General features: G+C 45.4%; 1 protein-coding gene across 1 annotated transcript; it reads right to left on the reverse strand.

Moving 5' to 3' along the window:
* Nucleotides 1-9,938: 9,938 nt before the first annotated feature.
* Nucleotides 9,939-58,497, reverse strand: ST14 (ST14 transmembrane serine protease matriptase). Its single transcript, XM_063943634.1, has 19 exons — nt 57,680-58,497; nt 31,745-31,904; nt 31,513-31,640; nt 27,441-27,511; nt 25,971-26,122; nt 23,477-23,512; nt 22,366-22,606; nt 22,068-22,207; nt 20,901-20,998; nt 20,314-20,423; nt 19,924-20,054; nt 19,460-19,564; nt 18,005-18,115; nt 17,806-17,919; nt 17,534-17,662; nt 15,477-15,663; nt 14,963-15,240; nt 14,300-14,436; nt 9,939-12,844 (listed from the first exon to the last, which is right to left on the reverse strand). The coding sequence occupies exons 1-19, from the start codon at nt 57,722-57,724 to the stop codon at nt 12,683-12,685; spliced, it is 2,535 nt and encodes an 844-aa protein (XP_063799704.1). The 5' UTR covers nt 57,725-58,497; the 3' UTR covers nt 9,939-12,682.
* Between the last annotated feature and the right edge of the window lie 13,592 nt (nt 58,498-72,089).

The raw sequence follows: 72,089 nt of genomic DNA on the forward strand, positions 1-72,089 counted from the left end.
GTTTTTCAGGCAGACAACGTATACTGGTGGTCACTGGTCAGCAAAACTCTGCACTGTACTCCTCCTATATAATATTATACTGGTGGTCCCCAGTCCCCGCAATAAAGCAGCACACTGAGCACAGATATGGAGTGTTTTTCAGGCAGACAACGTATACTGGTGGTCACTGTCAGCAAAACTCTGCACTGTACTCCTGCAGCTGCTCCCCAGTCCCCACAATTAAGCAGTGTGAGCACAGATATATGCAGCACACTGAGCACAGATAAGGAGCGTTTTTTTCATGCAGAGAACGGATAAAACTGGTGGTCACTGATCAGCAAAACTCTGCACTGTACTCCTCCTATATTAATATACAGCTGCTCCCCAGTCCCCACAATTAAGCAATAAGTAAAGCAAGCACAAATATTTGCATCAACAATACACGGAGAGGACGCCAGCCACGTCCTCTCCCTAACATTTCCAATGCACGAGTGAAAATGGCGGCGACGCGCGGCTGCTTATATAGAATCCGAATCTCGTGAGAATCCGACAGCGGAATGATGACGTTCGGGCGCGCTCGGGTTAACCGAGCCATACGGGAGAATCCGAGTATGCCTCGGACCCGTGTAAAAAGGGTGAAGTTCGGGGGGTTCGGTTTCCGAGAAACCGAACCCGCTCATCACTAATCACAGGTAGAGGAAATGATCTCACAGAGTACCGAGTTCCCCATGAACTTAGGATGGACAGGACACTGGATTGATGGCTGGGGGAGTAGACCAAGTAGTTAATCACTTTCCTGTAGTGCCCATCAATCCCTGGATTGATGGTTTGAAGGGAGTAGACCAAGTAGTTAATCACTTCCCTGTAGTGCCCAATCCAGTTGTCATTTTAATAAAATCCTCATCATCTCTACAAACTTATCTGTCACCAACCTTCATTGTGTTTTCTCCACAGTGTCCTCTTCATCTCTGCGTTCACCTACGGGGAGGGGTACAATACATGGACCTGATTCTCCCAAGGTCAAGTGACAGCCTGGGTGTTTTCTCCCAAGCCCTACATGACTGTGTACAGTCCTTTCAGCCTGAGAATGGGTCAGCGCTGATACGATATGTTAATGACTTGTTGTTGTGCACTGATTCATTTGAGCCATCCATGGCAGATACGAAATAGCTTCTGTTTCGCCTCTTCCAAACAGGACACCAGGTCGCAGGGGATAAACTACAGTTGTGTAGGACGAGGGTCAAATACTTGGGACGTAGTACTGGTACATGGTTCGACAGTTCATAAACCACATGCTGTATTGGTCCTTCAAAGTTATGCCCGAACCCGGTATGTCTCATCAGCACGGTGACACCAGTATTACTGCAGTGTGCCTTGTCATGCACAAAGGGTGGAGGATGAGAATACTGGTGAAAGGAGATTTTGTATAGACACCGATAGGCATGACGGTGTGGGATATCTTAATCAGGCCTTTCTACGAGACCTGACATCAGTGACAGCCCGTTGGTGAACGCAGATCTGATATACTCTTTGTTTTTGTGATATTTTTTTTTTCTCCCCCTCTTCAAGAGACGTTTTTACTCTAGCAAGCACCCTCACGCAAAACACCACCACACAACTGATGACATTCAACACGATAAATACACAGCAATTAATCGAAATGCAAAATTTGTGTTCCCTACAGGAGAAAGCTGTCTGGAAGGCGAAGGGATATGGTCAGGAGTCCTCAGGACTCTGGAGAGATGGACAAGGTATATCTCCCAAGCCTAGCGGAAGCGGCACACGGTCTGACTCATCTGGGCAAAGAAGGTATGTGCAAATTGGTAAGAGCCTACTGGAGTGCACCAGGGTTCTCTTCTCAGGCGAGCAAGAAAGACATGTCTTACTTGCTTGAGGAAGAATATTGGTAAGACAATACCAACAGAGCCATCCCATATCCCTCCTCCAGACGGACCTTTCCAGGTAGTACAAATCGACTTCATACAGTTACCACCCTGTAGAAATTCAAAGTATGTTTTAGTATGTACCGATGTTTTTTCAAACCGGGTAGAAGCATTCCCCGCTGCTACAAATACTGCCGTATTCACTGCAAAGAAAATCCTGCAAGAATTTGTATGAAGATATGGTATCCCTAAAATGATTGAAAGTGATAGGGGTACCCATTTTACAGGTTACGTCTTTCAGGTCATGTGCAAACTGATGGGTATTAATAGTAAGCTACACACTCCCTACCGGCCACAGACCAGTGCGAAGGTGGAGAGAATGAACAGCACTATTAAGAACAAGCTGAGCAAAGTGATGGCTGAGACTGGATTGTTGTGGCCAGAAGCTTTGCCACTAGTGTTGTACAGCATCAGAACCACTCCCAGGTCACCGCTTAACCTATCACCATTCAAAGTTTTTTTGGACGACAACCGCATGTAATGATAGACCCCCAGGATGATTTGAAGTGCAATAATGAAATGACTGTGCAGTATTTGGTTAGGATGAGCCAGCAACTGAGAAACCAACAGTAATTGTCATGACATTGAACCTGGGGATTATGTGATGATTCAACATTTTCTACGCTCAGGTTGCCTCATAGACAGGTGGGAAGGACCATATCAAGTTTTGTTGACCAGCACGACAGCACTGAAGGTTGCTGAGAGAGAGACTTGGGTCCACTCGTCCCACTGCAAAAAGGTCACTGACCCAGAGAAAACTCGTGACAAAGAGAAAAGTGAAGAGAACCTCGTATCACTAGAGAATCTGTTCCGGGAAAGCTGAGAGGCGGGACTGTTGGACGGCACCTGAGCGTGGTGAACAGAAAAAAATAAAAATCAAGGACGGTTGTCGTAACATTTTTCTTTTTCTCCTCCAAATCACACCCCCCCACACACTACATTTTTTTCTTTTTCTCCCTTCCAAAGTTTTTTCTCCTTAACAAAATGGATCCACACCAAGAGACTGTGTTCCGGCTTTTTCTGGTGACTCTGTTTTTGATCAGGACAATTTGTTTTTGTGAGGGCACCCGAGACGTCGAGCAAGGATCTGGAATGGGTCCTGATGGAGAGTATGAATTCGTAGGACCCCAGGATCAGCCCATCACTTTGGTCAAAGCTGGTATCAGTAAGAGATCTGGTAGTCACGGAGCTCGGAGGCAATGTGAGGGGTTATTGTCTGATGAATACTGCATATGTAAGTACTGCAATAACATAGTCGAAGATAGGTGCATCCAGAGATGTCAGTCAAACAATAATATCAATACTGACGGACATCCTTTGAGTGATTACCACTCATTAGTGGATACGGTCTTAAACCAAACGGAATACTGGGTGTGCTCACAAGTACCTCAAGGACAGAGTAAATCGGGATTAGTGCCATACGATAAGTGAGGTACTCGAATTACATGGGGGGAGACCGGTGGACAGAAAATTCAATATATCTAAGCCCCTAGCTTGAAGCTCCACCAGCACCACGTAGCTAGGTCACTGCTGTGTTTTAATGTGTCTAATTTCCGTAAACCAGGAAATTGGGAAGTGACATGGAACAATCAATGACCTTCTCACATAGGACTGATAAAGTACCCATCAACTCCGAACTTGTACGTAGGATAGCCACAGGTGGGAAGTACTTCCGATACAGGTATACACGTGGGACCAAAACCATGTGGGCTGGAAAAGTGTCGCAGGGATACTGTGCGCACATCATCCAGCCAGATACTTGTATCAAACAGATGGAAGAGCTAGGGACGGGTTTCTTCATGAAAGTTATTTGTGACATGTTTCTGATGCATTTTGTCCCCTATGTTCTTCCAGACGATGCTTATTTCATATGTGGAAGGAAAGCATACAAGTGGCTTACTCCGTGCTCTGAAGGGTTGTGTTACATTGGCAGAGTACTACCAGAGGTTATGACCATAGCACACGACAAAATGAAAGACATTCACCGCAATGCTCAGACTCCTAATACTCATACACATTATGAACACATTGTCAAGAGACACCTCATAGATAGGACAGAGGTCGCAGCCTCCAATTTGATCCATGAATCCATCGGGATTCTAATTCTTCTCGTATTAGAGATCACCCAAACTGCCAGAGGAATTATGAATTATAGGTACATCCATGCGCTGACGAATTTGATAGACAATATCACTGAGATGTATGATTACACCTTCAGGTATACGGGTAGGGAACTGCAGGCCTACAAGAAGGAGCTGGTCCAGCACAGGATGCTCTTAAATTATGTCATGGCCATGACAGGTGGGTATTGTGTTACTCGGGCAACTCAATATGGTGTGAAGTGCTATACGTATATTACAAACAGTACTGAAGACCCAACGGAGATCATCGATCAAAAGATGGACGATATCTTGCAGTTGAAGTGGGAGTTCAGAAGGAAGCACAACCTTACCTTAACGGCTGTGGGTAATGATTTGATCGGCTGGGCCCCATGGTTGAACCCACTCAAATGGTTCTCTTGGTTAGGAGAGTGGGCACAAAGTGTAATTGCAAGTGTGGGAAAGTTGCTCCTATATATCCTGGGTGTCATCATAATTATCGGTTTGATATTCAGATGTGTTCGAATTTTGATGCAGCGCAAACATAAGACAAATTTGATGAGTCTAAGGAGTGAGGGCATTGTAACAGCGGCAGATTTGATATATGACCCATCCGTAGAAACAGTGTTGTGATAAGGAATGCAAATGAATTTCATGGCCTGTTTTTTTCACTGTTTTTCTGTTTTCCCCTCTACCCAGACACACCCAACCGGAAAAGACTTAAGTGTACCCAGATATATGAGAATGTATTTTTATCTTACCCTCATCTCTGCAATCTCCAGTTAATAACACACATAGTCGATAAACGTTATCCACACATAATAGCATACACATACATCTCCCCCACATGTATCATCAGATAAATGTGCTCTCCATTTGTTGTTATAAGCCGGAAAGGTGAGGGCTAATGGCCCTTGCCTAGAACAAGCTCGGTAATGTTTGTTTGCCCATGTACAGACCCTTAATAAAGGATGAGAAGGATTAAATGTATACTTCGCAGTACCTCGAAGCTTACTTAGAACATATACGGCACAATGATACATGCCCCTCAGACATTTACTCATACATACACGCTTTTTCCTATTCCACTAGGCTATATATTTCCCACCTACTACTCTTCCCCTGTTACTCAAACGTTGTACATATTGTAAATGTAATATTTTCAGTATTATTAGTTATGTGTGGCAGTTATTGTTTACTGCCAAAGGGTGGACTGTCGAAGTCGAAAATATTATACCCACATGCAACACGTGCAAACACCACACAGAGTGGTCTCTGTGCGTGCACGTGTTCTGCCGTGCATGTGCATGCCCGCACGCATCGTACGTTGGCTCGCGGGCCTTGCGTATTAGCGCGTGGTATGAGTAAATACGGTAGCATACGCATAGAAATGCCACAAAGACATATTCTATATTTTATACACATAGTGCATTATTTACACATAGTCTACACGCACCACACCAGCAACTTACACTTGCTTAGAATGTATAGCAACGGAGGTATTCAACTTTACAGGATGTGAGGGGACAGAAATAGGTCAGAACATAGTGTTTGGTATCTCACTGTATGTACTGTACTCCTGATATGCGGCGGGAACCCAGTGGCGGACACCTGCAAGTACACCTGGACCAAGCATCGCCCACCTGTTCAAACCAACCTATGACCCTTCACGTACTGTAAATGACCTGCCCCTTGACCTATGGATGAAGAGATTATAGTTTCCTTTGTTTCATGCTTTGGACTATTGTATAAAAGCCAAGCCTCGTGGCTGGCCCCGGTCTATTCTCTGATGGTCATCTTTCCAGATTGACTGAGGATCAGATCCGGGTGGCGCAGGCGAACAAACGTATGTATCCATTGGTTGTAGCTTCTTCTCTGTAATTGTGTTGTATATTCTGTGTTTACCCCTTTTAAGTAAATATTTGTTGCTGCGTTGGAACACAACATAACATATAACTACTGGTGTCGCATTCCATTTCTGTTAAAGGGTTTAAGGTGTATTCAGCCACACGCATAGCTATATTGTGCTCACTGCGTGTCGGCGTGCTTACGCAAACGTGCATACATATTCATAAAGGTTTAGCGCGTACACTTAGCTGCCGCAGCGGCCCGATACACTGTGCAATAAGGTATTGGTTTTTCCTGAAAGTTAATCGAACTTAACAAGCAAGACATGGAAACCTGCTCTGAGCCCACTAACAACATTTGAGGTCCTACGTAAGAAAACTTTGGTGAATAACAAACCAGTTTTGGTGAATTAGGGTGGTTATTCAGAGTTGTTAGCAAACCAAAAAAGTTAGCAATTGGGCAAACCCATTTGTACTGCAGGAGGGGGCAGATGTAACATGTGCAGAGAGTCAGATTTGGGTGGGGTGTGTTCAAACTGAAATCTAAATTGCAGTGTAGAAATTAAGCTGCCAGTATTTACCCTGGACAGAAACAATATAACCCACCCAAATATAACTCTCTTTGCACGTTATATCTGCCCCATCTGCAGTGCAACATGGTTTTGCCCAATTGCTAACTCTGAACAACCCCAAGGTTCTCAGAACTTCCATAAGTTGTCTGCATTCATTGATTCACTCGTAATTCCTACCAAACTGGACTTGGAAATGGTTAGGCTCTCTGAGTACGTAGGACAGGTAAATTAATCAGGCGAGTGCATCGCTAGATGGTGAAGCGCCAACCTTGTGAGCAAAGCCAGCTTTCTCTGAGGGGCTGAATAAACAATACTGGGCAGGTCTAGAAGCATAAATGCATCAGGTATTTTATCACAGCCTGAGTTATATAAATATTAATATCTGCTGTATCTGCCCTTTGGCGAGAAGCCTCCAACGCTTTTCAAAAGTAAGGACTGGAGTGTCTTTGGAAGGCACATTTTTCATGCGTTTTGTTCTATTTCATGCAGCTTACTGTATTTATTAGCAAAAAGAAATTCATGTGTCAGTTGCTTTGAATAAAACATTTATTAAGCAAAAGTAACCAGCCCGTCAAAATGACGGAACAACATGACCGTAATTTCAGCACCAGCGACTGCACGCTCAAACAGAGCTACACTTGAATTCCTCCGTCGGGCTCAATCTAGTGGCCACCAGTGCACGAAATACTTGAATTCCCCCCATAAAGGTGAGGAGTAGTGTTAGCCTTTTATGATATAGGATTGGTAGTAGCAAGTGTAAGGGGTTATTGATGAATACATTCACTCAGCGTCACAACCTGTTATGCCCCTAGGTCCTCCGGAATGCCCATATCAGGGCGTGTCATACAAGTTCCTTTGCACGTGGGCTGGAAAGAGGCCAATAAAACAGCCGGTCCATTCTAAAGATGTGGAACACCTTCTGCTGGAACAAAGCAAACATCAGGTTGAATTCTCGGTGGAGACTATTTCTCTAGGTACAGTCTATATAGCCATGAGCAAATTCATTTGTGCCAAAATCCGAGAATGCCCCATTCTGGGTTCCAAGATAGAAAACGAACCCGATGATCATTGCCATATTTTCTCATTTGGAGCCAGAAATATCTGATTTTAGGGCAGACTCGCTGCTTGCGAGATAATCTCATTGTAAAACCTTATATGCAGTAAAGACTGTGGACATATTATTCTACCATTCCTGAATTGAATTCCCCATGGTCTATCTCACAGGTTCTCAAACTCAGTCCTCAGGACCCCACACAGTTCGTGTTTTGCAGGTCACCTGTAGATTTTTAAAATGTGACAGTTGGTGATACACAGTGCAGCTGCTGGGTGACATGGAAAACGTGAACCGTGTGGGGTCCTGAGGACAGAGTTTGAGAACCACTGGTCTATCTGATACCATAAACCACAGGTTCTCAAACTCGGTCCTCAGGACCCCACACAGTGCATGTTTTGCAGGTCTCCTCACAGAATCACAAGCAAAATAATTAGCTCCACCTGTGGAACTCTTAAAATGTGCCAGTGAGTAATTAATACACCTGTACTCCTGCTGGGTTACCTGGAAAACATGCACTGTGTGGGGTCCTGAGGACCGAGTTTGAGAACCTATGCCATAAACCGTTATCCTGCAGTCTGCGTTACTGTATGTTCTGGTGGCTTTGGGATGTCCTTGGGCTTGATTCGGCATACGACTTATTATTTATATATTACATAAATATAATCTTATAGGCTCTTGTCCTAACCTAAATGAATCCCATTATGGCTAGTACCCTAAACAAAGTATTAGTTTATATTTTGGCCAAAATATTTAAGTTTTCAACACAACGTCAAAGGTCCTAATTTTCTACAACACATCGCGGCCATATAGCTTTTCTGTTTTAACTTACTGACAATGCATAATGTTGCCCTGGCTGCTGTCGACCAACATATAAAGTGTTAGAGCAGTATGTAAGATGTATAGCATATATATACGTGATACAACCCACCCTCTATCAGATGCATGTTGGCGCTTAATGACACCAGTATGCATGAATACCTACCTCCTGGAACAGCTTTTCCGACAAGAGCTGTCCCTTGCAAAGAGAGAACTTCTAGGTTCATGACCTGGCAGTTCTACTGCATGTGCACCACCATCGGCCAACATATTGTGCAATCATTGGGGGACCACTGGGGGCTTCTATAAGCAATGCCATCTATAGATGGTGTAGCATATAATGCAGAAGTCCCTAAAGTTATGCTGTATGAAACTTGCTGCATACAGGCACATCATAGCCCCATAGAATTCTATGGTGACTACTGTGCCACGGGTCCACAGTGGATGTCTCTGCTATCTGCTGCGACCCTTAAATATGGTGATACACATGTATCGCAGTAATCCCCAGAAAACCGCATTATAACTTTGATACATCCTACTCTATAGAGTGTATTTATCAAATCTTGGAGAGATAATTTTCATTTTTCAAACATAGGGGTCTATATACTATGCCTTGGATGGGGACAGAGATAAAGTACCAGCCAATCAGCTCCCAACTGCCGTGTTACAGGCTGTTTGAAAAATGACAGGAGCTGAGTGGCTGGTACTTTATCTCTGCCCACTTTATTTCTCGCCAATGCTTAGTACATAGACCCCTATGTTTGAAAAATGACCGGTAGGAGCTAATTTGTTGGTACTTTATCTCTCTCTAAAAAAAAAAGTTTCTCTCTTTGAGCTTTAATAATTACCCCCACCCCCTCCCCCCCATATCAGGTGCGGTCTAAGCACAAACTTTCTTGTCATAAGGTGTTATCTGCATTCCAGTGATTATACCATAGATGAGAGTAGGGAAGGGCAAAAATTACACTTATGGACATATTTAATTAGCCGCGCTGGGAGATTCAATTAGCCACGTTAAACTACAGGGATGGACTTTTTCCTTAGGACAGCCTCATGATCTGCAAGAACGAGTCTACGAGAAAAGGCACCATTGGGGGGTAAACACACGGGAAAACTCATTGATTCTGCCGGTTATGGTGAATCTAAATTTTATTCCTGCTAGAGCATAAAGTTATATAATGTATCCAGCATACAGGGTATATGGATTGGCAGACTTTAATAAGGGCAGCAGAATTAATGATCTGTTTGCTACCAGACACTCTACAGTATAGATTCTTCTACATGGTTACAGAACATATAAGAACATTATAAACAAACTGGGGCAGATGTATTAACCCGGAGGAGGGATAAAGAAGTGATAAGCACAAGGCGATAACGCACCAGCCAATCATTATGGATTTCAAAAATGACAGGAGCTGATTGGCTGGTGCGTTATCACTTCCACTTATCACTGCTTTATCACTTCTTCAGGTTTAATATATCTGCCCCACTGTGACCACCCATCACTCAGTCTCCCCAGCCAAGAGGCCCTGAAGGCTGGCCGTGGAGAAACACCAAGGAATGGCCGGAGTCCGCATAGAAAGATCAGGACATAAGAACACAAAATGATTTCGTTATTCACCACGATGACAAAATCAGATATTTTATTTTATAGAAGAATTTATAAAATACAAAAGAAACATTTTAAAAGGTCTAAAATGTGAAATTTTTTTGACAAAACATTTTTTTTCCACAATTCTAGCCGGCTAACCCTACAAACTGTTCACATTTACCAGGCATCCCCTCACGAAGGGGGATTAGGGCCCGATAATCCCAATATATGTGGATTTATTCCGATACTGAAGTGATCACACCCGTTTCTGTGGTGCGGAACCTTGCATGAAGGCGCAGTCAGATACTCCCAGAACGTGGAAGACTGTTGAGGAGAACTCCATCATTCCTGCAGAGCCCTGTCTATGTTCTGCATAATATACCACCAATACACAACCCTGGAAATCTTAGAAAAGTCATCTCGAAACTCTTCTCCCCAATTTATAACACAATAATTGCTTACACAAATAGGTCTACAAGTGTCTCATTTCCTTTAAGTGTAATGTTCCTCTAAAGGAAAGTATCACAATAATGCATCCTTTCTCAGAGCCTAGAGGACTGCAGCCTCTATAATGCTATGTATGAAACAGGTCAGTGTTATATGAGGAAGCCCCTGACTGCTGGAAGAATGTGGGGACCACGCACCCCAAAATAGTAAAACTTTGTTTTCTCTCGACACAGTGAATTCTACGGACCTCAAATATGCCAAGTTCTATTATGATCTGGAAACTTTTGCATGTACAATGGTTATAAGAGGTAAATAAGTATGAAAATAGTGCAATTACTCTTTTTTATTATTTTTAGGTTTTTGTTCATCATAGTTCCCTGTCATAAGAAAGCTGAATGTGAAAAAGCCCAAGAAAATATCTTTTAGCCACCATGGGGTCTATTCATGAAGCAGTGAAAAGATTGGAGAAGTGAGCCAGTGGATAAATTACCTATGGCAACCAATCAGCTTTGATGTAACATTTATAAGTACATTCTATAAAATTATACGTAGCACCTGATTGGTTGCCATGGGCAACTTCTCTCCGCTCACTGCTTCATGAATAGACCCTATATCTTTTTTAAAGGACACAAGTTGCTAATTTATCATATTTTATGTACTCTTAACATAGTTTACAATAGAAGATTTTCAAAGCAATGTGCAAATCTAAAATTCTTTACGTGACCTGCAGAGTGACAGACACAGGAGCCAAGTCTTGGGCTAGATGGTATTCTGGCAGTCGTGTGTCATTACTTTGGCTTATACTGAACATAGTTAAAGAGACAGGTATTATGGGCTCTCCGATCAATAATCAGTAATAGATCAGCAGGTTCAGCACAACAGAAAGTAACTTTGCACTCTGTGGATTAATAGGGAAGGAAAACTCCAGATGTTGTGCAATCGTCATTGCGACATGGCCACCAGGGGGCACTGCCACGGCTGGCGTACTTGGCTGAAGAGGGCATCCCAGGATGTGAGAGTAAGAGGATTGACAACAGGTGCAGAACAGTCTAACATTCTCTATTCTAAACTAAATGTATTCCTAACATAAGGCACATTTTGGCAATGCCAATCTCACGCCGCTATAAACATGAGACAATAACGTGAGCACAATGTGTAACAGAATCTTTACAAAGCAGCAAGTGTTAGCCATTACCCATTGTAGAACGGAGATGAACAAACGGTGGCTCCCCAGCTGTTGGGGGAACTACATTTCCCAGCAAGCCCTACCAGTCAAAAGTTAAGACTGCTCTGGTGACCTAAAACATTTTTCAAGGTCAAAGTAACAATCCCATAAAAAACGGCCATTCCGTCTCTCCGCGACGGGAGGTCATCATGGACACGCATCTTCACCAAACTCTTTTATTTATAAACATGGAGAAGAACACAGAAATGAACATCGGTTGCTCGAGACTGCTGCAACAACGGAAATGAAAGTCACAATCCACAACACACGCGTTGCGTCACTTTACCATAACGACTCTGGATACAAAAACTATTTTTTTTTCTATTTAATAAAATTTACATTTGACGCGGGACTATCACACATATAATATAATAATACATACGTTATTAGGCAGTCACCAGACTTGGGAATAGGTCTAAAAGGAGTGTATTACAATCACAATGAAAATCGTACCAGCTAAAAACCAGAGATGAAGCGGTTAATTAAAAATACATACATTAAAAAAAAACAAAAAAAAAACATTTTATTAATGCTACACATCCAAAACACAGGAAATTTGTTAAAACGACTCAAAATAAAATGAATAATTTGAGGATTTATGTAGGTGCATACTGCATGGCAACGTGATTTTTCCCTCATTTAATCGCATCACCGCTTGCCGCCATTTTGCTTAATCCCAGTAAGTAACATCAAGAAGTTCCTTTCTCCCCCACTCGGGAGTGTTTGTGGATCAGTCCACCGGTACGATCGCAGCAGTGCATTAATGTCAGAATTTCCCTCCATTTTGTTTCACAAAGTTCCAAACCACGGGTTTCCCACCATCACGTATTATTACTGTTCACGTAAAAGTGGATTATCGGCAGAACCTCACAGTAGTCCAGACTTCTCCGATATAGATCCAACATGGCAGAATGGCAAGATCAAGTAACAAAAGGCTTGAGATTTCACAGTCGTCTATTACGGCCATTAAATGAATGCAGTATCTTCAATGGTCTCAAATCACAGGATGATCAGAGTGAAAAACTCTTAAAAATGTATTTAAAAAATAAACCAAAAAATATACATTGTCTTTTCTTTAAAAAAAAATAAAAAATAATGTTGACCAAAAATTACAAACCGGTCTTCTCTTTTATCCAGTTCCTCATTGCCGAGACCTTTGTGTATACACCAGGCTTGTTCCTCCGCGCACATCCCTCTCCCCAGCTGACTATGCCGGCCAGGTACACCTTACCGTTAGTCTCTACGCTGGACAGAGGCCCCCCGGAATCACCCTACAAGGAAGTGCACAGGACACAAATGGGTACATTATACATATTTGCAAAGACTAATACTAAGTAACACACACACACATATATATATATATATATATATTATGTATTACATCTTATATCCATTTTTTATGTATACACTCATATTTGTCCCCCCCTTTTTTAAACTGTTGTGCCGTATTTGCTGATTCTACCTTTTATTGTAGCTTTTATATATCCATGTCTGAATATGGAGCTGTGCTAACCCGTGAGTCAAGGATCAAAATCCAAGAATAAACTATACTCGGGGAACTGTCCCAGGCGATCGATCCTGACTCCAAAAACATGGCCGCGGTGAATACAGAACACATATAGTAGCAGGAACTAGCAGACAGAGGACTCTGTTTCCTGCTCCACGTATGAAGGAACTGGTCCGCAGCAATAAAGATCCCCTTCAATAGAACGGACGTGTCCCGCTATACAGAGCGCGCGCATGCGCACTCTGCAGAACTGGTTCGCCGTAACCAAGATCACATTCAATAGAACGGACGCGTCCCGCTATACGGAGCGCGCGCATGCGCACTCTGCAGAAATGGATACCAGATGTGGGGCGGATGTGAGGTCATACAATGCCCGGACAGGAAGTCCACGGCTATATGATATATTTCATGCCTTACACATGTTTTACTGTATTTTTCAAACAACATTTTTAATATATGATGCTCTGATATGTATAAGTATATTTTATTTGTGTCTTAGTATGCTTTATGGTCGTTTTTTGAATCTGTTAACTAATTAACCACAGGAAGTGATGTAAGCACCACTTCCTTCATAGGATGAGTATATATAGTAGTGCTGTCTCTAGTCTCAAATCACTCCTTGATGAAGTCCACACAGGACGAAACGCATTGGGTGCTACCTTGATCTAACCTCAAACACTAAGTTAAGATATTTACTCCTCTTTTCTTTGAAATTTGATTGCTTTTATTCCTGTATATTTTATGTCCTACTTTTTATGCTCCTTTTCTCTTGGAGTTTTTTTTTTACGAGTATTTTATGCGTTTTTGTGTATGTATTTTTTCTGTATTAATTCCCACCTTTTTAAGACCCTGGTTTGTTTTAGTGCTTCATAAATAAATGATTTTCCTTTTTTACTAAACTGCCTAGTTTTTATAATATTATCTGGCACCAGTGGTCGCCTGTAATACCTCATTCCCTGTCCACACACTTTTATTCAAGGCATCTATACCAGTGCCTTATCTTACCTGAGGTAAATAGGCTGACGCCCTAATAAACTATAGGGAGTGCCCACTAAGCAGTTCTTTTTAGTTTTTTTAGTCATTTACTGTTTGGTCCTAATACTAGTGTTGATATTAGAGATACTGCATCTGTGGCGCTGACAGCTTCCTTGGTACGTACACACACACACACACACACACACACACACACATATATATCAGTAATGAAGTGCATGCTCACCTGACAAGCATCAATGCCCCCGCTGACATATCCAGCACAGATCATGCGAGGAGTCAGCTGGTCGTCTAGAAGTTTATTACACTCCGTCTGATTAATGACCCGGATTTCAGCTTTCTGCAGTATGGTGGCTCCAGAACCTGCATGGTAAAGAAGTACAGGACTGAATGCGGATTGGACATGAACAATGCAATAAATGTCCCTTATTCCCAACACTAAGGGCCAAAGTCTGATAAAGTGCTGATATTTGGCTAATTTAAAGAGGTTGGGTTTGCCTTTAAAAGAAAAACAGACACCAAAAAGGAATAAACAAATAAATCACATTCTCAAACTCTGACCCCATTATATTTGGCCCCAAATCTTCCTGATCCCTTACTGTTCCTAAAACCCAGTATCTTATGCTACATCTCCCAGTTAGCTCTCTCTCTCCCAATGCACATATAGCTCGCTCGCCCCATCATGCAAAGCTTAGTCGCCCATCTCCCAAAATGCACAGCTCCTCCTCCCTTCGTCCCAAACGCACAGCAGAGTCTCTTTATTCCTCAAATGTAGTTCTGTTTCTGCCCCCCCCAAATGCACAGCTCTCGTCCCTGCACCCCAATGCACAGCTCTCGTCCCTGCACGTATTATAGAATACACCAGCGTGTGTGTAATGAATATTCTCACCTCCTTCCGTTAAGGCACCCCATCCAGTCACAAATATGGCTTTCCCCTCTGGGAAGACGTGGGTACTCTCTGGGATGCAGATGGGCTGAATAAAATCCGTGTAGGACACGGGAGAATCGAGCTCCAGCATTGCAATATCATTGTCATACGTGTAGTCGTTAAATCCTTTGTTAGCCTCAATCCGCTTTATCTTCTTCTGTACGACATCTTTGCTGCTGGTCCGCGTGCCCTGGTCATGCAGCCCCAGATAGGCCGTCCACACACTTGGGTCAGAATATCTGTAAGAAAATACCGCATATAAGTAAAGAAAACTGAGTCACGTAATAATACACGGAGTGTCGTTCTCGCTCACATTGAGTGTCTTATATGGAGAGAGAGAGAGAGAGAGAGAGAGGGGGGGGGGAGAAAAGAGAAAAAGAGAAGAGAAAAGAGGGGGGGGGGAAATAATAAAAAAAAAAAAAGAGAGAAAAAGAGAGAAAAAGAGAGAAAAAGAGAAAAGAGATGGGTCCAGTACCGTATTCCGGGGGCGTCCTGGAAGCAGTGAGCCGCACACAGTAAGATAGTTGGGGAGACCAGGGAAGCTCCACATGTATGTCCATCCTTCGTCGTGTGCAGACTGACCTGCCAGGGCCACTCTCCAATGTCTGCATTCACACCGCCCACAATCCTGGTTTTCCTGCTGTAAGGACGCTTCCCACAATCTTAGAGAAATGAGAGGAACAACATATTTATAAAAAGGCAAGGAACATATTCCCGGTGCTGTAATCATGGTTACAACACTAGGTGGTTTATTTACTTCCGGTGGTTTTCAATCCCGAAATTTAAAAGGGAAATGCTTTTACTAGCAAAACACGGCTAGTAAAAGCATTGCCCTTTTAAATTTAGAGCATAAACATGATTGGAAGCGCCAGGTTTTAGAACTCGAAGCTTGGGGGGAAAAAAACCCTAGATTTCACAATGCACATTATGGTGGACATGTACAGGATGAAGCTGCCACTCTGCTACAGTGCCTTACGACAACCAGAATGGGCCAAACTAGACCAATCTAGCTATGCAGCACTCCGGTCAGACGGCTGGATCCCATTGGTGCATATACTACATTCTGCTCATCCTGCTTTGTGCTCATACTTGTCTGTTATAGCTTGTAACACTTGTTTAAAATGCTGACTGATCTTTCTCCAGTATTCACCGATTTACATTCCCAAAAAAGTTTTTTTTCCCATGGATTGAGAGTATGCTTTCCTCTTTCATATGGGGGGACAGGCCAGCACGAGTAGCCCTTAAAACTGTATCTAGATCGAATGCGTCTGGTGGCTTAGGCCTCGCTAACCTTCATTTATACTGCATGGCCTCTCAATTGATAAACCTAGCAGGTTAGGCTTCCTCCTGGGAGGAGCACACTATGGGGGTAATTCAGATCTGACCGCTGCTGTGCGTTTTCGCACAGTGGGCGATCAGATTCCAACTGCGCATGCACAGAGCTGGACAGCAACAACAGGCGTCGCCGGTCAGTGACGGGATGGTGCGAAAAATCCAATCGCACAGGCGTTCGCAAGATGATCGACAGGAAGAGGCCATTTGTGGGTGGCAACTGAGCGTTTACTGGAAGTGTCCAGAAAAACTCAGGCATGCCCAAGCGTTTTCAGGGAGGGTGTGTGACGTCAGCTCTGGCCCCGATCAGCCCGTTCTCATCGCACTGGAGGAGTAAGTTCTGGGCTGCGAGGAGACTGCACACAGTGGATTTTTGCAGCTCGGCGTACACATGCGATCGCACACTTGCGCGGCGAATGTACACTCCCGCTATAGGCGGCAACTATCTGATTGCAGGACAGCAAAAAACGCATCCCAGCGATCAGATCTGAATCAGGCCCTCTGTTGAGTTTTCTGGCCAAGCAGACCTATCATCCGGTTACAGATGATGGCTCGCCCTTATGGTTTAATCCACCGTACCCTGAACTGTATTAGCTTACTACAGATAATATTTGGATTTTGCATGGGGTTACCTCCCTGGGCCAAATATATATGTAGGATGCACTGAAATCCTTTGCTCAATTGCTGATGGAAATCAGACTGCTTTTATAGGTATTTACAACTCAGACATGCTATTCAGGCCCAATATTTTGAGACCCCTCCAGCAATATCTCCCTCTCCAGTTAAATCACTGGTTCAGTGCTTGGGTTCTAGGGATCAAATATCTTCTGTGTATGCTGATCTAAATGCCCGTTTTATGCCGGATCTATTGGATTCTCTGAAAATTAAATCGGCCGGCATCCGTACGTCTGGCAATCTCCATTACATCCCGCCCTATGTCTCACTACTTTAGCTAAGGTCAAAGTGGCGAGAGAGAAAAAAAAAAAAAAAAACAATAAAAAAAAATGCTGATTGCTCTGTTATTACAAATGGGAGCCTCTTTCACTGATTAACGTATTGATTTAATGGAGAACAAGAGTAAGGTGCAGCCCTCTAAGGTTACAGGACCACCTGAAGCCCCCCCAGAGTGTATCAATGCTGCCAAACACAGCCCTACAAGGGTGCATCAATATAGAATAGAGAAGAGTAGTAGTTTCTTACTGCATAAATCTGCACTCTCGTCTGAGCCGTCCGAGCAGTCGTTCACGCCGTCACACTGCGGGTTCAGCTTGGTGATGCACTGCCCATTCTGACACTTGTACGTATAGTCTGTACAACTGACGACGACAGCTGCAACAAAAAAAGGGGCACTTATTGGGCTTGCACCAGAGAATGAACAGGTTTAAAACACAGGTCTGGAGCTGTATGATGAGGTCAGCATTATACATAAAGAATGACATATATTACAGTATCATTAATCTATAGTCACTCACCTTCGCTACACTGCGACTCATCCGTCCCGTCACCGCAGTTATCGGTCTTATCGCACTTCTGGGCCTCTGGGATACATTTACCGTTTCTACATTTTAAATACTTGTCCGGGCACTCTGGGAAATAGATGGGGTAACTATCACAATACAGTGAGGATCACACACGGACAGCCAACGCCGCCACTGAGTCACAGATACTTACTACAGTCCAACTCGTCAGTGCCGTCACCACAGTCATTCACCCCGTCACACAGGAAGAAGCGGGGTTTGCAGTACTGACTGGTCTTACAACGGAATTGTAGGTCCGAGCAGGCTGGAATGAGGTGAAGAAAGATTTTATTTTTTATTTTCATTTTTTTGGGAAATGGTGGCACGTGGAAATATGGAAAATATGCAAGTCTTAATTTTTACCCTTTACCAGGTGCTTTTGTAAACTGGAAAAAAAAAAACTTCCAGTAGCACAACTGGGACCCAAACCTCTTATGCTACACTCAGGTGTAGTCGGACTTTGAGTCAATTGCTCATTGTAGCCAGGCGGAACCCGAATACCAAAGCTTCAGCACACTGCTCTACTCTACCGAGGGCTGGCCACTAGACACCACCAAGTTTAGGGTGATGGAGGTTGTGATGGTCGGGTGTGGTCATGTGCTCACAAATGACTGCACTCCGTAGTACTATAGGGTTCCGGTCAGAGTGACGACATTCAGAAAGTCGCCAGGTTAATATGTGGCCATATAAAATATCAACAGCATGAACATGTCAACATTACTGGTTGTAGGCTGTTGACATTCAGAACCTGTTGACGTTCTGAATCCGACTTTGCATACCACACCTGTTATAACTAAACGGACTCCATTTTTCTGCTGTACCATCTTTCACATATTAGTAGATGTTAGAAAAGTGTCTTTAAAATAATATATATATATATATATATATATATATATATATATATATATATATTTTTTTTTTTTTTATTTTTTATTTTTTTTTTATTTTTTTTTTATTGCTTGTGTGAAGTAAAATATAACCAGTATGGGTTAAGGCTATTGGAACGTGATCTTTGTTCCATATACTGACTAACCATTTGCATTAAATGGGAGGTAATAGACTGCCCCTACTGGATAAAAAAGGGCTTGCAATAGCAGCTATGGGTGAAATCTAAAACTGCAGTAAAGAGTTTTATCAAACGTACTTCACTGATCTAGGCCTTTTTCGGAAGAAAAGGGGGAGGAGCTCCCTAGATGTGACCTGATTGCACCTTAAGAAGATGGACTAACCCAACATTGCCTGCACCTACTAACCGAGCTATGTATACCGTGTTGTGTCATTTAGCTGTGTGTAATGACTAATTCATATTTTGGTTTGAAGTCCCGGGTGTTCTGTACGGGTGTGATACATTATATTGGCAGTTCGGATGCCAGCGGTCACATGACCAACGCTAGCACCCTGACAATTAGAATGCAGACAGATGACAGGGTAATCATTTTACCCCTCCCCTGCGCCCTACACTAACCCACCTGGGGTGGTGGCTAGGGCTAAGATTCAGGGCTAACCGCCCCGTTCTAGTACCTAACCGCATCCCGTTCTGTACATTTGCTGTTCATTGCAACACTGAATAATGAGCACTTTGGATTACACCCGCACTGTAAATACTCACTGCACGCTGTTTCGTCGCTGGAATCTCCGCAGTCATTCCACCCATCGCACCGCCGGGCAGTGTCCAGACAACGCCCATTCTTGCATGTGAACTGGTCAGGACAGGCTGCGGCAAACAAAGAAATCAGGGTCATTAGCCGAGTTGCGGAGTATATGGTGTCTATGAAGAAAACCTCCATCATGAAACGGTGATTTAATGCCTATACATAGGTGCATAAGGAACAAGTCCCACCCACATGTCTCTTGGTAACAGCGTTCCAAGTATGGGGACTAGGGGGAATATGTATCAAGCAGTATCATTTGGGGTAGTGGGACCAGCGGAGAAGTTTCCCCATAGTAACCAATCAGTTATAGTAAGCCCCCCATTATAGGAGAATCAATAACAGCATCACTATGAATCAGCAGGTGGTTGAAAGCTGGGGGACGTATTAACACCCGTGCTTAGAAATATGAACATATACTCACGGTTTTTCGGCTCGTAGGACAGGTATCTTGCCGTGAAGCCAGTGTCCGTGTAGGACTGATCAGAGCGGAACTTTACCACAATTCTGCTACTATTGTTGGAAACAACAAATGGAGCTCGTTCCCCGCAGTACCTGTGAGACAGAAGGTGTCAGGATGAAGAATCGCTTCTTACATTTAGGAAATAGATTATACACCCATATATAAACATGTAGAATCAGAGAGCTGATCAGTAATGGGCTTCTGACAATGTGAGATCAAGTTACGAAAATGCCCAAAATGGTAACTATTTTCTTTGTGAAGTCTGTTCTGTGCAGTGTGACATCCGCCCCTTCCTTCTCCCCCCTCTTCCATAACAGCCACTAAGGATCACAAAAACATAATTATTCTGACCTTTGATTATTGACTTCCACATAGTCATTGGGGCAACTGGTGATGGGGACTCCGGGTTCAAGAAGGTAGAAAATGAGGAACTGGATTTTCACAAACTTATTCTCAGGAACCTGCAAAATAAAAAAAAGCCACAAACGATAACACCCTAAATCACGGAGATCAGCTATGATGAGTTATTTCAAGCAGGATAAGCAGGGGTCTCCAGCCACAGTTTGCTGGAAGAAGTGAAATAAAAAGGTTTTGGGAGTTCCAACGTCGACATTAATCTGTAATAGTGTGACAACATGCAAAACTGTGTATGTAACAATAAAAAGCACAGTGAAGCTTATATGTGCTGGGAATTTACAGCATACGGTATATGTTCATGTCTCACAGCAAAACATTGTCCTCAATCGCTAACATGCCAGTGACTGGCACATGGGGCCGGGAAGGGTGGCACCAGTGGGGTGAGCTGCTTACAGACTTTTTGTTTGTTTTTTGTTTAGAGAAACGAGCATCAATTGAGAAAGGGAGAGGGACAGACAAGTGTGGTACCACCTATAATAAAAGAGGTCTTTACATCAAATAAATCACAAATCCAAATGTACCTGGATGTCCCACGTGCATTCTCGGTTTGGTGGGTAGTGTGCTGGGTAGAAGGGGGTGGCGAATTCTCCACTAGCCTCTCTCATAGACGCCCCGCAGACTGGAAGAAAGGCAGAGGTCAGCGCATGTGTAGGACTTCTATAACAGAACTGGATCTAACCAAACTACATCATCTTCCAAAAGTCTCAGAGTAACTACAGAACGCCCTCAACAAGGGCCAATCGTAATCCCAAAAACAGGGTTATTTACAGGTAACAAGCAACCCACTAACATATACATATATTAAACACATCAAAACCGATCCTCATATTTTCTATTTGTAGAGTGTTAAATATCAAGACTTGAAATAATACATTTGTAGTGCTATTTGTTACTTGTCTACTGTATTGCACTGTTCTCTGTGCTGTACTGCTTTACCCTGTACTGTCTTATTGTTTTGTCTCTGTACAGCGCTGCCGACCACTTGTGGCGCCTTATAAATAAAGTTTATTATTATTATTATTATTATTATTATTATTATTATTAATAAAATTTCTTCAGTTTCACTGAAATAGAATATAAAACAGTCTAAAATATTGTGCCCTCTGTATTAGACACAGTTAAGAGCAGCGCCCATTCTGTTTGTGGTTACAGTACATTCGAGTCAGGGTCCCACATTTGGGCTGTTGAAGGCCCGTTTCCCAGTTTCCCCAGGATTGGAAATCCCAGCATGCATGTGTCAATCAATCAGCTGCGATTCACTTAAGGTGTAGGTACCACCCCCAATCCCATGGCAACGTGAATGTGATTGGATAACATTCTGCCTGCATTACCACAGATTTGGGGGACACTGTATTCGCTAATTAACGTGGGACGAAATACAGTTTTTCTATGTTGGCACAGACATTTGGAAGTTGCTAGAAAACTGGAAGGAAATTACTGGGAGGGGAGATTTTAGTTTTTTCCTATGCATACCAGCCTCCATTGTATTGAAACAGACTGGAAACATCTCAGACCAGGGGTAATGGTGGCATAACAGGAAATTATGGGTCTGTAGGACCATTTATGTATTTTATGAATGTTCTGAGCCACTTGTAGGCCTTATTCTGTGGTTGACTGGACGGTTACGCCATATTAGCGAAAAACTTTTCAGGCGCTTCTTATAAAGGTTAAGATGAAAAAAATCTTACGTGTGGTCTTTTGTATCTGGTTGAACTGTGCCATAAACCCAGGATGCTTTCCAACGTTGTCTGTGACCAGTGTGACCAACATAACGTTTTGCGAGGATACAAAGGTCAGGTTGTAGGAAGGAGGGTAGCTACCGCATAGCCTGGAAAAGGGAAACAGATGAGGATGAGCGGTCTCACATTGATCAGGTTCTTATTCTCCACTTTTCCAGAGCTTGGAGCCAAAGGGCGTCTTTCCAAGCGCTCACTCTGCGCTATTATATGTAGTCTAGAACCAAGGGAAAATGGCTGCGGTACTCACTTCACCATGATGCGAGGCTCCACCGCTGTCAGGGAGTCGTACACCGTTACATAGTCTCCATTGGGTGTTTTACAGGCCTCCATCTTGAAGGTTTTGAAATGAAGGAGGATCATGTGACCTGCATCTGCCCGGAGGGCCCACCGGCACCTAGCGTTGGCTGGGTACGGCGAGTTGGGGAATCCAGGCGTGGAAAATGAGGTAATTTCTCCAGGGCTGGAGTGCAGGGAAAAACTGCAGTAGTCTATTGGGAATCAGACAAAGAAATATCTCAGAAATGTTATATGTGTGTGTGTGGGTGTGGGTGTGTATAATTATATATATATATATATATATATATTTATATTAAGAGCAGCAATCCCACATAAGTGTTTTTGGTTTTAGATAGCAAGAACCCTTTAAATCATGTATCAGATATTTATTCTTAGCTGTCCTCCTACAAATTATTATCTTCTTTTCAAAACTTCCCTGGATAGGAAGAAAAATGTGGCCATTGGGGGGGGGGGGGGGGGGGGGATGGCTTGCAGCTACTAATTACTCTGGCCTGATCCACCCAAATCTAAATCGCACACTAGTGCCCTGCGTGTGGCAGCCAGTCACAATCTATCAACGTGTAATGTGAAGGCATAGGTAGGAGAAGATGATTTTGCTGCACACAGAGCAGTCAGGGGGCACTCCGAAGCACCTCTGCTCAATACAATGTGTGTCCTGTGACTGTGGTTGCCTTAGTAATCATGTTATGAGACACTTTTATGAATTTTAAGCAATCAATACGAGCCTGAAGAAACACACCAAGGAAAATGGTGATTCCATAGATTCTACTTTTAATCTGCCCCAGCAATTTATATTATATATAAAAAAAAAAAAAAAAAGGATCAAAAATAAATAACGGGATTGATTCCTTAAAGATTTTGTGTGGGCATAAAAATGGGGCACTAACGCTGGTATGTAGAAGCTGTTTCAGCAAAATAAGCTCCAAACAAAAGCCACAAACATGAAAGCAGGGACACTTAGTGGCCACAACTTCCACTCCTTTACCCATAAACATAAACAGCAACCGTGCCAAGTACAACAGGTGATATCAGTAAAAGTATACAAAACGTCCAACACTCACTGTCGCGGAAACTCCTTGCTGTACTCACTTCCACAGCTGGAAAAACAAATGAAAAGGTCACTTTATTTATTGTATCATGAACTCTGTTCCCCACAATATGATCATGTTCGATAAGATGTTCTACTGACCACTACACACGCCGTGCACTAAGGATCTAAAGTGGTGCAGTATAACAGGTCTTTCAGAAATATGATCACCCATATTGGAACATTATACTTAAAACAAGTTTAATTGGTGAGTGGTAAGATGGAACAATCGTAATTAATGCATCTCTTTCGGTGTATTAAAAAAAAAAAAAGAAGAAGAAGAAGATCAGCTATAGATTGTTCTGCAAGCACACATAGCTCTAATTTACAATTCACACAATTGTGGTATGTACTGTAGGAGTCTAGACATTAATCCATTAATAAGCATTACTTCAGGGTGAGAAGCACAAAACTCCCATACCAGTCCTGGCCAGTAGGTGGCGAGCAAAGCCTATTCCCCTTCTTGGGGTACTATACAAAGCTTGAGAACACACAGCCATTCTACAGTACAGTACATGTGTGTTAATGTGTAAGTCATTGTACAAACTGTAGGAATTTTGCCATTTTACAAAAAGGGATCCTAAAATTGCGCCACGGAAATTCTGTGTTTTATTTTATATTAGGATTAATCCTGAAAAATGAATTACAGAGGTGTCCTCATACTCCCATCCTTTCTGAGCCATATGGCACGAGACGCCGGATGCTCCACCACCGGCAGCCATTCCCGTGGCTGCAAACTTTTGTCTCAGTTTTCATTCTGTGGGGCTCATTTACTCGTTGTAAAAGGTGTAAAGGATAAATCCCATTGCATATTATAAATGGTGCTCCAGCCAATCATCTCACAACTGTCACGTGTTTGAAAAAATGACAGATGCGAGCTGATTGGCTGGGGCACCATTTATCATGCGCAATGACGTATCATTCACAAAGAGCTTTACTCACTCGTTGATATATGGGCCCTTTCATTTGCTATGGGGGGAAGATGAATCAGACCTTGGAGAGATAGGGCAGCACGGATGGTGTAGTGGTTAGCATTACTGCCTCACAGCACTGAGGTCATGGGTTCGATTCCCATCATGGCCCTAAATGTGTGGAGTTTGTATATTCTCCCCGTACTTGCGTGGGTTTCCTCCGGGTACTCCGGTTTCCTCCCACAATACAAAAATATACTGGCAGGTTAATTGGCTCCAAACAAAATTAACCCTAGCGTGAATGTGTGTGCGTGTACATGTGATAGGGAATATAGATTGTAAGCTCCATTGGGGCAGGGACTGATGTGAATGGCCAAATATTCTCTGTAAAGCGCTGCGGAATATGTGTGCTCTATATAAATAACTGGTAATAATAATTATTATTATTATTATTATTATTATTAAGTACCAACCAATCAGCTGCTGTCATTTTTTTTAAAACACAGCCGGCAAAGTGACAGTTAGGAGCAGATTGGTTGGTGCTTTCTCTCTCAGGTTTGATAGAATTCCCCCTAAGTGTACTCAATATGTATTTATTACCAGTTATTTATATAGCACACACATATTTTGCAGCGCATTACGGTCATTCACATCAGTCCCTGCCCCAGTGGAGCTTACAGTCTAAGAGGTCTATTTACTAAGCCTTGGATGTAGATAAAGTAGACAGAGATAAAGTACCAGCCAATCAGCTCCTAACTGTCATGTCACAGGCTGTGTTTGACAAATGACAGTTAGGAGCAGATTGGTTGGCACTATCTCCAGCGAAGGCTTAGTAAATAGACCCCTATATCCCCTACCACATACACACAATTACACTCTTACACACTAGGGTTCAATTTTGTTGGTATCCAATTAACCTACCAGTATATATTTTTGGAGTGTGGTAGGAAACCGGAGTACCCGGAGGAAACCCTCGCAAGTATGGGGAGAATATACAAACTCCACACAGTTACGGCCATGGTGGGAATCAAACCCATGACCTCAGTGCTGTGAGGCAGTAATGCTAACCATTACACCATCTGTGCTGCCCAAATACTTCGGATTAGTATTTTTGACACAAAAGATTCATTATAAAAGTAGCAGATTAAGGGGGACATTTACTAAGCAGTGATAAGAGTGGAGAGGTGATCCAGTGGAGAAGTTGCCCATGGCAACCAATCAGCACTGAAGTAACATCTATAATTTGCATACTATACAATTATACAGAGCTGCTGATTGGTTGATGGGGCAACTTCTCCACTGGCTCACTTCTCCGCTCTTATCACTGCTTAGTAAATGTCCCCCTAAGACGCCTATTTTCTTTTTCTAAAAAGGGCACATTGCACGGCCAAATGGCAAAGTCTGCGACGCGCCAAACTGGGCTAACTGGCGCTATTTGAGGATAGATGTATGCCGACACATCTGTATTAGGTTGTTTTATTTACATATGCAATATAAATATAACTATAACAGGTAAATGATATTACACATGTGATGAACAATGAGAACACTGCTTACGGTACGCCACGAAGGAGCCAACTGCCAGAGTGGTTTGCCGCCGCAGTATGGTAGTCTGCACTTTGAGATTAGACATGGCTTTGTCCAGAGCGGACTCCCGGTAAGCTGGAACGGAGAACTCAGACCAGTAATAGCTGATGACACTGCCCTCACTGTACAATGGAGAAAGACAGATTATATATTAATCGTAATTGATGCACTGATTTAGGAAATAATCACATCATGTCAGATGCACCAAATTAAATCTCGTGAAAGACAAGAACCAGACACTTTGTCTTTAATTAGTCTAATTAACCAATGAGCTCATTGCAAACAAGCTGTAGCAATTTGCGTGCCAAATCCTGCACTGGGCCCCCTATACCCCAAGGTTAGTAATGTTCCTCAAAGAGGATGTAAGAGGAAAATATATAGTAATTTTATATATATCTCAAATATCGTTATTATGACCACCTCCTGCTGTACATTTGACATCGGCAGCGCGTAGCACATGAAGAACGTCACGTGTTGTGCGCTGGCTTGGTGGGTATATAAGGTGTGTGATTGACCATCTGCACACATATCACTCGTTGCTGTCATGGGTAAAAGGGGCGATTTATCAGAGTTGCTAAAAACTGATTATCGGCTTTCGGGACAAGGGTGGCGGTATTTCTGACACAGCGCAGTTTGTAAACTGTTCCCATGCTGCTGTGGTGAGGGTGTATCGTGACTGGACAAATGGCACCATTGTCAATAACAGACGTGGAACTTGCCATTGATGTAAGAGGTGAATGTTGGCCAGGAACGTGCGTGAGGGCCGACCAACATGCTACAGTGGAGCAGCTCGCCGTCAAAATTAACCTGGGGGCTACCAAATAAATACATACATACATACATACATACATACATACATACATCCATCTCTCCAAGCTTTGATACATCTCCCCTATATAGTCTTCTAGAAAAGCTAGAAAATGTCAAGAAGGTTAAGAAATAAGAAAAGTCTTTAGCTCGATGGCTACAGACTTTTTCTGCATTACATTCGCCAATGGGCCTCCGTTTGGAGTTTGTGGTCTGGCGTGGCAGAATACGTGCTTCCATACACACAACGATGAAGATGGATTGTAATGTGTAGCTCGTGTCCGCAGATCGCCAAAACCATAATGAATGTGTATAATTTATTCTTACAGATCCATAGAAGTCCATATGTCAGCTGCAGCCAGACAGCTGTTTCAGCCACAACACAGTGGGTGTTTTTCAGGGGCTGTTTTGTGGTTGAAACAGCTGTCAGGCTGCAGCAGACATACAGACTTCTATGGATCTGTAAGAATAAAAAGAACCTCCTTTTTTCATCAAAACGTGAGTGCTATTTTTTCTTTTTCTGTGTGCTGGAAAAAGTGAGTGTATATACAATACATACATACATACATACATACGAAACAGTGCAAAGAAACACCCAATGTGTCTGTAAAAATAAGGGACTGTCACACTCACCTGAATGCGGTAACGTTGCACTGAACAAAGTATGGGCCGATGGCTGGGTCAGCTTTATAAGTATTTTGTAGCTATAGAAACGGGACAGATAAAGAAACCGGTCAACATTCTGTGCAGAACTAAGGAGGGTCTGACCCCCATTAGGAGACTTTTATACAGGTCCCCAAAACTACTCCCTAACAGAAGCCCTGGGGTCCTGTTCTGTCACACAGATATCTGGTGTAAAAGGAACACTTTGTACAAATGGAAACGGCACATTTAATATATCAGCGTCAAATCCCATCCCTTCCCTCCTCCTTTATATAGTATCTACCCCATATACTCTGATGGTTTATTACATTATATTATTTGTGACTGTAATAAAACAGGATTGTAGCAACTTTCCAGAAAAGCGACATTAGCAGGAGATAGAAAAGTGGGAGACGCTTTCCATTGGTTTGTCGGAGAGTAGAATGGCCAGTCTGTAAGATACTGTTCCTAGAGGTAACAATCCTGACCCAAGACTTTCAGTTGCAGACAGCCTACAATCATTTATGCAAAAACCCCAAACAGAGGAAAATACGTAGTGTATATTTTTTGATGCACTGGAATTAGACGGACGTCACTCTCCAGCACTGCTTTCAGCTGATCACCTCCCGTGTTTTGACTTTGGATCTGTATTAACTTCATGTTTTGGATTTTAAATTTAATAAAACATGTAAAAATCACACACTTTGGGCCTTTTTTGTTCCTACAGTATTATTAACCTCCAGTCATTTCCAGTGAATTTCAACCACCTTCCAGTTCACAATATTGCTCAGAAACCTAGGCCAAAGGCTGGCTAAACTAAGCAGCAGAACAGCAGCACAAACACACAGCAGTTATTTCGGTTTAAAATTGTTTTGCTAATTAGTAACATATTACCAATAACCAATTGAACTAACTCACAAGTTGTGCAAAAAAAACAAACCTAAACCATGTATAAAATAGCAACTGTGCCCATTAAACTCCATGGACAAGCGCTAACTGGCTGAGAGCCCTGACAGACGGCTCTCTCAGCCAATCAGCGGTCAGTCCATTGAATTTAATGGAACTGGCGCCCAAAGCAACAATGGGATCTCAAGGTTTTTCCTCGATTTGGGATCAGAGGCAGGCAGGCAGGCTCGGCTCGCCTTGAATCCTGGAAATACAGGTGGGGTTGGTATCGGTGGAAACCGAACAGCTGATCTCTATTAAAAAAATATATATTTTAATAGTATATAAAACAGGGAGAAATAAATTCTTGTCCCCAATGGAAAATGCAATATTTTTGCAACTGACCCTAAAGTACATAAGTGCCATCAAGGACATTTTTGACCCAGGGGTACGGCGATGTCGTTTACATGTTTTGTAGAGAGGCATGGTGTGTCCCGAGCAGATTTTTTTTTATGTTTCTCCTGGTACGGCAACGACACCATGCCCAATCGTTGCCCCCTCCTTTTGATGCTGGACACGAGGTTGACCCCCGCTCCCCGTTGCTGGCTCGCGTATCAAAAATGGTTATATAGAGATCTTCTTTCCATAGATGATGGCAAGGGTTAGAAACCTACATTGGTTAAATGGTCTTTGGACCTGGCAACTGGTTTGTCGGCCAAAGAGATTTTGCAGCCCCTGCCTATGATACTAATCTCTTTACTCCTCCCAGTTACAGGAAATACATATAAAAATTCTGCATAGAGCATATCATTTACAGGGCCAGAAAAGACATATGGTCCCGACTAAGAGTGACACCCCCACAGCACTTTTCTGGCATCACGTCTGGCAGTGTCCTCCTAAGGTGCAAAATATTTGGTACAAGCTGCTGAGTTTCATGAATTCTTAATTTTCCCTTTGGCTTCCCTTCACATCTGTAGCATTGCTGGGTCTACGTCTGGAGACAGAGAGTTGGCACCTGCCTTCCACGGTAAAAAGCTTTACTCCTCTTACTTATATCATACTGACTCGAGCTTATAAAGTTATTTGAACTCAGTGGATCTCGAGCCCAAACCCCCCCACACACCCCCCACCCCATGTTTAGAACACTTGAAGACATCATTACTGAATACCCTCTATTTTGAGTGACAGTCTGCCCTACCAGAGGGATCAGTATGAGATCCCGGCGCTCTAAATATCATCGCCGGGATCCCGATTTTGAAGAAACCAACAGGCGTGAGTAATGGGTGTTCTCCCCTCTCCCCATCCCCCTAACCCTCCCTACCCAAAGCCTAACCCTATCCTCTCACCTTGGTGCCCAACGCTAAATTCCCCCGGAGGTGCTTAAATCTAACCCTGTGTCCCTGCTGCCTAAACCTAACCCTTCCCCCTTGGTGCCTAACCCTTACCCCTTGGGGCGCAGCCTATACCTAAACTCTACCCCCACCCCAACACCATGGCTTACCTGTGTCTGCATTCAGAATAGGGGGATCATTCAGACCCATTCGCACACAGGGGTTCTTCGCTGCGGTGCGAACGGGTCAGAACTACGCATGTACGGCGCCCGCAATGCGCACGCACGTCGTTGCCCAGTGACAGCCGTTGCCGGGCAATGACAAGAAGAGAGAAGAAAGTGATCGCTAGCGCGATCGCAAGAAGACTGACAGCGGGGAGGTGTTCCGGGGCAGATACTCACCGTTTTCCGGGCGTGGAGAGCCGAACGCAGATGTGTCCAGGCGTTTGGAGGGCGGATGTCTGACGTCAATCCCGGGACCTTCGTAGCTGGATCCGTCGCACAGGGTAAGCAAGTCTGACCCTGGTCTTGTTTTACTGAGCTCGGGTGCACAAGCGATCGCAGCCCTGCTATGCTAAAATACACTCCCCCATAGGCGGCATCTAGTTGATCGCACAAGCAGCAAAAAGTTGCTACGTGCGATCAACTCGGAATGACCACCAGGGTCGGTATTCCGGCGTCTGTATTCTGAATGCCAGGACACCGGCAGCCATGATCATGACGGTTCCGGTATGAAAGATAGATAGTGTCTAGTTAGACAGTCAATAGATAGACGCCATATGTTAGCAGACATTAGGTCGACAGGGTCAAAAGGTCGACGGGTCAAAAGGTCGACATGGAAAAGGTCGACACCATATTTTTTTTGCATTTTTGTGGTTTGTGTGGATAGTTTTGTCATCTGGGACCCCCAATTGTAGAAAGGCATGCGCTCGCCACGCTTCGGGCACGGTGGCTCGCTGCAAGGTTTATAACCAACTCTATGCCGACATGGATAGAGAAAGTATGAAATAGTCCAAAAACATGTTACATAAAAAAAAACACATTTGTCTATCTGTTTTAGGTCGACCATTTTCATGTCGACCTTTTGACCTGTCGACCTTTTGACCTGTCGACCTTTTGACCCTACCAACCTAATGTCTGTCTAACATATGGTGTCTATCTATTGACTGTCTAACTAGACACTGTCTATCTATCAAACGGATACCGATCATGACTGCTTCCCCTTCCAGAAATAGATAGGAAGGCAGCACTTTTCTATGAAACATGGAGCCCTTATCTCAACTATTTAGATGGTCCGACACGCCAACACATTACAGACTTCTTTGATGCTACCTCTTATAATGCATGGTGACTATTTTGTTGTATATGTTGGAGCTTTGGAGATGCTCAGCTGAATCAGGCGTTTGTTTTATTACGTTGGGTACCAACACCTCTATATACCTTAGCCACCACCACTTTCTCCCTCCCCTGCCCCCTCCCCTTTTCCATTGTCTGTCGTCAACTTTTTGTGCCTTTTGTCTTGTCGTTAATTTGAAAACTCAAAAATATTTTTTTATAAAAAAGGGGTAAATATAAAAAAAAAAAGAGAGAAGAATTGACTCCTGCAGTTCTGTAGTGCCATGTGTACCAGCTACCAGGTACACGTGGGGAGGCTTGCTGTACTACCAATACCCCCGACCCCCATTGATAATCTGGTTCTGCCAGACCCCACGTTCTATACCTAAAACAGTCTTTTAGGGATGTGACGCAGCTCATGGACCAGTGTTGTGGTTGCCCCCCACAGATCTACCAGCCCCTGGGGTTCATTGTATAAACTATAAACAAGCTCCAAGGAAGAAATCAATTTACCATATCAATGACTTTGGAAGAGAGTTCTGCAAACTCCGGAGACGATGGGTTCTCGTAAGCTTCAATGAAGTTATAATTCGTAACAGTCAAGTAACCGGAGTAAACCTTCTGTACGGGGGCATTCCGATCTGAAGGACAGAAGAGAGGGGCAGGATCCAGTGCTCAGTATTTGTACTTGTATTATAAATGCAGTAGAATCATTCCACAATACAGGAAGACATAACATCCTTACATGCAAAGTGCCACACGAGGAGGCCGGCGGTGAGCGAAAGCAGTGCTGCCCCCACCACCACACCAGCAATAATCAGCTTCTGCTTGAGGGGCATCTTCTCCACCTTCTTCGTGTTCGTGGCCGGAAGAAATTCCACCATCTCTTCAAATCCATTGAGGCTCTAAAGAAAAGAAACAGGGTGAGCATGGAGTAACCGGATGGGGCCCTAACAGAACCTTCTCTGTACAATGCCTTATAGTACCCAGTCACAGGCCTGCTCTACTGACGGACGGATAAACCCCAATGGTGCACTGGTTTCTGCCTTACACAGCATTCGGCCGCAGAGTCTCCAGAAATACAAACCATTCCTGAGAAAACCTTTGTGAAGTAACTTCCACACCTATCAGCGGGTGTCCATATCCCCAAACCTCTAGATCATAGGTCTTCAACCTGTGGCCCTCCAGCTGCTGCGGAACTACACATCCCAGCATGCCCTGCCTCAGTTTTACCATGCCTTAATAGCAAAACTGTGGCAGGGCATAGTGGGATGTGTAGTTCCGCAGCAGCTGGAGGGCCACAGGTTGAAGACCCATGCTCTAGATGTCTCCACACAAATAAGTGAGGTTCTTTAAGCTGGTGGTCGTGTCCACACACCACTGCACACCTGCTCTCCACAGGGCTAGTTCCAGGCACGTTTCAATAGAGTGGCCGATCAGGGCGCCACACTTAATGGGCGCCGCTATCTCTCACCGCCATATTGGAGCATGAAGCCAGGTCCCTACAGCAGCAGCATCTGTCCCGCGTCCCGCCTCCTAGCGGTGGCTGTGTGAGGACGAGGGGGGGAGTGCTGTGGGTAGACCAAAGCTAAACTATGTGTGCGCACATACTTTCGTTTGGCCCGCTCACAGCACTCCCCCTCATCGTCACATGCGGTCAGTGCTGCTCCTGGTCGGGATTGGGATGCAGTTGGCGGTGGAGAAATTGCTGTACGGGCAGCAAGAGGCGGAAATCTCTCTGCTGGAGCGGAACTCGGTGAATCGTGTCCTTTACAACTCTACATCCTGGCTGCTGGAGTTCTACACCTCCTGGTGCAGGCTCTGCATCAACTACGCCCCAACCTGCAAGGTGAGAGCATTGGGGGCATTATATATCTGGGGGTGGCATTATATACTGAGGGGGCATTATATAAACAGGTGACATTATATGCATGGGTGGGGCATATCATGTGTATCTGGCACTGCTGGGGGCATATCATGTGTATCTGGCACTGCACTACTGGGGGCATATCATGTGCATCTGGCACTGTGCGGGAATATAATATGTATCTGGCACTGCTGGGGACATATAATGTGCATCTGGCACTGTGCGGGAATATAATATGTATCTGGCACTGCTGGGGACATATAATGTGCATCTGGCACTGTGCGGGAATATAATATGTATCTGGCACTGCTGGGGACATATAATGTGTATCTGGCACTGCACTGCTGGGGGCATATGTGTATCTGGTACTGCTGGGGGCATATAAATGTGTATTTGGCACTAGTGAGTCGCTCCCCGCTGTATGCAGTCTGTGCACGCAGAACGTAGAGCCGTAACAGAAGCAGGCTGCCACGGTAAGTACTTTGGGATCACAAGGAGGATGGGGGTACTGTTGCCACCTTATTGGGCAGGAGGATATGGCAAGGGGCCAATATATATATATATATATATATATATATATATATATATATATATATATATATATATATATATATATATATATATATATAGTGTGTGTGTGTATATATATATATATATATATATATATATATATATATATATATATATATATATATATATATATCAATCAACAACTCTAATCCATACAGCGGCACTCGGAGGCTTGTGCAAAATTGTAAAAAGTGCTTTTAATGGATGGAATGCAAATTGTAACTATGATCCATTAAAAGCACTTTTTACAATTTTGCACAAGCCTCCGAGTGCCGCTGTATGGATTAGAGTTGTTGTTAGAAATGGATTTCCAGAGGGCACCGGAGCATGTTATCACCAGCTAGGTGAGTGCCGATCCGCTTGATAGATAGATAGATAGATAGATAGATAGATAGATAGATATATACCAAGTTTGTTACACACTGCACTGACTTTTCAGACTATCTGCTCCTGCATTGCACTCCGACAGACAGGCAGTAGTATTGGTGCAGGTTGCGTAGAGGGGATTGGCCTAATTGGTAGGTGGCTCCAGGATTTATAACCCCTCATGTCAGTAGATGTTATACCCCAGAGCATGGTGCAGTTCATTGGAAGGCAGGCCCAACCTAGCTTGTCTCAGCCTAGCGGGGAGGCCGTTAGATAAACAGCGCAGAGACAGTCCCCCACCTCCATGTACGCGTTTCTGTAACGGGTTAAGTCTACTAATCACAGCCGACGGCGCTGCTTGCTATGGGGGGCGGCTAGCTGGGGGCCCATCCATATATCTGTCCGTCTGTAATGGTGAACTATGCACCAAACAACGCTAGAGGAAGTAATGCTGCAAACCATAGATGTAGCCTGGTGCTTCACCATGTGACATAGCAAAGCGGCAACTTACCTTTTCCTGCCACATATTATATATCATCAGTATACAGCCAAAATGTCGACATTTGGAGTGCAGAGGGATGGTTTTTGGGTTATGATCAGGCATACTCACCTCAGCTACAGAAGCCCGCATGCTCGGCAGGTGTAGGTCAACAATCAATGAGATCAAAAGGTCAACAGTTAAATTGACTTAGGACGACATGTAAATGGTCGCCACAGAAAAAAAAAAAAATATTTTCTTTTTTTTAACCCAAAGACTAACCCTCCCCTAGCATCCAACTCTAGCTCTCACCCTAAAAATCATGCGTCAACCTTTTCTGTATTGACCATTTGCTTGTCCCTGTCGCTCTAAGTCTATTTCGACCATTTAACTGTCGACCTACTGGCCTCCTGCCTATTTACTGTCTATCTTCCATCATCTGGATACCATGCCAGGCTTGGAACACTGCCTGTTGACATCCACAATGTCTGCAATATGTGAATGCCGACCTCCCATCTATGCCGCCATTCTGAAGAACAATTTCTACCACACCGCTATCATAAAGTCATAAACCCTTTTTTGCGGTCCCTATATACCTAGCCTTATTTAATCAGGCGTTCAGCATACATTTTAAATTGTAAGCTCCTCTGAACAGGGTAGTACATACGCTTTATTTCAAGTCGCTACATGTAGTTTCCTCGTGTTAGGATTCCATGAACATATACGGTATGTAATACAGGTGCTATGTAATATGCTTGCGCTTCATAAACCGTCAGTAATAAATCAGCTGTGCTGGGTAACAATGCCTTTCAGTGATTACACACACTGTGTTACACACCAGGGCAGATTACATCACAGTAAGACACTGCGTTCACCCTGGGAATGCGACTCACACAGAAACTGCTTTACATCCGTCAGTGACACAGTTTCACCAGCACACATGTGAATACGCCCACTTCTGTCCTACTCATGCTCACCCAAACATAGGACTTACATCACAGTGTACATTTCATTACCTCATAAACCTTCCCTCCGCTACAGGCACTGTGATCAGAACTACGCAGGCACACACAGAACGGAACCCAGCTCCCCAGGAATGGTGTGCTCTGCTTGCAGGCCACCATGGTCAGCAGAATTAATGTATTTACAGAACAATTTCTAGTGTGTATTTATTACAATTTGTGGGAAATTGTGGGCATTGTAAGAGTTGCCTTTGGGGGTCATTCCGAGTTGTTCGCTCATTGCCGATTTTCGCTATGCTGCGATTTGTTGCAAAATGCGCATACGCAAGGCACGCAGGGCGCATGCGCTTAGTTATTTAACTAAAAACTTGGTAGATTTGCTGTGGATCCTGCGGCGCTTTTCAGTCGCACTGCTGATCGGTGAGTGATTGACAGAAAAGGGGCGTTTCTGGGTGGTAACTGAGCGTTTTCCGGGAGTGTGCTAAAAAACGCGGGAGTGTCTGGAGAAACGGGGGAGTGGATGGCCGAACGCAGGGCGTGTTTGGGACGTCAAACCAGGAACTAAACGACTGAGCTGATCGCAATCTGTGAGTAGGTCTGGAGCTACTCAGAAACTGCAAGGAATTATTTATTAGCAGTTCTGCTAATCTTTCGTTCGCTATTCTGCTAAGCTAAAATACACTCCCAGAGGGCGACGGCCTAGCGTGTGCAATGCTGCTAAAAGCAGCTAGCGAACGAACAACTCGGAATGAGGGCCTTTGTTTCTTGTGTAACAAAGTGTAAGTCAACACCATTGTGCTACATGTGATGCCTTAAGGACCACAAATCCATTAGAACATTTAGGAGCGGATTCAAACGCAGGAACGTCAGATACATTGTCAATCGCGGCTCCGACAGGGTGCCTAATTCAGAGTTGATCGCAGCAGCAAGTTTGTTAGCAGTTGAGCAAAACCATGTGCACTGCAGGTGGGGCAGATGTAACATGTGCAGAGAGAGTTAAATTTGGGTGGGCTGTGTTCAAACTGAAATCTAAATTGCAGTGTAAAAATAAAGCAGCCAATATTTACCCTGCACAGAAACAAAATACCCCACCCAAATCTAACTCTCTCTGCACATGTTACCCCACCTGCAGTGCACATGGGGGATCATTCCGAGTTGATCTCACGTAGCAACTTTTTGCTGCTCGTGCGATCAACCTGACGCCATCTATGGGGGAGTGTATTTTAGCATAGCAGGGCTGCGATCGCTTGTGCAGCGCTGCTATGCTAAAAAAGTTTCAAGTAAAACAAGACCAGCGTATTAGTTACTTACCCTGTGTGACAGATCCAGAGATGAAGGTCCCGGTCTAGACGTCAGACATCCGCCCTCCAAACGCATTAACACGCCTGTGTTGGACTCACCACGCCTGGAAAACGGTGAGTATCCACCCCGAAACGCCTCCCGCCTGTACGTCTTCTGGCGATCGCCGCTGCGATCACATTTCTCGCTGGCGGCACCATTGCCTGGCGACGACATGCGTGCACAATGCGTCCGCCGCGCATGCACAATTCCTACCCGTTCGCACCGCAGCGAAGAACCGCTGCATGCGAACGGGTCGGAATGACCCCCATGGTTTTGCCCAACTGCCAACAAATTTGCTGCTGCGATCAACTCTGAATTACCCCCAGGATGCGTACGCAATGCGAAAAATGCATGCGCAGAAGGAAGAGGGAAAAAATTTGGCGTCCGCTGCATCCGGCGCACCTGTCAGACACTAGAGGTCATTATTGACCTCTAGTGTCTGTGCGCCGCTGCTATGGGAGAGACGTCATGACGTCTCTCCCATAGAGAGGAGCCGTGGGGCTGGTAAGTATTGTTTTTTTTGTGTGTGTTTGTAAGCGGCTACTAAGGGACACAGCAACAGGGGGCACAACTACTGGGGGCACAGTGACAAGGGGCACAACTACAGGGGCAGCGCAATAGGAGGCACAACTACTTGGGGCAAATCTACTGGGGGCACTACTACTGGGGGCATAACTGTGGCCACGCCCTTCCCCTATGAAGCCACGCCCCTATTTTTCTGCGCGCCGTTGGCAGGTACTAACTGTTTTACCACTGGGAGGGGGGGGGGGGGGGGGTCAGTGGAAACTTTCGCACTGGGCACCACAAGGTGTAGAACAGATCCTGCTTCCCTATCCCATCCTCCCCAGATATCTCCCCTGTAGCCCCCTCTCCATATAGACTACGTGCTTGTATTTATCGGTGACATTAATCCGATGGGAAAATCGATTTAGAATATTCATTGGCCAAGACATGCGCACACTACAGAATAACGGAATCTTATATGTGACAGATGCGTTATCCCGGGTACACTGACCTCTTACTAAATAAGGGGTCTATTTACTAAGCCTTGGATGGAGATAAAGTACCAGCCAATCACTGTCTGACTGCCACGTCACAGGCTGGGTTTGAAAAATGACAGTTAGGAGCTGATTGGCTGGTACTTTATCTCCGTCCAGGGCTTAGTAAATCGACCCCCTATAGCTGCATTAACACTGTAAGGAACCACTGCCCTGTAGCTATTAGTACTTACACATACAGGGAGTAGAAGGGGTTAATTCAGCATAACCTGCAGTGGAAGTCACTTCAGGACAAGAAATGACTCACAGCAACAGCCAGGGCTTCAGTGGCAGACTACTCCTGACTACAGGCCAGGGGAGAATGTCGCAGAAACTGCAGCCCCAACAAGCAGCACAGGGAAAATCCACCTCTATTACCCCTTCCAGATATGTGAGCTTTGCAAGGTCTACAAGCAATCCAAAGCCCGGTCTCAGCCCTGACCCTGGTAACAAGCGAGACTTTGCCCCTGGTAGAACGCTTTCACACACACAAATATCCAGGCCAGGGTTCATGTGCAAAAACCCGGGAGTTTTCTACTGGTGTCAAAGGGGTATTATTAGAACTAGCCTCTGTGGTAGACGATTGCCCCTGGTGGGGGCTGCAGGACGAGGACCATGTTTCCCAGCAGTAGAGCCTAGAAAATGGGAAATACAGACAGTAGGTGCACATGTAGGGAAAACAATATCACCCAGCGCCGTATAATAAACCAGCAGTGACATAACACAGTTAGAGCCAATTACTGGGAACCAGTCACCGTGAATCACCCATTATCATCACTAGTCACCCGGAACATAAAGCTTGATTTAAAAAAACTAGCAAGAGGCATATTTAACACTTATTGTGGGGGCGATTCAATTGTTTTGCTCGGCCGACCTCCCATCTATTGACTGGAGATCGCGGGGGGTGCAATTCAATTGTTTGGGGGGGGGGGGTTGTTTACGTGCACCAATACAGTTCGGGTTTAGCTATGTAAAATGGCTATTCCGGGCAATTTTAGCACAAGCATAGGTGTGGAGTTCTCCAATTATTGCAAAAAAAAAATAAAAAAAAAAAAAAAAAAAAAATGAAAGAAATCCAAAATATTAATAAGGAAAAACAAAACAAAAACCCACAAACTGCCGCAATATCTGCAACACAGGTGCCGCCACCAACACAAGGAATGTGGCCAGTGATAACGTCCACACTGTCAGTGTGGAATTGTACAAAGGGGAAATAAGCCCTAGTAGCGCCCGCCGTTTGCCCTTTCATAAATCTGCCCCTTAGGGCACGCGGCTAAACCCGGTTTCATTGGACGCGACAATCACAATATTTGATAAGTAACCCCATGGCTGCCACACTTCCCCTTACAGCATTACAGAGCGTAGGAAGTTTCTATGTCTGTAGCCTTCCCTCTGTACAGTACAATAGTGGTGTTTCTATAGGGCTGATCATTGCTAAGGTACAGTACACAGGCGTCAGTGTCACCGTCAGAAAAACTGGTAGAACTGCTTCACATAGCCCAGGACACGGCCAGACCTGCTCTGCCAGGAATGTGGCCACAGCGAGCGAGGACGGAGAAATGTTCAGGAGGAAGACATGCAGATCACAGAAGCCATTCTTCTCCAGAGGCCCATATCGTGTTCCCATATCTGCCCTTGCGCCTGCCATACAGCCTGTGTGTGTGTGGGGGGGGGGGGCACTTGAACTGCGCACCTATGTAATCCGTGGGTTAACTGGTCCCCATTCAAAACACTGACAGTATGGGCGCCAAACGCAGGGAAATAAATACCAACAGAAAACACAAACAAAGCCGGACTAACAACAGGGCGCCGGCACCACCGCCGACCCCCCCCACCCCCCACTCATACACGGCTATACCACCTGCATAGTGGGCACCACTGCATAGGTGAACTGGGGTCTCTGTGGGGAATAATGTGAACTGGGGGCACTACAGTGTGTGTAATACATTTGTGGTGCTGGTGTATTTACACATTATACATTTTAATAACATCGCCGGCATTTACACAAGTTACATGCCCTGTGGGCCCCCACAAACTTTAATCCGGCGCTGCACACAAACTCCAACCAAAGTGTCATATTCAGACAGCAGTAGGTGTACCTCACTGGACACTGTCCAAGGTAGATACCTAGAAGTTACCCTATAACAGAGGTAATGTGTAGAACTGTATTTTAGGAAACTGTTAAAAGAAAAGACCCAGTCTATACACGAAGCCCCTCCTCAATAGGACACTGATATATACCATAGGGGGGTCTTCCCAAGTGCGCGATATTACCAGTTCCACTGAGGACCTCTGGTGTATTGGAGTTGTGGACCATATTGTCTCCTGCAGGCTGGCTTCTATAACTAGACAGGGCCAGATATTAACGGGATGCAGATAATTTGCCGGCTGTTGGGATCCCGGCGGTCAGGGTACAGACGCCGGAATCTCGACAGCTGATAATGCCGACTGCCGGATTCACAGCGCATAGGGGCTATTCCCACTCGTGGGTGTCTACATAGAGTGGGCGTAGAACCTGTGGCGAGTGCAGATAGCCTGCAAGGGGACTCTCTGTGCTCGCCCCGCTGCGGGCATACTGGCGCCGGGATGGCGTTGTCGGTATACAGACGATTGGCATCCCGGCTGCCGGTAAATCATACTGATCCCAGTGCCAGCCATACCTCCAGTGTGATAGAACCAGGAGCATGCCACAAGGGCACGCCACCTTCCATCAGGTCCTGAATTTGAACTCCCATATTTTGGGAAGAAGGCAATAATCCAGATTGTGGAAACTCCAAAGATACACTGGAGATCAAGGGACTGATTTATCAATAGGTTTTGTCATATGTAACACGTCGCGTATGACAAAACTTGTTGATAAATGGACCCCTAACTTGCTTCTGACAGTGGGCGGGTATCAAGCAATTACGGTACATCCCGCCATTTACCACATTGGGGTCGATTCAATTCACCAACAGTTGAATAGCGCCGGGAATTAGCTCCCGGCGCTATTCAATTCAGCTCAAGTTAAGTCGGCGAATGCCCGTTCTCGCGGACTTAACAGGTTGATTTGTCAGGAGAACGGACATTCTCCGACTTAACTCCCAGCCGCGATGCCGATTCCCAACAGAATCAGCCTCCCGCCGGCCGCACTTTTGTCGTATTTATTCTCTCATCCCCCGGGGGTGAGAGATGAATTCCCGACAATTGAGTGTCGCTTGGTGCTGTATTGAATAGAGACGGGAGCTAATTCCCGGCGCTATTCAACCCCACATATACTAATCGCATATGTAACACAGGGTGTGCTGGGAGGAATCCCTCTCGGGGAACTTTGCGATAAAAATGCCGTAGGCTTCTATTAGGCAACACCATCTAAACGACCCATGTACTGGGTGCAAGCTCCGGAATGTATCGCATTGTCGCAAGCTCTGTCCCTGACATGCGATAATTCTTACATCCATGTTATGTAGTCAATTATCGCATTGCTGATTGGGTTGATTTTATTCCATCCGCATCCTATGATGCATATGGTGATAAATCAACCCCTATGGGGTTGATTCAATTCATCAACAGTTGAATAGCGCCGGGAGTTAGCTCCCGGCGCTATTCAATACAGCGCCAAGTGACACTCCATTGTCGGGAATTCTTCTCTCACCCTCGGGGGATGAGAGAAGAAATCTGACAAAAGTGCTGCCGCACAGCCGGCGCGAGGCTGATTCTGACGGGAATCAGCATCGCGGCGGGGAGTTAAAGTCAGAGAATGCCCGTTCTCCCGACAAATCAACCTGTTAAGTCCAGGAGAACGGGCCTTCGCCGACTTAACTTGATCTGAATTGAATTAGCGCCGGGAGTTAGATTCAACTGTCGGTGAATTGAATCGACCCCTTTGAGATAGAAAAAGTTGAGAGAGATAAAGTACCCGCCAAACAGCTACCATGTTACAGGCTGTGTTTGAAACAGGACAGCTAGGAGCCGGTTGGCTGATACTTTCTCTCTCTCTCCAATGCTTAGTACATCTGCCCCAGGATATATTGCCAACTCATGTTTCCTCCTCCTCACTGTAACAAAATGTCATGGTCACCTTCTCCTCTTCCCCAACCAACTGCCACTCCGCCTTACCACCCACCTGAACCTTTTGGTTTCCTTACTTGCCAATATCAAGATCATGGTTGCTTTTTCTTTATCTCCCCTGGGGGACATGCTTTACTAACACCACAATATAGATTGTAAGCTCTGCCGCTGTAGAGACTGATGGGAGCGATTCAATATTGTCGCCACGGTGCTGTGTTATATGCAAGGCGCTGCCTATGGGTTAATAGAGTACAATAGCACAGAACAGGAAAAAAGCTGTGTACAGGATGAGTGACATCGCAGCACATACTTACGGCGATAGTGAAAGCGGCAGGATTGTTAAAAACTAGCCGAAACCAGATACGAAACATATTTCTAACTTGACATATTCAACGTCCTCTGCAATATACACACAGAGTTCCGGTGTCACACCCCACCCCAGGCTGAGGATAGGGCCAGCTCTAGTCTCACGCAGACCTGTAGTGTTACCGTCTTGTAAAAACTAGAGATGAGCGGGTTCGGTTTCTCTGAATCCGAACCCGCACGAACTTCATGTTTTTTTTCACGGGTCCGAGCGACTCGGATCTTCCCGCCTTGCTCGGTTAACCCGAGCGCGCCCGAACGTCATCATGACGCTGTCGGATTCTCGCGAGACTCGGATTCTATATAAGGAGCCGCGCGTCGCCGCCATTTTCACACGTGCATTGAGATTGATAGGGAGAGGACGTGGCTGGCGTCCTCTCCATTTAGATTAGAAGAGAGAGAGATTGACCTGATTTACTGGAGCTTAGGAGTACTGTAGAACTGTAGAGAGTGCAGAGTTTACTAGTGACTGACCACAGTGACCACCAGACAGTGCAGTTTTATTTAATATATCCGTTCTCTGCCTGAAAAAAACGATACACAGTGACTCAGTCACATACCATATCTGTGTGCACTGCTCAGCCCAGTGTGCTGCATCATCTATGTATATATCTGACTGTGCTCAGCTCACACATCTTATAATTGTGGGGGAGACTGGGGAGCACTGCAGTGCCAGTTATAGGTTATAGCAGGAGCCAGGAGTACATATTATTATTAAAATTAAACAGTGCACACTTTTGCTGCAGGAGTGCCACTGCCAGTGTGACTGACCAGTGACCTGACCACACTGACCACCAGTATAGTTAGTAGTATAGTATACTATATTGTGATTGCCTGAAAAAGTTAAACACTCGTCGTGTGACTTCACTTGTGTGGTGTGTTTTTTTTTATTCTATAAAAAACTCATTCTGCTGACAGACAGTGTCCAGCAGGTCCGTCATTATATAATATATACCTGTCCGGCTGCAGTAGTGATATATATATATTTTTTATATCATTATTTATCATCCAGTCGCAGCAGACACAGTACGGTAGTTCATGGCTGTAGCTACCTCTGTGTCGGCACTCGGCAGTCCGTCCATAATTGTATACCACCTACCCGTGGTTTTTTTTTCTTTCTTCTTTATACATACATACATCTACTACTACTACTACTACTACTACTACTACTACTACTACTACATCTCTTTATCAACCAGTCTATATTAGCAGCAGACACAGTATAGTACGGTAGTCCACGGCTGTAGCTACCTCTGTGTCGGCACTCCGTCCATAATTGTATACCACCTACCCGTGGTTTTTTTTTCTTTCTTCTTTATACATACATACATCTACTACTACTACTACTACTACTACTACATCTCTTTATCAACCAGTCTATATTAGCAGCAGACACAGTACAGTACGGTAGTCCACGGCTGTAGCTACCTCTGTGTCGGCACTGGGCAGTCCGTCCATAATTTTATACCACCTACCCGTGGTTTTTTCTTTCTTTCTTCTTTATACATACATACTACTACTACTACATCTCTTTATCAACCAGTCTATATTAGCAGCAGACACAGTACAGTACGGTAGTCCACGGCTGTAGCTACCTCTGTGTCGGCACTGGGCAGTCCGTCCATAATTTTATACCACCTACCCGTGTTTTTTTTTTTCTTTCTTCTTTATACATACATACTACTACTACATCTCTTTATCAACCAGTCTATATTAGCAGCAGACACAGTACAGTACGGTAGTCCACGGCTGTAGCTACCTCTGTGTCGGCACTCGGCAGTCCGTCCATAATTGTATACTAGTATCCATCCATCTCCATTGTTTACCTGAGGTGCCTTTTAGTTGTGCCTATTAAAATATGGAGAACAAAAATGTTGAGGTTCCAAAATTAGGGAAAGATCAAGATCCACTTCCACCTCGTGCTGAAGCTGCTGCCACTAGTCATGGCCGAGACGATGAAATACCAGCAACGTCGTCTGCCAAGGCCGATGCCCAATGTCATAGTACAGAGCATGTCAAATCCAAAACACCAAATATCAGTAAAAAAAGGACTCCAAAACCTAAAATAAAATTGTCGGAGGAGGAGCGTAAACTTGCCAATATGCCATTTACGACACGGAGTGGCAAGGAACGGCTGAGGCCCTGGCCTATGTTCATGGCTAGTGGTTCAGCTTCACATGAGGATGGAGGCACTCAGCCTCTCGCTAGAAAAATGAAAAGACTCAAGCTGGCAAAAGCAGTAGCACCGCAAAGAACTGTGCGTTCTTCGAAATCCCAAATCCACAAGGAGAGTCCAATTGTGTCGGTTGCGATGCCTGACCTTCCCAACACTGGACGTGAAGAGCATGCGCCTTCCACCATTTGCACGCCCCCTGCAAGTGCTGGAAGGAGCACCCGCAGTCCAGTTCCTGATAGTCAGATTGAAGATGTCAGTGTTGAAGTACACCAGGATGAGGAGGATATGGGTGTTGCTGGCGCTGGGGAGGAAATTGACCAGGAGGATTCTGATGGTGAGGTGGTTTGTTTAAGTCAGGCACCCGGGGAGACACCTGTTGTCCGTGGGAGGAATAGGGCCGTTGACATGCCTGGTGAAAATACCAAAAAAATCAGCTCTTCGGTGTGGAAGTATTTCACCAGAAATGCGGACAACAGGTGTCAAGCCGTGTGTTCCCTTTGTCAAGCTGTAATAAGTAGGGGTAAGGACGTTAACCACCTCGGAACATCCTCCCTTATACGTCACCTGCAGCGCATTCATAATAAGTCAGTGACAAGTTCAAAAACTTGGGCCGACAGCGGAAGCAGTCCACTGACCAGTAAATCCCTTCCTCTTGTAACCAAGCTCACGCAAACCACCCCACCAACTCCCTCAGTGTCAATTTCCTCCTTCCCCAGGAATGCCAATAGTCCTGCAGGCCATGTCACTGGCAATTCTGACGAGTCCTCTCCTGCCTGGGATTCCTCCGATGCATCCTTGCGTGTAACGCCTACTGCTGCTGGCGCTGCTGTTGTTGCTGCTGGGAGTCGATGGTCATCCCAGAGGGGAAGTCGTAAGCCCACTTGTACTACTTCCAGTAAGCAATTGACTGTCCAACAGTCCTTTGCGAGGAAGATGAAATATCACAGCAGTCATCCTGTTGCAAAGCGGATAACTGAGTCCTTGACAACTATGTTGGTGTTAGACATGCGTCCGGTATCCGCCGTTAGTTCACAGGGAACTAGACAATTTATTGAGGCAGTGTGCCCCCGTTACCAAATACCATCTAGGTTCCACTTCTGTAGGCAGGCGATACCGAGAATGTACACGGACGTCAGAAAAAGACTCACCAGTGTCCTAAAAAATGCAGTTGTACCCAATGTCCACTTAACCACGGACATGTGGACAAGTGGAGCAGGGCAGGGTCAGGACTATATGACTGTGACAGCCCACTGGGTAGATGTATGGACTCCCGCCGCAAGAACAGCAGCGGCGGCACCAGTAGCAGCATCTCGCAAACGCCAACTCTTTCCTAGGCAGGCTACGCTTTGTATCACCGCTTTCCAGAATACGCACACAGCTGAAAACCTCTTACGGCAACTGAGGAAGATCATCGCAGAATGGCTTACCCCAATTGGACTCTCCTGTGGATTTGTGGCATCGGACAACGCCAGCAATATTGTGTGTGCATTAAATATGGGCAAATTCCAGCACGTCCCATGTTTTGCACATACCTTGAATTTGGTGGTGCAGAATTTTTAAAAAAACGACAGGGGCGTGCAAGAGATGCTGTCGGTGGCCAGAAGAATTGCGGGACACTTTCGGCGTACAGGCACCTCGTACAGAAGACTGGAGCACCACCAAAAACTACTGAACCTGCCCTGCCATCATCTGAAGCAAGAAGTGGTAACGAGGTGGAATTCAACCCTCTATATGCTTCAGAGGTTGGAGGAGCAGCAAAAGGCCATTCAAGCCTATACAATTGAGCACGATATAGGAGGTGGAATGCACCTGTCTCAAGTGCAGTGGAGAATGATTTCAACGTTGTGCAAGGTTCTGATGCCCTTTGAACTTGCCACACGTGAAGTCAGTTCAGACACTGCCAGCCTGAGTCAGGTCATTCCCCTCATCAGGCTTTTGCAGAAGAAGCTGGAGGCATTGAAGAAGGAGCTAAAAGGGAGCGATTCCGCTAGGCATGTGGGACTTGTGGATGCAGCCCTTAATTCGCTTAACAAGGATTCACGGGTGGTCAATCTGTTGAAATCAGAGCACTACATTTTGGCCACCGTGCTCGATCCTAGATTTAAAACCTACCTTGGATCTCTCTTTCCGGCAGACACAAGTCTGCTGGGGTGCAAAGACCTGCTGGTGACAAAATTGTCAAGTCAAGCGGAACGCGACCTGTCAACATCTCCTCCTTCACATTCTCCCGCAACTGGGGGTGCGAGGAAAAGGCTCAGAATTCCGAGCCCACCCGCTGGCGGTGATGCAGGGCAGTCTGGAGCGACTGCTGATGCTGACATCTGGTCCGGACTGAAGGACCGGACAACGATTACGGACATGTCGTCTACTGTCACTGCATATGATTCTCTCAACATTGAAAGAATGGTGGAGGATTATATGAGTGACCGCATCCAAGTAGGCACGTCAGACAGTCCGTACTTATACTGGCAGGAAAAAGAGGCAATTTGGAGGCCCTTGCACAAACTGGCTTTATTCTACCTAAGTTGCCCTCCCACAAGTGTGTACTCCGAAAGAGTGTTTAGTGCCGCCGCTCACCTTGTCAGCAATCGGCGTACGAGGTTACATCCAGAAAATGTGGAGAAGATGATGTTCATTAAAATGAATTATAATCAATTCCTCCGCGGAGACATTGACCAGCAGCAATTGCCTCCACAAAGTACACAGGGAGCTGAGATGGTGGATTCCAGTGGGGACGAATTGATAATCTGTGAGGAGGGGGATGTACACGGTGATATATTGGAGGATGATGATGAGGTGGACATCTTGCCTCTGTAGAGCCAGTTTGTGCAAGGAGAGATTAATTGCTTCTTTTTTGGTGGGGGTCCAAACCAACCCGTCATATCAGTCACAGTCGTGTGGCAGACCCTGTCACTGAAATGATGGGTTGGTTAAAGTGTGCATGTCCTGTTTATACAACATAAGGGTGGGTGGGAGGGCCCAAGGACAATTCCATCTTGCACCTCTTTTTTCTTTTATTTTTCTTTGCGTCATGTGCTGTTTGGGGAGTGTTTTTTGGAAGGGCCATCCTGCGTGACACTGCAGTGCCACTCCTAGATGGGCCAGGTGTTTGTGTCGGCCACTAGGGTCGCTTAGCTTAGTCATCCAGCGACCTCGGTGCAAATTTTAGGACTAAAAATAATATTGTGAGGTATTCAGAATAGACTGAAAATGAGTGGAAATTATGGTTTTTGAGGTTAATAATAATATGGGATCAAAATGACCCCCAAATTCTATGATTTAAGCTGTTTTTTAGGGTTTTTTTAAAAAAAACACCCGAATCCAAAACACACCCGAATCCGACTAAAAAAATTCGGTGAGGTTTTGCCAAAACGCGGTCGAACCCAAAACACGGCCGCGGAACCGAACCCAAAACCCGAAAAATTTCAGGCGCTCATCTCTAGTAAAAACAGGAGCGGTCACTGCTGACTAGTGTGTGAGAGTGGAACACTGGCCCGTACCAGAAAGGCTGCAAATCACACATGATTAGATTTGGGGGTAAATGTAATAGAGTCCGAATGGCCAGAGGTCCAGGATTTCTTCCAAGAATGGCTATATTTTTAAAGCGACAATCAATTACAAGGCAAAGCCAACCTGGGATTGTCGCTTTAAAAATACGGCCATTCCCTGCCCTTATTACATTTACCCCATGGTGAATACACCTCTATTCAAAGCCCTATTCCCACGCACGTTCAAGGGACAATGAGGCAGATGTACTAAGCCTTGGAGAAAGGGGTCTATTTACTAAGCCTTGGATGGAGATAAAGTACCAGCCAATCAGCACCTGTCATTTTTCAAACACAGCCTGTGGCATAGCAGTTAGGAGACGATTGGCTGGTACTTTATCTCCAGAGACTTGGGCCCTCATTCCGAATTGATTGCTCGCTAGCTGCTTTTAGCAGCCGTGCAAACGCTAGGCCGCCGCCCTCTGGGAGTGTATCTTAGCTTAGCAGAAGTGCGACCGAAAGGTTTGCAGCGCTGCTACAAAAAAAGATTGTGCAGTGTCAGAGTAGCTCCAGACCTACTCCTAGCTAGCGATCACTTCAGTCTGTTTAGTTCCTGTTTTGACGTCCCAAACACGCCCTGCGTTCGGTCAGCCACTCCCCCGTTTCCCCAGGCACGCCTGCGTTTTCATCCGACACGACTGCGTTTTTACACACACTCCCCGAAAACGGTCAGTTACCTCCCAGTAACACCCACTTCCTGTCAATCACTCACCGACCAGCAGTGCGACTGAAAAGCGTCGCTTGACCTTGTGTGAAACTGCATAGTCTTGTGTGAAAGTACATCGCGTGTGCGCACTGGGCACCATACGCATGCGCACAAGTGCCGATTTTTAGCCTGATCGCTGTGCTGCGAACAACGGCAGCTGGCGATCAAGTCGGAATGATCCCCTTTATCTCCATCCAAGGCTTAGTAAATAGATCCCAAAGTGAAGAGAGATAACGTACCAACCAACCAAATCCTAACTGTAATTTTTCAAATACAGGCCCAAATGTATTAAACCTTAAAAAAGTGATAAAGTGCTGACAAATAAAGAGTGATAAATGCCCAGCCAATCAGCTCCTAACTGTCATTTTTCAAACACAGCCTGTGACATGGCAGTTAGGAAGCTGATTGGCTGGTACTTTATCTATCTCCCCACCATACAACCATTACACCACAGCATATTCTATAGAGTCTACCCAAGGTCCTAGTAATATATGGGGGATGTGTCATCTCTTAGTAAAAAGATCAAGCCTTTGCTTTGATAACTTTAGGGAGCAGAGTTCCCATGTGTCGTCTAATGCCGCCCCAGCTGAGGAACATGCCAGGGAACTCGTGTAGAAGCCACCGATGCACTGAGGACACAGCTGACAAATTTCTAGAAGGTAACGTACCACTTGTAGACCAACCACAGGAGGCTTCTGGTCACAGAAAACACGTACAGGTCTATGGAGGACCTGGGAGGACATGACCATAGTACAAAGCAAAGGATTACTGCTGAGCTGAGTGGGGGATGAACGCTATACAAGAACATGTCTGTCCACAAAGCTTCAGCCAAGATTTAGGGGGTCTATGTATGAAGTGGAGAAAAGCGGTCGCTTAACTTAACAGGTTTACACCGGAGAAACCAGATTTTCGTAGGGTTCCCCTGTGTACCTCCATCACCACAGATATCTATGGGGGACAGGTATAGAACACAATTTGGTCTTTTGCAATTATAAACATACACACGCATGCTATAAAGAATATACACCCTTTTATACGCATGTTCTTACATAACCAGGGTCGAACTGGCCCACAAGGGAACAGTGGAAGCCACCGGTGGGCTCCACTGTCTGTGGCCCCCCCTCCTCCTCTAAGGATCAGGTTCCAAACTCTATCCTAGTGCACTTGAATTGTGCATTATACATATGTTACATTATACTTCACAAGAATTTGGTTTATTATACATTTACCAAGGGGCACAGAACGTGTACTCTTTAATGGTTAGCCAAAACTCTGTGGTGGCTGGCCACGTTCCCACTGGAGCCTGGCTCCACTCTTAAGCATGGGCCCCTACAACAGCATTCCCCCGGTGGGCCCTTCATACCCCCAGTCTGACACTGGACATAACTATCATCTAGACCTCCCCAAGTGGCGTATTCATTGTAATATGCAATGGCATTCGAGTATCTAATTAACAGATAGCAATGGCGGCAGACACCAATGCACCGCAGCAATTCAGTATTCCTGTGGTGCTGGACAGCCGTCCTGCAACCCTACTTTCACCGCAAACTAGTAGTGGTGAAAGTTTCCACTGACGGATGGTTTTATGGTGCATGCGTAAACTTAGATTACTCACCCACACAGCGAGGAATGGAGGAGTCGGAAACATCTGAATGTTCCATTTTCAGAACTTGATGAGTGGATGGTGGCCCCATCAGGGCACCAATGGCGACTAGACCCATTGCATAAAGCATACGGAGCCTACCATAGGTTATAAAGGACTCAGTCACCTTGATGAATAAGCCCGACCTAACATTTCACAAAGATCATCTCATTATACATATAACCCAACACAGATTTTACTCCGTCGTTATTTATTCAAAGACAAAATAAAGAAACGTGAAGAATCCGTGCACCCTTTCTGCGCTATAGCAATTAAATGGTCATTTGTGCCAGATGCGGAAAATCAGGTGCCCTATACTCAAAGCAAGGCGCTAAACCTTAATAGCCAAGAGATATATTTAAAAAAAAAAAAAAAATCCCATATGATGGGCATACACAGGCAGATAAAATGCCTGTCGTTCACAGACATACTGTGTCGGCTATGCTGCTATAAAGCTATGTCGGCACATCTGGCTATGGGTGCAGGAGGTCCGCCAACCACCCGGACGCGTGTTGTGGGGGCAGACGTCACACCTGGCTGGGCACAATCAAATGAGAGAACACATGCATTGAGCGGCTGATCGGTATGTATAGTTACCTAAACCGGGTTCTCTGTCAGCGCGACAGCGGGTCCACCGGCATGTCTGTCTGGTGTGTATCCAGCCTAAAAGGCCCTACACACTGCCCAACTGGCCGCTGAGGTGCCCGATACGGCCGGCGGCAGGAGGGGTGACGGGGGGAGTGAAGTTTCTTCACGCCCCCGTCACCATAGCCCTGCATGCTAATATGGACAATAATGTCCATATTGGCATGCATGTATAAACGAGCCGGCACCAACGATGAAAGAGCGCGGGGCCGCGCATCGTTCATCATTGGTGCCTACACACTGAAAGATGTGAACGATATCTCGTTCATTAAAGAACAAGATCGTTCATATCTTTCAGTGTTATCGGCCAGTGAGTAAGGCCTATAACAGTCAGTGATAAAGTGGAGAGAGATAAAGTACCAACCAACCAGCTCCTGACATTTTTCAAACACAGCCTGTAACATGGCCGTTAGGAGCCATTTGCTTGGTACTTTATCTCTCTCCACTGCTTAGTACATCTGCACCAGGATGTGTCTTTTCTGTGACACTTCCTAATCCAGGCCCATTAGAATAGATATAGGCCCAGAAGACCCGTCTGTAGAACGCCTTCCCCAGGAAACTCATGTCACACATAGGACATTGGTTTTAGATTTTAAACCTACTCAAGAGAACAAGAGAGGTAGTTGCCCGTAGCAATCATTCAGATTACAGGGGTCATTTATCTAGAACATTCTATGAACCGTTATCTATGTAGAATCGGATTCACTGCTATTTATAACACCCCCATTTGGTGTGATACCTCTCCCGCACATTAGGAGGACACTGTAACATGTCTCACACAGAACTGTGTCTGATTAATCATTAGGTCATTTCCACAATTCTATCCGGTGACTTTATAACCTCTAGAATTACATCAACGGAGCAATTAGATGAATCTATACCTGTCTACACACTGTAATGATCAGGAAGTCCTTAGTGTAAATGGGGATGATACACAAAGCTGAAGTACCAGGATATATTACCCATAACCGGGTAATTGTCTGACATGTTACATTTCCAGAAGAGAAGTGTATCTGCAGCTTTGGCCCAGATTTATCAAGCCTTGGAGAGAGAGAAATTGCACGGTGATAAGGCAACAAGCAATCAGCTCCTAACTGTCATTTTTCAAACACAGCTTCTAAATTGGCAGTTGGGAGCTGGTTGGTTGGTACTTTATCACTGTGCATTTTATCACTCTCCAAGGCTTGATAAATCTGGGCCTCTGTTTTGTAGAGAAAAGGAACGGTTACTGAGCAATTTCTTACACTATGTAGCTGGCTCTCCTCTGAGCATCCGACCAGGCAGACCGGTGACACTTTCTTACTAGTGTAGGATACACTCAGCATTGCATATACTGCTGTATGGAATAATACCAGCGTTACATACTCGCAGGGCATTTAAAGGACTATACTCTCCATTGGATATTTACCGAACTGGACCATAGGCTCTAAGTCTAAGATACTCACCTTTTACAAAAAAAGAACTTCTAAGGTTGAGATAAGAGAACACAGGAACATTATTCAGGCCACACCCCCTTTCAAGACTGGCCACACCCCTAAACATGGGCCCCTACCACTGCATCCCCCCAGTGGGCCCTACATGCCCCAGTCCGACACTGCAATTAACTATAGTTTCTCTCTATGGAAAAAAAAAATAAAAGCAACCAATCTAAGGGGTTTATGTGGGATCGGTATGAAATACCTCCAATCAAAATCCCGACACCAATTGACCGATGGACAAAATACCGACATTTAAAATGCCGACAGGTCAAAATACCGACATGCAGGTTTTTTTTTTTACTGTGTATGTCGACATAAGTCAACATGGACACCATATAAAATGTACCGCTGCGCTCGCCATGCTTCGGGCACGGTGCCTCGCTGCGCTCGGCACACTATTATATTCCCCCTCCAGGTCCACTGGGATGGTAAAGTATGAACAAGTCGGTTTCAAGGAAAAAAAATCATGAAAAACTCATGTCGGTATTTTGACCTGTCGGCATGTTACATGTCGGGATTTTGACCTGTCGGCATGTTACATGTCGGTATTTTGACCTTGTCAGTATTTTAAATGTCAGTATTTTGTCCATGTCGGGATTTTGACCATCGGTCAATTGGTGTCGGGATTTTGATTGGAGGTATTTCATACCGATCCCACATAAACCCCTTAGATTGGTTGCTTTGGTCACATGACCCAAGTGTGGGAACTGGACACTCTACAGCTGGAGGCCAGACACAAAGGCCTGCCCAGCACTAGTGTACATCGGTCAGTGCAGTCAGACAGAGCAAAGGTCACTTCATGTGTTAGGAAACAAGTCACAACAATAACACCAACATTATGTCACGTGCGACACAATTTGACATTAGTAGTATTCTGTGTAAGTGACCTCTATTCCCTGCATAAAGGATGAACATTTCACCACCTTAAAGAATATCTAACATTCCTGCACCATGAAGAACATATTCCTGTTTGAGTTGGGTGTGGTATGTTATTTTGACAGTCAAAATGTTGACATGGTCCTAATGCCAGGCGTCGGCATGTCAGTTTGGGTGTCTAGACCAGGGCTGGGCAACACAGCTTGTACCACTTGTTTAATGTCTGCCGATCTGCTATTACAGAAATGTGCGTCTTTATTTGATTAAATGTACTGTTTAAACTTATTAGTGAGACTGTGGGGTCTATTCATCAATATTAATAATAAGATTATATTTATCATTAGGCCCCTGATAATTAAGCTTCCAACTCACCGTAAATTGCAGCAGTGGATGCTTACCTACCAGAGCAGTTCAGTAATACTCCAGTGTAGGGACACTTGCTATGAAAAGCAGCAGTCCCCGCAACCCCTGACACTGCTACCGGAGTAACAGTATTACTTACCACTGCCGACACGGCCGACTGCAAGTGCAAGCCAGCACGCATCCGGCCTCTGGGCACGCACCCATGGGATCCCTCTTTGCAACATGGAGCTCTTTCCCGTAGGAAGGATAGGGGCTCCAAGAACCAACGCCATGCGTAACGGATCCATAACAAAATGTGAATAGGCCCCTTAGCGTAATTGTGGCCTATATGAAGGTTTGGAGGCCACTCATGTAGCCCTTGAAAGGAAACCGGTTGCCCTTTACTTCTGTAGTCTAAAGGGGCCTACACACGGTGATTCTGCCGGGTGTAGTATGAGTGGCAACATACCGGCTTCGGGATCCCGACCGCTGGCATACCAACAGCTGGGCGAGCGCTAACGAACCCCTTGCGGGCACGGTGGTGTGCTACGCGTGCCACGTTATTTATTCTCCCTCCAGGGGGGTCGTGGACCCCCAAGAGGGAGAATATGTGTCGACATGCCGGCGGTCAGGATCCCGGCGCCGGTATGCTGGTCGCCGGGATCCCGGCCGGCGGCATACTGAAGACCACACATTTTGCCTAAAGGCCAATTCTGACTTTGCGATTTCCTTTGAACTCCCCGAAGCCCAGAACCACCGATATGGACTATACACACGGTGCAATTTGTATATGTACTATGTTTTCTATCGCACCATGAGTACGCGGTTTATAGATGCTGGACACGCACTGCGCCATATCACCACTGACAAAAAGGAAGGTTGACTCGTGACCCCCCAGAATTAATCTGATTACAGGGCTTGTTGGCAAGTGCACTTTGAGGATGACAAGTGGAACTGCATCAACGTCCAACACCACAGAGAGCTGTCAGAACTGCCGAGGTCACGTGACCAACTTAGTACAACACATTCGCTTCTGCCGCAACAGTGCGGCCCAACAGGCGGTGTGGCTTATGATCTACATATCCGGCTGTGTTGGCCATATACTGTATGAGAGATTTAATTTGTGCTTTGTGGAGGTTTTATCTGGATCATACGGAGGCATTTCCTACAGCAGTCATTACACTGGTCACACTCCACATGCTGTCTCAGGAATGACTCATACAATCCAGCCTGCTTAGTCACATTCTCATCTCTAGCCCATTAATCTCAGGCAGAAAGCGCTGGAGCTATTTCTGCAGTTTTGTTTGTTTTTTCAAAGAAGAACATTCAGATAGGGTGGGTGGGCCAGAGGGAGGGGTATCTAACGAAAGCCATGTGTGGTTTGTGGAAAGTTCCTTGCAAACATTAGTACTCCCATCAAAAGCCATGCAAATTTAAAAAATGGGCTTTATTGGGTCTATGGGGACAATTCAATTGTTTGTTTTTTGTATTGCACTGATCACGCCCAGGCAGGACGAGTTTATTCGTGTAAAACGACTAAACCCGACCAAAGTCCTGGGCGCAATGCTAAAAGTGCCGATTTAGGTGCCCAAACGGGTCATTTTTTGCACATTTCAGCTCACCACCTCAAGAGAGGCTGAAAGCGGAAATGTGTCTCACAGCGGCACATCACGCTGGAATGGAGCAACAATTGACTTGCTCCATTGGACGCCATCTAGTGGGGCTGCAGGGAAAACAGTTGAATCCCCCCTATATGTCCCATAAAGAATATTTCTATCATAACAGCAGGCAATATTTACAGTGCTTAATTAGCATCCAGCCCGTGGTAAATGACTCACGTACATAACTCTCCCCCCCCCCCCCCCATTATCCGCAGATCATATGTCCTCTGACAGTCAGGAAGAAGCGGCCTGAGAACAGCACATTCCCTGCAGTTCACCGCTCATTTCTTCCAGTAATGGCGCCCATAAAATTAACACGCCAGCTCAGGTGTGGCAAGGATGTCTGTTTGAGTGAGGTTACACAAACAGTGTCTATGAAAAACCAGGGACATGCCATTCATCTGTGACATAATGTACCACTGCAGAGGCTGGGACTTGTAGTTCAACAACAGCTGGAAACCTCAATTCCTAGATCCTGTAAAACTATTTGTACAGTCTACCCCTGTGAGCACTCAGGTGGAAGCATAATCATCCACACAAGGATATAAACAGCAATGGCTGCCAACCTCGGCGAATAATGCGAAACTGACCGTCAGTAAGAAAGTCACATAAACATGGATACTTTTCAGATCTTGTGCATGCATTGTGTTCTACTAACAAGCGGTTCATATATGTGGCCAAGAGAAACCATGTTAAAAAATGGGGTGGTCTTCAGTTTGCCGGCTGTCGGGATCCCGGCGCCGGAATCCCGACACCTTTTCTCCCTCTTGGGGGTCCAGGACCCTCCTGGAGGGAGAATAGAAAGCGTGGCACGCGTAGCACGCCACCATGCCCGCAGTGTGGCAAGCACAAGCCCGCAAGGGGCTCATTTGCGCTCGCCCAGCTGTCGGTATGCCAGCCGCCGGGATCCTGGCCACCGGCATATCCTACTACACCCTAAAAAATGCATGTAGCCATAGTGATCATTGGGATAAATGTATTATGTGTTGATATGGGGGAGAAGCGGTATCAGCGCTATACCGCTTCTCCCCCATGTATGATGGCAGTGGTGCCTGCAAGGGGACAGGAGTGCTATCTAAAAGATAGCAGGCTGGTAAGCGTGGGCAATGTATGAATGGTCAGCATCGCAGACCGTGCCAACAGCTGCATGGTGGCGATGACCATTCACCACAGCAGGGACAGAGCTGTCCCTGGCTGTGGCGGGTGACGGCTCCTGACTGCGATGGGATCTCGTGTGAGTAGCGAGATCCCGCACACGCGCAGTGGAGCCGGCCGGGACAGGGAGACACAGCGCGTCAGCACTGAGCTAAAGCGCTGTGCGCTCGGAGAACATCGCCGGAGGCTCCCCAGCTTCAGCAGACCAAGACGTTCATACATCTTGTCGTTGTCCCTTCCAGCGTCACCTCGGAAATGAGGCGAAGCAGGAAGTGTTGTAGCGGCACAATGCGTGCCGCTATAATACATTTACCTAATTGTTCCTTATAATCAATGTAGGGAAATGGAACCAATGATCCCATTTGAATGTATATATCTCTGATTTATATTGTTACAAGTATATAAAAGTTACATAATGTAGGTAAGGTGCAATCGGGGAGACTGCTGCTATTTCAGGGATAGCTGGCCAGTATGCACTTACGTACAAGAGCATTATAATAATAGTTTCATGATTCTTAGAGACAGAACCTCAAGTTGATTTAATCCACTGCTTATTTTGTACACACACACACACACACACACACACACACACACACACACACACACACACACACACGTGTGTGTGTGTGACAGATTCATGGCTTCATCAGACACTACAGTACGAAGGTGTGTACAGGTTGTTCCGGCATTGAGGAAAGCTCCTGACAGTAATCCCACTTAAGTGATCCCAGCTGTTAGCTGATAACAGAGAACACTAGCGGCACGCAGCAAATGTCACATGAACTTGAACTGTCAACTTATGGAAACTTACATACATGATACATTATATATATATCAGTGATTGTTACTGGCAGCTGCTTTCTGTGTGGAAGTTACAGTTTTAACATTCAGTCAAAAGTAAGAATTGTGCATTAAGAGCTTACAATCTACAAAACCATCACTTTGCGGTGTATGATAAATAATACAGACAGGTAGATACGAGATGTATAGGTCAATGTGAGTTATATGTGCTGTATAATGATTGTATACAGATAGATACACACACAGGAAGTAAACTAAACACTAGTAATGGCTGATTAGGTAACAGATTATTTCACACAGGAACAAGCAAAACCTTCAGTACTGTAACAACCAGATAGAAGTAACTACTACAGAACAGCAATGTAACCATACTACATAGAACACTAATGTAACTATACTACACAGTACAATAATGTAACCATACTACATAGAACACTAATGTAACCAAACTATACTACATAGTACACTAATGTAACTATACTACACAGTACAATAATGTAACCATACTACATAGAACACTAACAGTACACTAATGTAGCTATATTGTATCAAGGATACAAAAAACTCTCTTATCCCCCCTCCCCTCACCCCAGGTAAGTGACATTAGATCCTAACTCACCTGTGGTCTGTTGTTGTATTGGATATTAGAATTAGAGTCCTTCATGGTGCCTGATTGGGGGAGGACAGGGATAGCACCCCTGCCCAATTCTCTGGAGTGACCGGGGTATGTACAGGAGCCTTTTCCCCTGCAGAAAGAGTCAGGATAGGTGACCCCTTAGAGAGCTCGGGGACTATTCCAGGTCCCCTTCAGTGCACAGCAAGTGTTCCAGGGACCCCTCAAGGCTCAGTAAGTGTTCCAGGGACCCCCTCAGTGCGCGGTAAGTGTTTCAGGGACCCCCTCAGTGCTCGGTAAATGTTCCTGGGCCCCTTCAGTGCTCAGTAAATGTTTCAGCGACCCTTCAGTGTGTTCCAGGGACTCTTGGGGGCGTAGTGACTGTTCCAAGGACCCCTTAGTGACCTGTTACTGTTCCAGGTAACTCTGAGGGCGCAGTGACTGTTCCAGGTAACTCTGAGGGCGCAGTAAATGTAGCAGGGACCCCTCAGCTCTCTTCCTGTGATCTGAATCCGGACTTCCCCCCTCTCAGTCTCAGCCAGGTAAGAGTTTCAAGGTGTGGCTTCTCTGACATCACACAGAGCTGCCGGTCCCTCCCTCCAGGCAGGTGAGCAGAGGGACTACACAGAAACTGCAGGAGGGGAGGGGGGCAGTGAAACCAGCCCCCCCTGCTCCTATCCACCATGGGAAACCACCACCCCCTGGTATAGCAGATAGTAATACACCAGGTGCCCTGGGAGGGTCCAGCTCAGAGGTACATTCAGCCCTGGATGTGGTGTATGATCTGATGCATTGAGGTTTCTTTTATCTTGTTCTGGTTACGTTTGTTGCTGTCTATTGTAATCAGCAGAATTAGGAAGTAGAAACAAAAAACAGCTACAAGAATGCAGACAGGGAGCCCAGAACTGGGGGAACATCCTGATTCTGGCTGCAGAGATATAAACATGATCAAGGCGATGTGGACGAGGCTAAGTTAGCTTCTTATTCGGCCAGCTTCTTATTCACTTCTTATTCAAGCTCTAGCTTTTATTCAGATCATTCAGTTTTGTAAGGGTTAACTAGTCTTGGGCCACAAATTTGACACCTGAAATCAACAGAGGGTGGTCACTAACATATCACCCACTTGTATTTTGCCTAGCCCAACACTGTTTTGGGCATGAAATACACTGGCAAAGTGGGCACACACACAATATTTTACCATTTTGAATAAGTAGCTGTAGTTTTGCAAGGGTTAACTAGTCTTGGGCCACAAATTTGACACCTGAAATCAACAGAGGGTGGTCACTTACATATCACCCACTTGTATTTTGCCTAGCCCAACACTGTTTTGGGCATGAAATACACTGGCAAAGTGGGTACACACCCTATTTTGCCATTTTGAATAAGTAGCTGTAGTTTTGCAAGGGTTAACTAGTCTTGGGCCACAAATTTGACACCTGAAATCAACAGAGGGTGGTCATTTACATATCACCCACTTGTATTTTGTTTGGCCCAACGCTGTTTTAGGCATGAAATACACTGGCAAAGTGGGCACAAACACCATATTTTACCATTTTGAATAAGTAGCTGTCGTTTTGCAAGTGTTAACTAGTCTTGGGCCTCAAATTTGACCCCTGAAATCAACAGAGAGTGGTCACATGCATGTGACCCACTTGTTTTTTGCTTGGCCCAACGCTGTTTTGGGCATGAAATACACTGGCAAAGTGGGCACAAACACCATATTTTACCATTCTGAATAAGTAGCTGTAGTTTTGCAAGGGTTAACTAGTCTTGGGCCTCAAATTTGACACCTGAAATCAACAGAGGGTGGTCACTTACATATCACCCACTTGTATTTTGTTTGGCCCAATGCTGTTTTGGGCATGAAATACACTGGCAAAGTGGGCACACACACCATATTTTGCCATTTTGAATAAGTAGCTGTAGTTTTGCAAGGGTTAACTAGTCTTGGGCCACAAATTTGACACCTGAAATCAACAGAGGGTGGTCACTTACATATCACCCACTTGTATTTTGTTTGGCCCAACGCTGTTTTGGGCATGAAATACACTGGCAAAGTGGGCACACACACCATATTTTACCATTTTTAATAAGTAGCTGTAGTTTTGCAAGGGTTAACTAGTCTTGGGCCACAAATTTGACCCCTGAAATCAACACACAGTGGTCACATGCATGTGACCCACTTGTATTTTGCCTGGCCCAACGCTGTTTTGGGCATGAAATACACTGGCAAAGTGGGCACACACAATATTTTACCATTTTGAATAAGTAGCTGTAGTTTTGTAAGGGTTAACTAGTCTTGGGCCACAAATTTGACACCTGAAATCAACAGAGGGTGGTCACTTTCATATCACCCACTTGTATTTTGCCTGGCCCAACATGTTTTGGGCATGAAATACACTGGCAAAGTGGGCACACACACCATATTTTGCCATTTTGAATAAGTAGCTGTAGTTTTGCAAGAGTTAACTAGTCTTGGGACACAATTGTGAGACCTGCAATCAACAGAATGTGGTCACTTACATATCACCCACTTGTATTCTGCCTGGCCCAACATTGATTTGTGAATGAGATACGCTGGGAAAGTGGGCACAACCACCATATTAAATTACCATTTTGAATATGTAGCTGTAGTTTTGCAAGGGTTAACTAGTCTTGGGCAACATATTTGATACCAGAAATCAAGGGTTAGATTACCTCCTTATCGCACAGGGGAGTCATAGAGAGCCTATGTTGAGTTAAAGTTGTCTGAAGTCAGCTCCTATCCTAGCTTGAAGGAAGCTATACTCCGCAGGATTGGGGTGACGGGTCCCAGCAAAGCCCAAGAATATTATGAGTTGCAGCTGAACCCATCTGAGCCTCCAGTGGTCAAACTGGCATAATTGGCCAAACTGAGTAAAACCTGGTTACAGACAGATAAAAACTCTTCTCAGTGGGTAGTGGAAGTGATGGCTCTAGACCAGGCTATACGAGTATTAAACTGTGGTGTAAAACACTCTGCCTTTGCAGGCTGACCCCCAGACAATTGAGGAGCTAGCAGTGGTGATTGAGAGGTACCTGACCCTGGGAAATTTTAATAAAGCCAAGCAAGGGTTACAGCCAGTACCTAAACCCAGTACCCAGATCCCCATTGTTAAAGCAAACAGCCCGTCTCCAGTCATATGTTTTGAGTGCAGAGAGCCCAGTCATGCACAGCGGTACTTCCTAAAGCAGGGTGAGCTAGTGGATTGCAGCTCAGGGAAAACAGCACAACCTGTATTCAATATGGCGCCTGGAATTATTTCCCCAGCTGAAACTACCCTGTTTCATCTGATGGTACAGATTGAAGGCTGGGATATCTGGGCCTTGGTTGATACTGGCAATGAATTGTCTATCATCTCTGCTAACCTGGTTCTTCCCGGGTCTGGTCAGGTTGTGCTTCTGGTAAAGATGCTATGTATACTTGGTGACATAGAAAAATGCCCATGAGTGCACCTGCCGGTGGTGATTAAAGTAAGACCAGTAAAAATGGTAGTCACAGTAGCTTCCAAACCTTCTTATCCACTAATCCTGGGCCAGGACTTCCCAGTGTTGCAGAAATTTGTTACCTGAGCATGACATTGGTAGACAGAGAGGTTAAGCTGTCGCAGGGGCTAAGATCTACTGGAAGCCAAGGTTGTATGACTGTAAAGCCCTCTCTTGCCAGTGAGATTGAGACACATTAGTCCCCCATTTGCGAAAGAGTGTCTTTGCAGGACTTTAGTTGAGCTCAACATAACGATGGCAACTTGTCCAATACTTTTTAAAATGTGGTAGTGGTAAATGGTAAGGTAAACTCTGCTTTACCACCTTACTTTATGTGAAAAACAATTTGTTTTACTTTGTAACTTATTTGCAAGGTAAAAGGATAGACCAGTTGCTGATTCCCCGAAAACACGTGCAGCTGGTATTGAGGGCGGCTTACATGCATTTATGGGGTGGCCATTTAGGGGAGAGGAAAACTCTCCAGCGTATCCAGCTATGGTTCTCCTGGCCAGGCATTCATGCTGCAGTAAAAAAATATTGTCAGGAATGCCCAGTGTACCAAAAGAATGCACCCCAGACAGAATTTAGGGCGACCTTAGTTTTCCTGACTATAATTTCCATGCCTATTGAGCCAATTTTTATAGATCTGATAGGGCCAGTAGAAAAATTGGATCATGGGCATCAGTATATATTGGTGACGGTGGACTACTCCACCGGGTACCCGGAGGCCATACCACTATGTAACATGAAATCTAGCACTATTGTCCGGGAGTTCTTGATGCTGTATACCCGTCTAGGAATACCAATAGAGGTCCTGACCGACTAAGGTACCCCTTTTGTGTCTAAATTAATTAAATACCTGTGTCGCCTGTTAAAGATGGATAGAATTACCATTTCGGTTTACCTCCCGCAGACAGACGGCTTGGTTGAATGCTTTAACAGAACCCTTATGCAGATGATGAAAAGGGCAGTGTCACAGGAGAAGCGAGATTAGGACCTACTCTTACCTTAGCTAATGTTGGCAGTTTGAGAGGTACCCCAAGCCTCTTTTATTATTATTATTATTATTATCCTTTATTTATATAGAGACTTTATACAGAGACTGTATGGGGGTTTAGACCCTTCAAACTCCTCTATGGTAGACAACGCAGAGGGATACTAGATCTATTAAAAGATGGGTGAGAGCAGCAATTGTCCCAAGGGGATGCGGTCAATATCCCGCTGGACGGAATCCCGGTGGTCGAAATACCGACGCCGGAACCCCGACCGGCACAATCCCGACATATTCTGCCTCCGTGGGTGTCCATGACACCCATAGAGGGAGAATATAAAAGTGTGCCGAGCATAGCAAGGCACCGTGCCTGCAGCGTGGCGAGCGAAGCGAGCCCGCAAGGGGCTGCGTTCTGCTCGCCACCCCTGTCGGGATTGTGTGGTTGAAATTCCGGTGTCGGTATTTCAACCGCCGGGATCCCGTCCAGCGGGATTTAGTACTGATCCCGCCCCAAGAGCCTAACATCGTTCAGTTTGTGTCCCAATTGTATGGCTGTCTAAGGCAAATTGCGCCACTTCTGACCAAGCATATGGTAAGAGCTCAACAGGATCAAAAACGCAGTCATGGCGTTACTGCTGCCAACCAGACTCTCAATAGGGGCAACAACGTACTGATACTTGTGTCTAGGTACGGCAGGAAGGTAGAAGGAAAGAGGTAAAAGTCTACCATGTGAATTTGTTGAAGCCTTGGAAAGTGCCAGTCATCCCTCTTTAGTGGCCATGAAAACCCCAGAATGTCAGGTGCCTACTGAGGTAACTTTGAGTCCTAGCCAGAAACAAGAAGTGGTAAACTTAGTAGCACAGTACCAGGTTGTGTTCTCTGCCCTCCTGGGGAAAACTGAAATCATACAGCATGACAATGTTACTCCACCCGGGGGGGTTATAAAACAAAGGCCATATTGTATATCTGAGGCCCAACAGGCAGCAGTAAAATGGGAACTGGAAGTGATGCGGCACTTGGGGGTCATAGAGTAGTCAAACAGTGAATGGAATGATCAAATTTTTTTTAGAGCCCAAGCCTTTTGGAGCTTTGAGATTCTGTAATGACTTCAGAAAGTTAAATAAAGTTCCTCGGTTTGATTCCTATCCTATGCCCTGGGTTGATGAACTAGTACAAAACTTAGCAATAAGCCAGTATCTAACTACGCTAGATTTACTGAAGGGGTACTGGCAAATTCCTCAGATGAAAGCTGCCAAAGCAACAACAGCCTTCTCTACCACAGTGGGTTTGTTCCAGTCTAAAGTCGCACCTTCCAAAGGTGGATGCAGTGTTACAGTCTCTACAGGCACAAGGGTTCACAGCTAACCTGGAGAAGTGTACCATCATAACTGTGGAGGCAAAGTATCTGGGGTTTATTGTATGCCAAGGGTAAGTTAAACCTCAACCCAGCAAGGTGGAAGCAGTCCTCACATGGCCTAAGCTAAAATGTATGTCGCAACTCAGGATATTCTTTGGTCTGGTGGGCTATTATCGTAGGTTCAGGGGTGGAACTTGCAGCGGTGCAATGCACCAGGGCCCCTCCACGATGAAGGGGCCCACAGCCGGAGGCACTACAATGAGTCAGACTGACTCATTACATGCCACCTGCCGGCGCGCTGCAAGCCGCCGGTTCCTCTTAACAGAATGAGGCTGAGCTGGTGTGCAGAGCTGCAGTCTGGGCAGAGGGGGAGGTGGATGCAGTGGAGGAGTCTGGAGAAGGAGAAGGGGCCATCTTCCCCTCTCATTCACGGGCAGCCCATCTGTTTCTTTTTGCTACCGGAGCCGGAGCATCACGTGACCATGCGGCTAAACTGTAGAGTATCTGAGGTAGTGCAGCAGCATTCCTTGTAAGGCGGTCAGGCAGCTGTGTGTTTATTTATTTTTATTTTATTATAAATTTTTCTAATCGTACATTTCATCCTGCAAACTCAGAATCGCGGACCTTGAAGAGGCGGAGCCTACATTGAGGGGGCGGAGATTGGGAGGTGGTGGGCGGGGTTGTTACAGTAAGCTGGTCTCTCTGCAAATAGTAATGGTGACTGTGCAGTGACATATAACATACAGTACAGCATAGCGTGACCCCACTAAGGCAGCCAGGCACAAAGTCATGTATTGTCACCCAGGGTGCATGTGCTGCTGCTGGCTGCATGATGCATAGTGTGGGCATCTGTCTCCATGGTCCTTGTGTATCCTTGTACAAAGGAAGTGTCCCATCTTTATACAGTGAGAAGTCTTTATACAGTGTCCCATCTTTATACAGTAAGTTTTTGTGGGAGTTGGATACAATTGGCCGACAGTTATCATATTGATATTCATTATGTCGACATGAAGAACTGTCAACAAACATTCCCTTGTGATATAGCAGTTTCGTACTTTATACCGGTGACAGCAGTGCCTTTTTCTGGATCACATTGCATTGGCGATGTCTCAGCAGTGTTCTGGTGAGTATTTTCCCTATTATCCCTAATCCCTAAACCTTTCCCTAGTAGCTAACCTTAACCTTTTCCCCTCCCCACAGCCTAACCCTAGCCACCACCCCAGTGCCTCACCCCCCCCCCCCCCCCAGCAGCCTAACCCTAAAACTTTACCGTAGTGCCTACTATTTTGGCGTTATGTGTAAAAGGAGCTCTACTGTGTGGCGTAACATGTATAAGAGGCACTACTGTGTGTTGTAATGTGTATAAGAAGCAGTACTGTGTGGCATAACGTGTTTCAGGAGCACTACTGTGTAGCGTAACGTATATAAGGAGTACTACTGTTCAGTGTAATGTAATGTAAATCGGTGTAATGTAATAAGGTTGCACTACTGTGTGGCATAATTAGAATTGGTGGTACTATTGTGTGCCCACACCCCTTTTCAATGAGACCATGCCCTATTTTTTGACACACATGTTTTGGATCTTGGGGGGGCTGGGGCAACGCATTTTGTTGCACCTGGGCCCACCATGGTGTTGTTCCGCCACTGCGTAGGTTCATGCGCGAATTTGCCACAGGGCAGCATCATTAACTGAATGTCTGAGGAAACAGTCCCCAGACAAGATCTAATCGCAGATGTGCTAAATGTAGCACATCTACGATCATTTACTCTGACATGCGGGTGGATGCCCAGCACAGGGATTGTCCGCCCCGCATGACTGACCCTAGCCCCCCCCCCCCCTCGCACAGGTACAAAACCATTGCATGGTGGCGATGATTTTGTACCTGATGAGTAGCTCACTGCAAACTAGTGATGAGCGGGTTCGGGTTCTCGGAAACCGAACCCCCCCGAACTTCACCCTTTTTACACGGGTCCGAGGCATACTCGGATTCTCCCGTATGGCTCGGTTAACCCGAGCGCGCCCGAACGTCATCATCCCGCTGTCGGATTCTTGCGAGATTCGGATTCTATATAAGCAGCCGCGCGTCGCCGCCATTTTCACTCGTGCATTGGAAATGTTAGGGAGAGGACGTGGCTGGCGTCCTCTCCGTTATTGTTGAACTTGATTGTGCACTATTGCTTAATTGTGGGGAGGGCTGGGGAGCAGCTGTATAATATAGGAGGAGTACAGTGCAGAGTTTTGCTGATCAGTGACCACCAGTTATCCGTTCTCTGCCTGAAAAAAAACGCTCCATATCTGTGCTCAGTGTGCTGCATATATCTGTGCTCACACTGCTTAATTGTGGGGACTGGGGAGCAGCTGTATTATATAGCAGGAGTACAGTGCAGAGTTTTGCTGACAGTGACCACCAGTATACGTTGTCTGCCTGAAAAACACTCCATATCTGTGCTCAGTGTGCTGCTTTATTGTGGGGACTGGGGACCACCAGTATAATATTATATAGGAGGAGTACAGTGCAGAGTTTTGCTGACCAGTGACCACCAGTATATAATATATAGCATTACGGTACAGTAGGCCACTGCTGTACCTACCTCTGTGTCGTCATTAAGTATACTATCCATCTACATTCTATACCTGTGGTGCATTTTAGTTTTGCAGTTTGCTGACACAGTGACCACCAGTATACTATATATAGCAGTATGGTACGGAAGGCCACTGCTGTACCTACCTCTGTGTCGTCATTAAGTATACTATCCATCTACATTCTATACCTGTGGTGCATTTTAGTTTTGCAGTTTGCTGACACAGTGACCACCAGTCTACTATATATAGCAGTACGGTACGGAAGGCCACTGCTGTACCTACCTCTGTGTCGTCATTAAGTATACTATCCATCTACATTCTATACCTGTGGTGCATTTTAGTTTTGCAGTTTGCTGACACAGTGACCACCAGTATACTATATATAGCAGTATGGTACGGAAGGCCACTGCTGTACCTACCTCTGTGTCGTCATTAAGTATACTATCCATCTACATTCTATACCTGTGGTGCATTTTAGTTTTGCAGTTTGCTGACACAGTGACCACCAGTATACTATATATAGCAGTACGGTACGGAAGGCCACTGCTGTACCAACCTCTGTGTCGTCATTAAGTATACTATCCATCTACATTCTATACCTGTGGTGCATTTTAGTTTTGCAGTTTGCTGACACAATGACCACCAGTATACTATATATAGCAGTACGGTACAGAAGGCCACTGCTGTACCTACCTCTGTGTCGTCATTAAGTATACTATCCATCTAAATTCTATACCTGTGGTGCATTTTAGTTTTGCAGTTTGGTGACACAGTGACAACCAGTATACTATATATAGCAGTACGGTACGGAAGGCCACTGCTGTACCTACCTCTGTGTTGTCATTAAGTATACTATCCATCTACATTCTATACCTGTGGTGCATTTTAGTTTTGCAGTTTGCTGACACAGTGACCACCAGTATACTATATATAGCAGTACGGTACGGAAGGCTACTGCTGTACCAACCTCTGTGTCGTCATTAAGTATACTATCCATCTACATTCTATACCTGTGGTGCATTTTAGTTTTGCAGTTTGCTGACACAGTGACCACCAGTATACTATATATAGCAGTACGGTACGGAAGGCCACTGCTGTACCTACCTCTGTGTCGTCATTAAGTATACTATCCATCTACATTCTATACCTGTGGTGCATTTTAGTTTTGCAGTTTGCTGACACAGTGACCACCAGTATACTATATATAGCAGTACGGTACGGAAGGCCACTGCTGTACCTACTTCTGTGTCGTCATTAAGTATACTATCCATCTACATTCTATACCTGTGGTGCATTTTAGTTTTGCAGTTTGCTGACACAGTGACCACCAGTATACTATATATAGCAGTACGGTACGGAAGGCCACTGCTGTACCTACCTCTGTGTCGTCATTAAGTATACTATCCATCTACATTCTATACCTGTGGTGCATTTTAGTTTTGCAGTTTGCTGACACAGTGACCACCAGTATACTAATTATAGTAGTACGGTACGGAAGGCCACTGCTGTACCTACCTCTGTGTCGTCATTAAGTATACTATCCATCTACATTCTATACCTGTGGTGCATTTTAGTTTTGCAGTTTGCTGACACAGTGGCCACCAGTATACTATATATAGCAGTACGGTACGGAAGGCCACTGCTGTACCTACCTCTGTGTCATCATTAAGTATACTATCCATCTACATTCTATACCTGTGGTGCATTTTAGTTTTGCAGATTGCTGACAGTGACCACCAGTATATATAGCAGTACGGTACGGAAGGCCACTGCTCTACCTACCTCTGTGTCGTCAAGTATACTATCCATCCATACCTGTGGTGCATTTCAGTTGTGCGCAGTATATATAGTAGTAGGCCATTGCTATTGATAGTTACTGGCATATAATTCCACACATTAAAAAATGGAGAACAAAAATGTGGAGGTTAAAATAGGGAAAGATCAAGATCCACTTCCACCTCGTGCTGAAGCTGCTGCCACTAGTCATGGCCGAGACGATGAAATGCCATCAACGTCGTTTGCCAAGGCCGATGCCCAATGTCATAGTAGAGAGCATGTAAAATCCAAAAAACAAAAGTTCAGTAAAATGACCCAAAAATCAAAATTAAAAGCGTCTGAGGAGAAGTGTAAACTTGCCAATATGCCATTTACGGCACGGAGTGGCAAGGAACGGCTGAGGCCCTGGCCTATGTTCATGGCTAGTGGTTCAGCTTCACATGAGGATGGAAGCACTCATCCTCTCGCTAGAAAAATGAAAAGACTTAAGCTGGCAAAAGCACAGCAAAGAACTGTGCGTTCTTCTAAATCACAAATACCCAAGGAGAGTCCAATTGTGTCGGTTGCGATGTCTGACCTTCCCAACACTGGACGGGAAGAGCTTGTGCCTTCCACCATTTGCACGCCCCCTGCAAGTGATGGAAGGAGCACCCGCAGTCCAGTTCCTGATAGTCAAATTAAAGATGTCACTGTTGAAGTACACCAGGATGAGGATATGGGTGTTGCTGGCACTGGGGAGGAAATTGACAAGGAGGATTCTGATGGTGACGTGGTTTGTTTAAGTCAGGCACCCGGGGAGACACCTGTTGTCCGTGGGATGAATATGGCCATTAACATGCCTGGTCAAAATACAAAAAAAATCAGCTCTTCGGTGTGGAATTATTTCAACACAAATGCAGACAACAGGTGTCAAGCCGTGTGTTGCCTTTGTCAAGCTGTAATAAGTATGGGTAAGGACGTTAACCACCTCGGTACATCCTCCCTTATACGTCACCTGCAGCGCATTCATCATAAGTCAGTGACAAGTTCAAAAACTTTGGGTGACAGCGGAAGCAGTCCACTGACCACTAAATCCCTTCCTCTTGTAACCAAGCTCCTACAAACCACACCACCAACTCCCTCAGTGTCAATTTCCTCCTTACCCAGGAAAGCCAATAGTCCTGCAGGCCATGTCACTGGCAAGTCTGACGAGTCCTCTCCTGCCTGGGATTCCTCCGATGCATCCTTGAGTGTAACGCCTACTGCTGCTGGCGCTGCTGTTGTAGCTGCTGGGAGTCGATCGTCATCCCAGAGGGGAAGTCGGAAGACCACTTGAACTACTTCCAGTAAGCAATTGACTGTCCAACAGTCCTTTGCGAGGAAGATGAAATATCACAGCAGTCATCCTGCTGCAAAGCAGATAATTCAGGCCTTGGCAGCCTGGGCGGTGAGAAACGTGGTTCCGGTATCCACCGTTAATTCAGAGGCAACTAGAGACTTGATTGAGGTACTGTGTCCCCGGTACCAAATACCATCTAGGTTCCATTTCTCTAGGCAGGCGATACCGAAAATGTACACAGACCTCAGAAAAAGACTCACCAGTGTCCTAAAAAATGCATTTGTACCCAATGTCCACTTAACCACGGACATGTGGACAAGTGGAGCAGGACAGACTCAGGATTATATGACTGTGACAGCCCACTGGGTAGATGTATTGCCTCCCGCAGCAAGAACAGCAGCGACGGCACCAGTAGCAGCATCTCGCAAACGCCAACTCGTTCCTAGGCAGGCTTCGCTTTGTATCACCGCTTTCCAGAAGAGGCACACAGCTGACAACCTCTTACGGAAACTGAGGAAGATCATCGCAGAATGGCTTACCCCAATTGGACTCTCCTGGGGATTTGTGACATCAGACAACGCCAGCAATATTGTGCGTGCATTACATCTGGGCAAATTCCAGCACGTCCCATGTTTTGCACATACATTGAATTTGGTGGTGCAGAATTATTTAAAAAACGACAGGGGCGTGCAAGAGATGCTGTCGGTGGCCCGAAGAATTGCGGGCCACTTTCGGCATTCAGCCACCGCGTACAGAAGACTGGAGCACCACCAAACATTCCTGAACCTGCCCTGCAATCATCTGAAGCAAGAGGTGGTAACGAGGTGGAATTCAACCCTCTATATGCTTCAGAGGATGGAGGAGCTGCAAAAGGCCATTCAAGCCTATACATCTGCCCACGATATAGGCAAAGGAGGGGGAATGCACCTGACTCAAGCGCAGTGGAGAATGATTTCAACGTTGTGCAAGGTTCTGCAACCCTTTGAACTTGCCACACGTGAAGTCAGTTTAGACACTGCCAGCCTGAGTCAGGTCATTCCCCTCATCAGGCTTTTGCAGAAGAAGCTGGAGACATTGAAGGAGGAGCTATAACAGAGCAATTCCACTAGGCATGTGGGACTTGTGGATGGAGCCCTTAATTCGCTTAACCAGGATTCACGGGTGGTCAATCTGTTGAAATCAGAGCACTACATTTTGGCCACCGTGCTCGATCCTAGATTTAAAACCTACGTTGTATCTCTCTTTCCGGCAGACACAAGTCTGCAGAGGTTCAAAGACCTGCTGGTGAGAAAATTGTCAAGTCAAGCGGAACGTGACCCGTCAACATCTCCTCCTTCACATTCTCCCGCAACTGGGGGTGCGAGGAAAAGGCTAAGAATTCCGAGCCCACCCGCTGGCGGTGATGCAGGGCAGTCTGGAGCGAGTGCTGACATCTGGTCCGGACTGAAGGACCTGCCAACGATTACTGACATGTCGTCTACTGTCACTTCATATGATTCTCTCACCATTGAAAGAATGGTGGAGGATTATATGAGTGACCGCATCCAAGTAGGCATGTCAGACAGTCCGTACGTATACTGGCAGGAAAAAGAGGCAATTTGGAAGCCCTTGCACAAACTGGCTTTATTCTACCTAAGTTTCCCTCCCTCCAGTGTGTACTCCGAAAGAGTGTTTAGTGCAGCCGCTCACCTTGTCAGCAATCGGCGTACGAGGTTACTTCCAGAAAATGTGGAGAAGATGATGTTCATCAAAATTAATTATAATCAATTCCTCCGTGGAGACATTCACCAGCAGCAATTGCCTCCACAAAGTACACAGGGACCTGAGATGGTGGATTCCAGTGGGGACGAATTAATAATCTGTGAGGAGGGGGATGTACACAGTGAAAGGGGTGAGGAATCGGAGGATGATGATGAGGTGGACATCTTGGGGTAAATTTACTAAGGTCCCGATTTTGACCGAGATGCCGTTTTTTCTTCAAAGTGTCATCTCGGTAATTTACTAAACTCAAATCACGGCAGAGATGAGGGCATTCGTATTTTTTTGGAAGTAGTTGTAAAAAAATACGAATGAATACACCATCGGTCAAAATACACCAGCAAATTAGTAGAACTCGGTCATTTACTAAAAAGTGCAAATCTCCAAAGAGGAAAACACTGCCGTGAAAAATTACAAACCGCAATAAAGTGCTAAAAAAAAGCAGACCTGCTTTTTTGAGCCGTGATTGCATAGGCATGCAGGGATCCATGAGATCCGTGCATGTCTATCAGTGGGAAGGGGTGGGAAAGTGGTTATTTTCACACAAAAAAATGCGTGGGGTCCCCCCTCCTAAGCATAACCGCTCTTTGAGCCGATCCTGGTTGCAAAAATATGGGGGGGAAAATGACAGGGGTTCCCCCATATTTAAGCAACCAGCATCGGGCTCTGCGCCTGGTCCTGGTTCCAAAAATACGGGGGACAAAAAGAGTAGGGGTCCCCCGTATTTTTAAAACCAGCACCGGGCTCCACTAGCTGGACAGATAATGCCACAGCCGGGGGTCACTTTTATATAGTGCCCTGCGGCCGTGGCATCAAAAATCCAACTAGTCACCCCTGGCCGGGGTACCCTGGGGGAGTGGGGACCCCTTCAATCAAGGGGTCCCCCCCCCCCCAGCCACCCAAGGGCCAGGGGTGAAGCCCGAGGCTGTCCCCCCCATCCAATGGGCTGCGGATGGGGGGGCTGATAGCCTTTGTTGTAAATGAAAAGATATTGTTTTTAGTAGCAGTACTACAAGTCCCAGCAAGCCTCCCCCGCATGCTGGTACTTGGAGAACCACAAGTACCAGCATGCGGCAGAAAAACGGGCCCGCTGGTACCTGTAGTACTATTACTAAAAAAATACCCAAA

Source organism: Pseudophryne corroboree, chromosome 10, assembly GCF_028390025.1.
Source record: "Pseudophryne corroboree isolate aPseCor3 chromosome 10, aPseCor3.hap2, whole genome shotgun sequence".
NCBI lineage: Eukaryota > Metazoa > Chordata > Amphibia > Anura > Myobatrachidae > Pseudophryne > Pseudophryne corroboree.

Bases quoted from the DNA above. Each gene is read 5' to 3' on its own strand.
- ST14 (XM_063943634.1), bottom strand. From the start codon at position 57,724: ATGAAGGACTCTAATTCTAATATCCAATACAACAACAGACCACAG. The intron at 23,513-25,970 runs GTAAGCAGTGTT...TTGTTTTTCCAG, and splicing joins TGGCTCCTTCGTGGCGTACC to CTGTGGAAGTGAGTACAGCA. The intron at 15,241-15,476 runs GTACTGGACCCA...ATTTTCTTACAG, and splicing joins CAGGACGCCCCCGGAATACG to ATATTCTGACCCAAGTGTGT.